We start from the raw sequence: 72089 nt of genomic DNA on the forward strand, positions 1-72089 counted from the left end.
AGTGGTCGTTCACTGAGGCTGTGATGAGCACCTGTTCTCAGTTGACTCTGAGTAGAGCAGGTGACCTTCCACAATGCCTGTGGGCCTCATCCCATCCCTTGGCTTTAAGAGCAAAATCTGCGGGTTCCTGGAGAAGGAATCCCGCCTCCATTCTGCGCTTGAGTTTCCCGCCTGCCAGCCCGCCCTACAGGTCTCAGACTCGCCCGCCTCAAGCTTGGGCACCAATGCCTTTAAATAAATCCCTTAATCTACATGCACCACTTGTGATTCTGCCTTCCTGGAGAGCCACGGCTGACAGTCAGGAATGTGCTGTGCAACCAGAGGCAGCGATTTCGGGGATGGCTAGTGGTGCAGATTTTCAAAAGGTTTCCTTTTACCCCTTCATTTCCATTTTCACCACCTCCATATTCTCTCACCCACATGTGCTTTGTGCCTCTTACTTTCAGGCTTTCCTCTCCTCCCTCCCCGTGCCCCCCACATCACACAGCACGGGGATCCCCAGACTCCCCTACTAAATCCTGCCGTGCTCTGTGGCCCCCAGAGCTGTGGCATGGCTCTGTTCTACACAAAACCAAACAGTTCTCATGCAACACCACACCAGTTGTATATTTGTATGGTGCTATTAAAAAATGAAAATTCACCAGATTTCCTATTGACCTCTGGACAGGGCTGAGAAACTCAAATTGCTCTATTCGCTATATATTTATATTACACTTTCTTCATTCAGCAAGATAAAAGCAGCCAACTCTCGCCACAAACCTATCCCCACTTAACACATGCGTGAAATGAATCACCAATTCTGAGTGAAGTGCTTTTGCCATTTGAAACACATTAAAGATCTATTTAACAATAGTGATTATTTTTAACTTTTTTAAGTGCTGGCAAAAGAAACCCACTTTATTATTATTTTTTATTATTATACTTTAAATTCTAGGGTACATGTGCATAATGTTTATATCATGTATAACTCCCCAATGCAATCCCTCCCTCCTCCCCCCTCCCCATGATAGGCCCCAGTGTGTGATGTCCCCCTTCCCGAGTCCAAGTGATCTCATTGTTCAGTTCCCACCTATGAGTGAGAACATGCGGTGTTTGGTTTTCTCTTCTTGTGATAGTTTGCTAAGAATGATGGTTTCCAGCTGCATCCATGTCCCTACAAAGGACGCAAACTCATCCTTTTTTATGGCTGCATAGTATTCCATGGTGTATATGTGCCACATTTTCTTAATCCAGTCTGTCACAGATGGACATTTGAAGAAACCCACTTTAAACCTGAGCAGGCACTTGGGCCGGAATACACTGGACGTTCTAGAGCAGGAAACGTGTTGCCAGAACACGGCCCCTCTGTGCTGCTAGCAGAACCTGCCAGGAGGGTTTTGGTTTCTAATGCACACATGAGTGGCTAGGAGAATTCCTCCGGGAAAGGAAACACTCTCGTCTTTAATGACTCCTTCTTCTCATATTTACTAAAACTCTGAAGCCCTCATACATCTATTTTCAAAAGGCTCCAATCCAGTTCCATAATAAGGAGTCCACGGTGCCTGGAGCACACGTGTGATTGCATTATTTTACTTACAATTGCTCTGAAAGTAATTAGAGCTTTTATTGTATTCCAAAACATTTTGTATTTCAAAAACATTCGAACACCAGAATCCTACAATTTTAAGAGCTTGCTGTCTAGAAAAATGCATTAGTTTTTCTTTTGCCAATATGAAGGTTACAAATAAAAACCTGCTTAAAAAAAAAACAACAACAACAAAGGAAGGAAACAAAGAATTAAAATGTAGGCAAAATGTACTGAAAACCAGTGACTTCATCATTGAATTGCTTGGTACGTAAGGAGTGTGTGGGTGGGGGAAGTGATGAAAATAGCTTCACTGGCAGACGGGGCAGAGGATACCCACCACCCTTCATGGGTGGCAAAGGGGTGGGGCTAGAAGATGACACAGACTGATCTGGAACCACCACAGGCACAACACCCATTCATATCCAGACGGCAGATGGAGGGGCCCTACGGGGTACTGGTGGCGGGTGGGTGGGCGCCCTCCCCTCAGCCCAGCCCACCCTCACTGAGACCCTGTGGGGCCCCAGCTGCCCTCTGAACCATAGCAACTGTAACAGCCAGCAGGAGCCTCAGGGTAACCGTGGTTGGCAGCCGGCTGGCCCAGCATCCCTTCTTTAGTTGCAAACTATTGACATGGTCTGAAAATCTCCAGGCGAGAGTCAAGGAAGCCAAACCTACCATTTAAAAGACAAGATCTATGTAATACCCCAAAAGAAGGTTACACATTTGCTTCCCCGAGAAATTCGGCATCAAAACAGACTCAGATAACAGCACGTGTTGCTTTGACCCACCTCACACTCAACTTATTACTACTAACCACGGCTTAATAAATTCACTGCTTATTCCACAATGCAACCTCAAGACGTCTCACCCACCCTGTGACTCATCTTACCGAGACAAGCCTGTAACAGCAATATTGGTGCTGCAGGTTGGACTGAAGAGTTTACGGAGAAGAAAACATCTAAGTGACAATTACATGCCTGATGGACGAACTAGGGACTCAGAGTTGAAGAGCTATTCCCTGCCAAAGAATTCACTTTAGGGGCCTTCTATCATGCAAACAAAAATAAAGGTGATGCATTTGTAATTGCTCGAGGTGGTATGTATTTACAAAGCACATTGGAATCAGAAGTGCAGCCCAAACCAAGAAGTCAAGGATGGTTGGATGGACATGGCCCTTGCAGTGGTACTAACAGCCTTTTCTTTACCTGCATATTAACCGGACATGGGTCTTGAGCGCATGACTCTGCATGACACAATGCAGCCTTAACTTTGCTTCACCTCCATGGGAGACATAGACTACGGAAGGTAAGAGGCACAGGACAAATCCATGAACAGGCAGATAGGCTAGTGTATGTGAAGCGAGGAGACCAAAAAGAGGGTGCAGCATCAGCAGGAGGGTCCTCAAGTACAACCTTACAGGGTGAGCCCACCCGATCCATGCCAAGGGGCCAGAGACGAGTGCAGCAGTGAGGACTGCATGGGGTCAGGCCTGGCAGGGTCCTTGAGGAAGGTCTAGAGTTGAGATGCACATGCTGGTGCCATCAGCCTGTGTGCCATCCTGAAGTCCAGGGGTGACAGGGTGGCCTGGGGAGAGCATGCAGGGAGAGGAGAAAGGGAAACCCAGCCTGGCATCAGGACCACCACTGCATGTCAGGGTCAAATAGAGTTGGAGGGGCCAAAGTGAGGCAGAGATGGAGCTGCCACCTGAGAGGGAGGAGAGCAAAGCCCACTGCCCAGGCCCTGGAGAGGGGCTCGTGCTACCTGCAGGAGGTAGCTGAGAGGCGTCTGCTGCATTGGCTACGTAAGGCACACGGCAGCCTTCTTGAAGACAGTTTGGTGGGATGGGGTCAGGGGCCAAACTTCAGGGGCTCCAGAGTGAATGGGAGCATTGGAAACAGGTAGAAGACCAGGAGAGAGGGCAGAATACAGAAGTGGGGTTCGGAGTTTGTGTCTATCTCACTTTCCTTTTTACTGTTAGATCGGAACAGTCTTCCACTTGACCCACGGCAGGCCCAGGGCAGGGGTGTGGGCGTGCAGCACCACTACCGGGAGTGGAGTTTAGGACAATCAACAGGCACCACAGGTGCATCCAAGCCCACACCAGGTCGGCCTTTGCTGGGGAGGGTGACTTCTACCTTTGAAGCTGGCGACAAAGGATCGGGGGAGAGCTAACACCCTGGGCCCTGGAACTGGCCACAGAAGATGGCAGAGCCCCTGCAATGCCACATCTCCTGTGCAAAGCTTCCACCAAGGCCGATGGGCACACGTGAGTGGGGAAGAAGGGGGGCAGGTGGAAGGATCCTGGCCGGAGCCATGGAGAGTCAGGCCTGGGGACAGCTCAGAACGATGGCCCATGCCTCGGATGAGTAAATCATGAAACAAAATTCAATGTAGGTTGACTCAAACCCAATAGAAGTTCATTTCTTGCTCACACAGGAGCACTAGGATGTGGAGGGTCAATGTATTCAGGTTCTGCTGTTTCCAGCAGCTGCTTCCAAGATCTCCTGGGCATGCTCCATCCGGCCTTCAGGAGAAAACCAGCAGGCGCACCTGTGAGTAGTTTTGAGCACCAGACCTGGAAATGATGCATTTCACCTGTGTTCAAGCATCTCCAGCCAGACCTCAGTTCCATGCCCCACAGAATCCCTGGGGCTGGGCAAGGTGACTCAGCCATGGGCCCAGGAGGCAAGGGTGGTGGGCAGCTGTCCACGCCACAAAATAGATGCTCTGTAGCTGGTTAGAGTGAGCGGCGAGCCGAGCAAACAGCTGATAGGAGAGATCTCAGGTCATGAACACTTCCCTGGTTGCACCCCCAGCCCCGCCACCAGCCACATTGTCTCTGTCACATTCCCTGGAGAAACGTGAGTGAGGAGGCCCAGGAGGCTGAGGGACAGGGCCAGCGTGCTGGTTCTCAGAGGGCACCCCTGGCCACAGCCTCTCATGCATTCGTGTGAGACAGAGTCAAGTCAGGTCTGCGGAGGACGAGAGAAAGAGGGGTCCTCAGAAGGCTTTTCCTAAGGAGAGACTGCCTCCAGGCAGAACCACCTCTCCCGCCCCACCCAGACACCTGGGGGCCCAAAGACAGCAAGGACAACCATGAAAGCCAGCTCGCCCAGGGCCACACGCACTCCTCTGCCGTCCTAGTGCACAATCAGAGGAAAACAGTCCTATGTGCCAGGATTCACCAAGCTGGAAAAGGGAGGTTGCCTGGAATGATTATTTACCTTTCTCCTTAATTTTGGACTTGTATAAAGAATTCTTAGTGAGTAGAGATTACATCATTTTATATATCTTCTTTTTATTAACTTAATATCCTAAAAGTCATTCTACATTATCTGCCATAAAAATATATAGAGGCTGTATTTCCTGATTTATACATATATCTATTCTGCTACCTATATATTCACATAGCAAAAACATAACATAAAATAAAATAAAAAGGAAAGAGCCAATCTACTATTGTGAATGTTAAAAGCAACAAAGAAAAAAATGAACAGCAGCAATAGTGCAGTGATATTTTTCTAAAGATTTTTCGCCACGGGTGCAAAAAGATAGTATAAGATTCTATTAATTTCACATACTTGTTATCCAAAATAAACTGTAGAGTTTCCCCACTCAGGAAGGTGAGTGTCTCCAGGAGCAGGTGCAGGCGCTGGGAGGCGGCTCGTGCACCAGAGGGCAGCAGTTCCCCGTCCAGGGCAGGGGCACTCCTGGCTGGCTCAGGAGCTCGGCTCCTGGTGAAGCCAGGACTTTACGAATCATGTTTGCTCCCCACTGGCGTGAAGTGCTAGGTCATCTATTTACATTCTAGGTTCAGAAAAGGGACCCCAAAATGTCATGTGAAATCCAAGAATCCAGTTCTTTCAATGTTAGGCAGGAAAATGAAACCTTATTCGAATGTTAACACTAAATTCTAAATACAGTATTCTGAACATTTAGATGGACCGGCCGCGGGCACTGTGGTAATTATGAGTGGGCTACAGGAGAAAAGGCCCCTGTGTACAGGGCACATCCCAGGTGACCCCAGCCTCGTTGCACAGGGCCAGCCGTAACTCCTGAACGGCCTTGGCCTCGTAGGCTGCCTTGGCTACCTCTCATCTACCGCTGTGGAGATGCAGGCCCTCCCCTCTGGTTAAAGAGAAGAGTCCGGCTGCCTCCCCTCCATGAAAGTGCTTTTCTCAGTATCTCTACCCCTTCATACATGGTGTGTTTGTGATTACTGAGTGCACGTGGACACATGGCCACCCGCTGAAGAGCGTCCCAGACTTTCTTTCCCCTGGCTGTAACCAACTGACTAAGTGAAGGCTCCCATGCCGGGAGCAGAAATGATTTCCACAGCTTTCCAGTTGTGTCTTTAAGGCCACCTGCTTCCCCCATCCTGCTTCTTGTTGTCTAGAATGGAAATGGGCTGGAAGGAGGTACGGCAGCTCCCTTGGGTTAGGACAGCCTTGAGGTGAGGAGAACAGCACTCTGCCCGTCATCCCTGGCTGTCCACCTGGACTCTCGAGAGGAATCAGCCAAGAAGTAGAAAACGTAAATCGTTCCTGCCTTCTCTCTTATATGGATTTACCTAAATAAGGCAGAGGAATATCATCATCATTCTTGCCTTCGCTCTTATATGGATTTACTTAAATAAGGCATCAGGAGTATCATCATCATTCTTGCCTTCGCTCTTATATGGATTTACTTAAATAAGGCATCAGGAGTATCATCTATTGGCAAATGCAGTGCAAGGAAGAAGATTGCAGCTGTGCATACTGAGTCATAAGCATGAAATCCGGTCACGACAGACCACCCTGAGCTCCGCAAACACAACAGAGTGAGGGGCCTGCATCCGAATGCTGCAGCCTCTTTATTCTGTGAAAACACAAGATTGTGAGTGCGTCAGGTTCTCAGAGCAGCCAGTAGAATGTAGCATGCAGACCACCCCAAGCTCTACAAACACGCCAGAGTGAGGACGGCCTTCATCCGAATGCTGCAGCCTCTTTATTCCGTGAAATCCCTGAGCACAAAGACCATGAGCACGTCAGGTTCTCCACAGAGCAGCCAGCAGAACGTAGAATGCATCAGGGCAGCTGTGCTCTGTGAGGCTGCAATGACTCAAATCGTCTAATGGTAAATGTAAAATGCCACCTCCTTCTGTGTCCTACAGGAGAATCTGCCCCAAGAATGAGATTAAGACAAGAGAGAGCCCCCCTGAAGTCATGAGTCTTGAATGCTCTGTTTATACAAGTAGGGGGCACAACAGGGCCTGGCCTCCCCTGGGCTATCACAGCTGCTTTCTGCTGTCACAGCTGAGATCACCATCCTCAGGTCCTTGAGAGGGGGATGTCTCTGCTTTGAATATGTAGGCCACTCAGACTTGGGGAAATTCCCCACTTCCCTACCAGAGAACTGGGAGGGGAGGGGATGCTACCCCTCAGGGCAGGGACCAGGGCAGGAGGTGAACCACTGGGATCAGATACTGAAACTTGCACCATGGGTGGGTGCTGGAGCTCAAGGCTGTGCACGGGTGGGTGCTGGGGTTCAAGGCTGTGCACGGGTGGGTGCTGGAGCTCAAGGCTGTGCACGGGTGGGTGCTGGGGGTCAAGGCTGTGCACGGGTGGGTGCTGGAGCTCAAGGCTGTGCACGGGTGGGTGCTAGGGCTCAAGGCTGTGCACGTTAGATTGGCAGGCGTTGTCTCACCGGGGACCACAGCCCTTCTCTGCTATCTCTCTGTGAGATCTGCACCTGAAAAGCTGAAATGGGAATGAATGTTTGGAACATAACTTATTGGAAAGGAGGAAACTATGCAGAAAGAAATTCTCACGTGTCTAGGTTAACTTTAATAGGAAAATATGCCCTACCTTCAGGGAAATAGATGTTAGGGGCTGAATGGTGTCCCGTTAAAATTCATATGTCAAAGTCCTAACCCTCGGTATCTCAGAAAGTGATGGTATTTAGAGACAAGGATTTTAGACCAGTGATTAAGTTTTAAAGGGCCTTTGGGGTGGGCTATAATCCAGTCTGACTAGTGTCCTTATAAGAAGTTTCAGCTCACAGAGGAAAAGCCATTTGAGGCCTCAGGAGAAACCAACCCTGCCAACACCTTAACCAGCCTCTAAAAATGTGAGACATAAATGTGCTGTTCAAGCCACTCAGTCTGTGGTATTCTGTTAGGGCAGCCCCAGCAAACCAACGTTCTAGCATACTTTAGCATATATACTGCATTCACGGAGACCACATTCTCTGTACGTAGATCTCCAGAATGCCTGTCATTTGCACACATTACCACAAGTCTTAAAAGGATTTGAAAATACTGTGTTTTCCTGGCCTCATTTAAAATCCAGTCTGTCTGTCCTTAGAAGCAAAGCATGTACAATTTGCAAGGTAGTACTTAAGAACCTAAACGTTGAGATTTACATATGGTAAGATCTCATGTATCTAGAAATAATTTAATACTGGGAGGTTCTAACACATTGCCACTATTAACAGACAATTCTGACAAGCGCAGAGAGCTGAATTCCCCACTAAACATATAGAATAATGTTTGCAGTGAGTGGAGAGGAGGACTAACGGCAGACAGTTAAGGTTCAGGAAGAGACGGCCAGAGCCTGAAAGCGAAACCATATGGGGAGAATCCATGGGAACCACTGAAGAACAGCTCCTTCTATCTTAATGTCTCCAAAGAGTGTCAAGTTACCATGGCACCTGTTCTGATGCCCAAGACAGCACGAAAAATGATGTTACCTAATGTACTATATTTAAGAAGAAATACAGTATGTGGTATATTTTAGAAACATTTTTATACATCATAGCTAAAATGTTTAAAACGTTATTCTTAAAGAAGTCAGTTTCATTTATCTGAACATTTGAATTACGCAGAGAAGGTCATTTCCCAGTTTTGGCAAATAAGCAAGATGTTTCTATGCCAGTTTTCAAGCATGAATCATCTTCTTAGATCACATCAGTGCATTGATCACACCGAAAGAAGTGCCTGGGTAACAACTCCTCTGCTTTGCTTTCTAGAGTCAAACACTAACAGATTTGAAGGACATGAGAAAGCCTGAATACCACTTTCTCCGGACAGTGGGCCCCTCACTCTGAACCTTGAAGCTGAAAGATGATTCCTACTTCATGTACAGAATGCATTTTTTATTTTGCAAAGCCAAAGCCATGCTTTAAAAATACAGACTTTGAATCTTAAGACATTATTTTGCATTTTAAAGAGAGATATAGTTAAAGCTTATGAGAACAATATAAAGTTTCAAATAACATCATTGTCAGGTTTAAACATATCGGTATTTTTGTAATTCATGACAGTATTTATTTTCCTTTTTTTTTTTTTTTTTGAGACAGAATCTCGCTCTGTCACCCAGGCTGGAGTACAATGGCATGATCTCAGCTCACTGCAACCTCTGCCTCCTGGGTTCAAGCAATTCTCCTGCCTCAGCCTCCCAAGTAGCTGGGATTATAGGCACCCACCACCACACCTGGCAAATTTTTTGTATTTTTAGTAGAGAGGGGGTTTCATCATGTTGGCCAGGCTGGTCTTGAACTCCTGACCTCAAGTGATCTGCCTGTCTTAGCTTCCCAAAATGCTGGGATTACAGGCATGAGCCACCATGCCTAGCACATGACAGTACCTTCCTAACACGTGTTTGTATTTTTGTAACACAAGTTGATATTTTTCTAATGTTCATATATTTACATAGCCCTTTAAAACCAGGAGTTCCATGAATTTTCTATATCGCTGAAGAGAGTTGTTAAAATCTGATTCCATCACAAACTTCAGACCCCTTTAAAATCATTATCAGAAGCCAGCATAATTCCAGCTGTCCCCTGGCTAATCTGCAGCTCCTTATAACAAAAGTCTTCAGCCACACATTACTCTTCAACCACATTAAAGAAATGGAACAAAACTTCTTTCCACATTGTCTCAGTACAGTTGCTTTCTTTAAAAAAAAAGTATTCTATTTATTTAAAAAATTAAAAACATCTAACATTTTAAACTGTACAATAAATCCCAATTTCATTACAATTCATTAATCAAATCTCTGTTGAGTCCATTTTGTTTGCTGGAACTCCTCCAGGCACTCAGAGCACAGCCGTAAGCAAGATTATTCTAGCTCCTGTCTTCATAGCACTCTCAGCCTAACGGACATTGAGAAAAGAGTCACTCATGCCAGAGAACAGCTCCCAGGGAAATAAAAGCAAACTGACACTTTCCTAATGGCCCGCTACAACCTGAGCTGCTTTATCCTGGTGACAATTGTCACCAACACTTGTTCTGCCCTTGTCCCCATCTTCCCGAAGCGCTTCCAGGTTGTGAACGCTTGAGCTTGTCTTTCCGCCTCCATTTTACAGGGTCAGACTGTTGCCCGTATCAAAGGGAAATGAGAGAAAACACCAGCTGTCCAATCCTGCTGCTTATAACCAGCAACAGTAACCATTCTGATAGATAAAACGTTTAAACATTTGCCTACAATGAGTGATGTGCGGGCTTCCGTTTGTTTTTTTCTGTTTTGGTTTTTCAAACCATGCCATCATTTTGTGTTGTAACCAAAAGACACTGTGATCTGTGCCCACTTCATGAATATTTCTGAAAATGTTTACATTTGTCAACAATTCACTTGAATTCAGCGTTTCCCAAAGGCTGCTTTGTGAAACGCCGGGCAGATATATACCCTAGAGCTACAGAACATTCCTCGTCAAGCATGCTGGAAAATGCTGCCTATCAGAGACCACCCCACCCTGAAGAGATCACACAGCCCATGAGCATGTCCAGTTTCGCAGGAGAGACGCTTGCTTGGTTTTGCTAAATTCCCACATTTTCCATGCATATTTGGCCATAGACTTTTTTTGCGTAACATCTATGAGTAAGTTTCACACATGCCTTAGGGAGACTCAGCTTCCCATCACATAGTGAAGGACGACGCGTTGTCGTTATCTGCGGTCTCACTGGTCTGCCGAGAAATGTTTTCTGAGTACCTCCCGGCACAAGAGAAGCCCGAGGACTTGTACTTCCTTCTCACACACCACAGGTCCTTCATGATCTTCAGAAAGTAGTTTCTGAACTTCTGCCCAATAAAAGCATAGAGCACAGGGTTCAGGCAGCAGTGCAGGAAAGCCAGGACTTCTGTGACAGTTCTTGTATAGCCAAGTCGCTTTTCGTTCTGGCAGGATCGGTTCATATTACCCAAATTTGCAGCCGTCACAAGCAGGACCATGTTATGAGGAATCTGACAAGCCAGAAACACAAGCACCACGGCTATGATTACACGGATGGCTTTGTGCCTTTTAGAATTCTGAGCTTGCACCAAGGTTTTGACAATGAACATGTAACAAAATATCATGAACATCAAAGGGATAAAGAAACCGAAGAGTAGCTCAAGCCCCAACATCAGCAGCTTCCACCTGATGGGCTCCGAGACGGTCTGGTACTTGGGTTCACAGACATCGCTGCCTTGGATGTTGTATTTCTGGTTGAAGATAAAAGTTGAGCTGGAGATGATGACTGACACTCCCCACACAATAAGGCAGATGACTTTGCTGCGCAGCAGCGTTCTGTATCGGAGCCGGAATGACTTCGTGGCCTGTACAATGGCGATGTACCGGTCCATGCTAATGCAAGTCAGGAGCAGCATCCCGCAGTTAAAGTTGATGGCATAGATGCCTTTCATCAACTTGCACATCGCATTGCTGAAAACCCACGCACCGGTGGCGTGACTCACTGCCCAGAATGGGAGAGTAAGAACAAAGAGGATGTCTGCAATGGCCATGTTCAAGAGATAGACGTCTGTCATAGACCTGGCCTTCTTATAAAAAGCAAAAGTGATCACCACCAGAATATTCCCCAGGAGGCCAAAGACACAGATCAAGGAGTAGGCAATTGGTACAAATAGCCTGGCGAACTGCCTGACCTCCTTCAAGGAGCACAGTAACATTTCAGAATCAACTGAGTAATATGAAGTATTGACTGACACAAAATAATCTTCACTGGAGTCGAAAACGTCGCTGAAATTCATTGATTCCTGGAAAGGAAACAAAGACAGAGTTAGCGGCAGTGCAATGTTCAAGTAGCCACAAAGAACCCAAATTATACTCCTTGCCAAAAATAAAGATCTTACCCCGCTCATTGTGGGCAAAAAAATGCAGGCTGGATGTAGAAAAAGGAGGGTATGGTTCAGGCCCTTCAGCTCACAGGCAGTGGTAGCAGGAAAGTGGAAGTGATTCTAGGAAGGAAAGAAGGCAGAAGGCACTACAGTTAACACAGGTATCCCTGGAGAGCCAGACACTTACGTGACCAGCATTCCATCTCATATGAACAGAGTGCACAGCACACTATTTTACATACAAATATTTATTGAGGATAGGCATCAACAACCTCTTTCTGTAAAGGGCCAGAGAGTACATATTTTAGGCTTTGCAGGCCATTTGGTCTCTGTCACAGCTCCTCAAATCTGCCTTTGGAGCTTGAAAGCATCTACGATTACATAACTGAACTGGCCTCGCCGGGCTCGGTTGGCTAGAGGCTATAATTTGCCAACCCTTTATCTACAGTTTAAATAAGGTGCTCTCAGAAATCCACAAGTTTGATCTACACAAAAATCTTTATGCAAAATTTAAAAACATTCAACAAATAGAAGTGTGAATGTGCATAGAAAATGTATAATTCATAGTCCTGGGCTTTCAATCGTTCACAATATATGTCAGTGATGTTCACCCCAGTGGGCATCTGAGAATCTCCAGTAGAATTTAAAGTTTGACTATGAGTGCCGTTCTCAAGACACACTGAACAAGCTGCTCCAGCCTGGGAAGGTGCTGGAGAGGAATGCACCTGCTTCTCCACAGCCGCAGACCTTTCCAGTAGACATTCCAGGTCACAAGCATGAATCTGCTGTGGCAGAGGCATCCTAATTATCAGAAATCCAAGTGCCGGAGGAAAGGTGGAGGCTGGCACAGTTAGGAAAGGCTTCCTGGAGGAGGAGGCTCCAATCAGGGTCCTTGGAGAATGGCGAGGCTGGGGGCCAGTGATTGACAGAGAAGGGCCATGTCCTTCAGGTGACCAGCTCATCTCAGACCGAAGAGCAGTCCTGAGTCATGAGTCCTTTATGTCTGTGAAACAGCTGAGCAACTAGCCTGGCCGAATCAACTGGATTGTTAGGAAACAATGGAGTATACGATGTGCTGGGAACACCAACAGTGGCAGTGCGTGGGTCCATATGGAGGATGCCACATGCCGGCAATGCCAGCAGTGGCCGTGCGTGGGTCCATATGGAGGATGCCACATGCCGGCAATGCCAGCAGTGGCCGTGCGTGGGTCCATATGGAGTATGCCATGTGCCGGCAATGCCAGCAGTGGACGTGCATGGGTCCAGGTTGAAGAAGTTTAGCAGGAGACCAGGAAGAGCTGGAGCGGTTGTGGAGGGCCTGAGGACGAAGGGCTTTGAAATCCACCATTTGAAGCAAACTTAAAAAGAAAGAAAAACTCTTCGCTGTTCTCAGGCTCACTCCTGCTTTCCAGCATTGTCCCTCGTCCTGTTTATTAACACCCCCTGGACACCCCCCAGTAACATCCATGGCCTGAAATGCTCTGATATTAATGTTGGATGTGCTTCCCAGCCAATCGCCCATCTTCCTCCTCTTTTCCCTGCTCTCGCACCACGTGGGCCTGGCCACGCCAAGCGGGAGCAGCTAGGGAAGCACAGCCCAAGGTGCACAGGCGGAGAAGGTAGAACTCCCCTCCTCGCCCCCACACTGTACCGTATCAGTCCTCACTTACGAGTCCACATGGATACTGACCTTTTGGAGAGGAAGCCCATGTAACACGAAGTTCACCCTAAATTATTTTCCAAGCCTATTTCTTCCATAATTTTGATTCTCATTTCATTGTTTACTCCACCCCATTCCTTCCCTGGTGCCTGGAGTCACAACTCAGAGATCAATTCTTCACTGCCCCTCAGTCACTGCTTTGGACCTAAAAAGCTGGAGGAAGGCATGGAGTCACCTCTGCACTTTTGTAATCCCAACAGGTATACAGTTGAGTGCTTTAGAGTATGCAGAAGAAGCATAATATAGACCCCTGTGTTGCAAAAGCACGTGAAGCGATAATCATATCAATCCCAAGAAGCACAGCAATCAGAACACCACTGCTAAACTTCAGCTTCCAGCCACAGTGGATTAACAGAGACCAAAGGCACCCCGCTGCATTAAACAACCAGAAAAACCTGCAAAATGTAACAACAATGTTCAGACCTTGGCACTAGGCATCACGAGATTATGGCTCCTGGCAGGAGGAAACAAATACAGTGAGAAAAGGTACACGTTCTTTCTAAGCTGCAGAGCATGGCAGGGGTGGAGGGCATGGGAGGTGAAATATACAATATGCAAAATAAAATACACCAATTGGAGTTAGCATTTGGATGTTAAAACTATATATATATATATACACACACATATATCATATATAACGTATGTAATAGTATCAACAATTATATATATAATTGTATCATAAAATGTAAAATAGTTATGGATAGATCTAACAAAATTTATGAGAGATTCATATGCTAAAAACTACAAAACATTGTTGGGAGAAATTGAATAAGACCTAAATTAATGGAGAAATTTATCATGTTCAATTTTCAATGACTCATTTCATGTTCAAATTTATCAATGATTCAGTTTCAAGATATCATTTCTCCCCAAATCGATCTGTAGATACAACATAAACTAAATCAAAATTATGGTAGGGTTTTTTTTTTTTTAAGAAATTGACAGGCCAGTTCCAAAATTTATATAGGAATTCAAGGAAATTAAAATAGTGAAAACAATATTTTGAAAAAGATAAAAAAATTGGAGGACTCACACTACCCAATCTCAAAGCTGACAAGGAAGCTACACTAAGTGTGACAGTGTTGGATTTCTGAAAGGACAGATACATAAATCGGTGGAACAGAACAGAGTCCAGACATAGACCCACATATAGATGGCAGACTGATTTTTAACTTAGGTGCCAAGGTAACTCCATGGGAAAATAACAGTCTTCAATAACTGGCCCTGGAATGACATGAACAAAAAGTTGATCCTTACTGCTTATCTCACACCATTCGCAAAAGGTAACTCAAGTGAGTTATAAATCTAAATGTGAGCGCTAAAGCATAAAACATCTAGAAGGAAAAACGGGAGAAAATCTTTGTGACCCTGGAAAAAGAAATTTCTTATATAAATTGCAGACAGAATGAACTGTGAAAACATTGATAAATTGTACTTGAGTGTACAAAATGTAAAGTTCCTGCTGTTTGAAAGACACTCAAGAAAATGAAAAATATATATATTGAATACAAAAAAGTATTTTAAAACTTATGTCTGATAATAAGTTATATCCAGAATATACAAATAATTTTTACAACTCCCTATCAAAAACATAAACAAGTCAATAAGAAACAGGGGGAAATGTGAACAGGCAATTCACCAAAGAAAATACATGGATAGCAAATACACACAAAAAAAAGACGCTCAATGCCATTAATCATAAGGAAAATGCAAATTAAAACCACAATGAAGGCTGGGCGCAGTGGCTCAGGCCTGTAATCCCAGCAATTTGGGAGGCCGAGGTAGAGGGACCACTTAAGTCCAGGAGTTCGAGACCAGTCTGGCCAACATGGTGAAACCCCATCTTTACTAAAAATACAAAAATTAGCCAGGTGTGATGGCATGCACCTGTAATCCCAGCTACTCAGGAGGCTGAGGCAGGAGAATCACTTGAACCCAGGAGGCGGAGGTTGCAGTGAGCTGAGATCACACCACTGCAGTCCAGCCTGGGTGACAGAGAGAGACTCCGTCTGAAACACACACACAGAGAGAGAGAGAGAGAGAGAGAGATCCCATTTCACACCTACTGGAAGGACTGCGATTAAACAGGGGGCAGGAAGCTGGGAGAGGACATGGTGCATCTGGGGCTCTCACATTTTGTTGGTGGGACTGCAAGATCACACAGCCACTCCAAGGAGACAGTGGGGTCCTTTCTTGCACAGCTGAACATGCATCCACCATAGGAACCTGCAACCAACTCCTACATGTCTACCCAAGAGACATGGGAGGATTAACACTGGAACATTCCCAGCAGGTTTATTCTTAACCATCCCAAACTGAAAAAGACCCAAATGTCTGTCAACTGGTGAGCAGATAACCAAGTTGAAGTGTATCCATACAATAGAATATACTACTCAACCATGAAAAGGAATGGGGGACTAACGCATGCTCCAATGGGGGTGACTCAAAACCTTCGCTTGGTAACAAATCCAGACAGAAGAGACCATGCACTGCATCATTCCATCCCTAAAATTTCTAGAAAAGATAAAATAACAGTGGCAGGAATGAAATCAGGGATTGTCATCGGGACGGGAAGAAGGGATTGGGTGGGGTTGGGCAGCACAAGGGGCTTTTGTGGGGGCAGAAATGTCCTCTGTCCTAATTGTGGGGGTGGCACATGGCTGTGTGCCCTTGTCAAGACATGTTGAATTGTACCCTTCAATCGGTGACATTTATTGCATATAAATTAGCCTCAATAAAGTTAATTTCAAAATACCTGCATACTCTTCCATGCAAATGTGTTGGAACAGACAGTGCCATAAACAGTCAAAGCAAGGATCTGCTGCTGAGCACTGAGGGCTTATGGGAGGTTCTGGGGCAAGAAGAGCTTTTGGGGACTCCCTAAGGACTGAGGTGAGGATGGTGGGAAGGAGTGAGCAGTGTGGGTGGAAGGCAGGGGCTTGGGGACAGCAGGGGAGACCTGGAGAACAAGGGAGCAGGGGCTGTGGGAAGCAGCCGCTGGAGGGTTGTACAGATGCCAGGCCAAGGTGGGGTCAGCGGCACAGGTTCCCAGGTGAGTGGGGCTGGGACGGGACAGGAGGGAGTGACCTCCCCATCACGTGGAGGCTGAGTTGATGATGATGGGAAGGGCAGCAGGGGCAAAAAGAGAGGGACGACCCAGCACGCCATGCACTCAATACTCAACGGGGCCCCCATTTAAGGTAAATATTTGTTTAACTGCACCGTGACACACAGTATTTTCTGAATTTAAGTTTAACTCTGTTCAACAAATGTTTATGAACTGTCTACTGAGGAGAGGCATTGAAGTACAGAGATGAATCAAACACATACTTGAGCTTCAAAAGGTTGCCAGGTAAACAAATAATTACAAAACAGTACCATGCTAGAGTAGAAAGCCAGCATTGGGAAGCCTGTGTGATGGATCCCTGTCAGCAGAAGGAGTCGAGACGGGGCCCAGAGAGAGGGGATCCAGAGGGATAGGGGTCCCAGAAGGAGGGGTCCCAAAGGGAGGGGGTCCAGAGGGAAGGGGAGTCCTAGAGGGAGAGGTCCTAGAGGGAGAGAGTCAGAGGGAGGGTGGTCCCAGAGAGAGGAGTCCCGGAGGCCGGGGGACCCGGAGGGAGGGGTCCCTGAGAGAAGGAGGCCCGGAGGGAGGGGTCCCTGAGAGAAGGAGGCCTGGAGGGAGGGGTCCCTGAGAGAAGGAGGCCCGGAGGGAGGGGTCCCTGAGAGAAGGAGGCCCGGAGGGAGCCAGATACACAGACCACAAGGCAGGAAGCTCCCGGCAGAGATATGAGAGGCTGGCCTACTCCGTCCTGTTCATAAGACACTACTTTAATTTCCTTTCATTTATTCTCATGTCAGAATAAGTCAATGAACCAAAATTTATAAATTCCATATCTCTTAGGATGGTGTTATGCACCTGTTAGGTATAAACAATGTACAATTCTAGATAATGACAAATTTAATGTTACTGTGGTTAAGAATCAGGATTCTCAATGAAAAAGACGGTTGTCAAGTTTACTTGTATGCCAGCCACAGTCATTGGAAATGATTCGGCCTGTGCCTGCCCCAACCCACCGTTTTCACAGGAAAAACTGTGTGAATTGTTTTAAGGAAATTGTGTTGGTGACAGATCGGCATGGGTGTCACCTCAACATGTAAAGAATCCTGTTCACAACTTGCTCCGTCGTCTCAAATCTCGGGCAGCAGTCACCAGCAGCTTGGAGAAACAGGCTGCAAATTTCCTATTAAGGAAATTTTGATGGTGAAGACAGTAAGACATTTTTTTAGTAGATATTTATGTTCCTTCTTTAATGAACTGACAACAAGATACCCTGTTATCTACCAGTGGCAGATGAGAGATGCAGGGAAATGTGCTAAGTCCTGGTGAACCAGTGAACCCACCCTTGCAAAGCAGCCAGCTGCAGCACATCTCATGCTGTCTCTTTGGGGTTCAGCACTTCCTGTCTCACACGTGCTCCCCATGATGACCATTCTCACCAGATCTCACTGTGATGTCATTAAATCACATGTAAAATACATTCAGCTCAACTGATTCTTAAAGTGTAATTTTCTTGTCTTTGGAATTTAGATATTTCCCAAACAAGTGGGCAGAGAAATACTTCTAGGCTTCTGTAGGACATACTGTTCTTTGCAGGAGGAGTGTCAGGGACTCTAAGGAAAAGTCATCTAATGACACACTTTAGAAATGTCATTTGACTCAATTTGTTTTTGCAGTTGAGAGGCTTCTTTTCCAATATTCAGCTGCCTCAAGTAAAATGTCGATTATTGCTGTCCCAGTAACTCATTGGCACCCCCCATCTGAAGGTTAGCCTCTCACAGGACTTGTGAATCCTTTCGGGCCCCTGGGGTACCCTGCAGGGCAGGTACACTACAGCATGACACCAAATGAGAGACTCATCATGTCACATCCCCTGAGTGTCTCCTTCACCAGGAAGGTATGCCTCGTTGGCTGAGCTTTATCACATCTTCTGAAAACAAGAGAAAGCAGATTTCTTGACTCCTGTTTTGCACCTCTCTACTCTTTTTAAAAAAAAAAAAAAAAAAATCATTTCAAAGATATTCAGAGAATGTTGCAGTGAAGTTGTCTGACTCCAGTGAATGGTGCCTATGAAGTCCAGGAGCACAGAGCTGGAGCAAGGAAGCTCAAAACCCATTTGCAGAGAGAAAGAAGACGAATGCCTCCGACTGAGGTAAAATGCTGGGTGTTGTTGGTTCCCAGCAGGGTGCTGAGGGCATTCTAAGCCAGTGCAGGAGCGTCTGGTTTGGAAGTGGTGAGCCCTTGGGGGTCCGCGTGGGTTTGGTGATACTCAGTCTTCTCACACTGATTTCCAAGCCGTGGTGGTCACAGTCACTAAACTGCAGATCAGGGAGGTATTACAGACATTGAACACTTACGATAAAATCTGAAACTTATAAGCAATCAAGAAGAGGAACCATGATCCAGGTGCAAGTACAATTAGGTGGCATGCTAGGTGTCTGGACAATCGGCTCTGTGATACCACTTTGCTGGCAGGCGGGCACAAGGCCCTACTGACATTGCACTGATCTCAGCCTTCAGCTGAGTCCTGCCCATTGCTTCTATTGATGAGAGAAGCAAAAAGAGAGGAGGCAAGTTCATTAGGTCTAAAAACGTCAAGAAGCCTAAAAAGATAATTAATATATTGGATGACAGAATCAACATACAAATATTCTGGACAGAATCAAGCAATGGGTAAATCTAATGTGGTAAAATTCAGTAGGGAAAATAGAAGCTTCTCCACTTAGATTTACATAAGCAGGCTGGGTGCGTTGGCTCACACCTGTAATCCCAGCACTTTGGGAGGCCAAGGCAGGCGGATCACTTGAGGTCAGGAGTTTGAGACCAGCATGGCCAACATGGTGAAACCCTGTCTCTACCAAAAATATAAAAAAATAGCTAGGTGTGGTGGTGCACGCCTGTAATCCCAGCTACTAAGGAGGCTGAAGCAAGAGAATCACTTGAACCCGGGAGACGGAGTTGCAGAGAGCTGAGATCGTGCCACTGCACTCCAGCCTGGGCGACAGAGCTAGACTCCTTATCAGAAATAAAAAATAAAAATACAAAAATAAATAAGCAACTACACAGATATAAAATGAAAATGCAGCAGCAGCAAAAGTCTTAAGAATTTTATTTGCTAGTAAGCTCACCAAGAGATTGGTGAATCAGTACTGTGTGGCCACAGACATGCAGCCAGCCGGAAAGCCAGCCAGCTCTGCTTATCTCTGGATACTCTCCTCCCTGGTCACTAAGGCTTTCCCACCCAATAATAGATACAGAGTGCGGAGGCTCCTAACACAGGGGACAGCACTTGTCGGCAGAATCATGGCCCCATGTCACACTTGTGGTTAGCAGAATCCTGGCCCCATGCCCAGGCCCTGACGCAGGCACCAGAACCTGTACATGTGTTGCCTTACACAGCAAAAGGGACTTTGCATGCGATGAAGCTAAAGATCTAAGGGCCTGGAGGTAGGCAGAGATCATGCTGGATTATCTCGTTGGACCCACTGCAATCATGAGTCCCTAGAGGTGAAGAGTCCTTCTCCCCGGAGATGGGAGAAGAAAAGATTCAGAGGTGAGAGTTGCAGACAGAAGAGGGGACCACAAGCTGAGCCGTGTGGTTGCCCCGAGAAGCTAAAAAGGCCCTCTGCTGACAGCCAAGAGTGAATATGAGGATCTCAGTCCTACAGTCACAAAGCACTGAACTCTGCCCATGATTGGATTGGGCGAGGACCAGATCTCCTTGTAAACATGCAAATAGTATTTACTAGGGGAAAGAAGCCTGGGAGCCCCTATCTAAAAGTGCAGAATAGCTGGACACAGTGGCTCGCACCTGTAATCCCAGAACGTTGGGAGGCTGAGGTGGGTGGATCACTTGAGGCCAGGAGTTCGAGAACAGCTCAGCCAACATGGGATGCATCTCTCTGCCTAGTGTTTTTGTTATTGAATCATTAGTAAAGTTTGACATTAGGTAAGATCTATAGATCCTATGGATGTCTGCTTCAAAGGTTCAAATCCTTGCATTAACACAATCTCTGTGTTATTCTAATGCACACTTCAATTTAGGAACTGTTGTTTCTTGGGGAATTCAAGCATCCAGCATCTAAAAGTGAGTTCCAAGAGATGCTCTGGGTAGAAAGAAGGGAGGGAGACAGACGGGGTGGGAAATGATTTCTCTGTGACTGGTATATTAAGACATAAATAAGATGCTAACTACATCCTTCCCTGGTTTATTCCTATTAGAGCTTGTTTATCAATGGTCCTTCAGAGCCCTGCTGGAATAACTCAGTATTTCCCAAACATTCTCACTCACAGAACCTTTTCAGTTCCTGTTCTTTGGAAACACTTTGGGAAATTTTTGAGGCCAGGAGTTCCAAGCTGCAGTGTGCGATTATCATGTCTGTGAATGGCCAGGGTACTCCAGCCTGGGCAACACAGCAAGACCTCATCTCTTTAAAAAAAGGTAGTTTATTTATATGATGATATAAATCATATAATCTGACTATATAATCTATATTATCACATAGGTATGATTATATAAACCATATAATCAATAAGTTGACTGTATTAGTCTGTTCTGACGCTGCTAATAAAGACATACTTGAGACTGAGTAATTTATAAAGGAAAGAGGTTTAATTGACTCACAGTTCAGCATGGCTGGGAAGGCCTCAGGAAACTGACAATCACATCAGAAGGGGAAGCAAACACATCCTTCTTCACATGATGGCAGGAAGGAGAAGAATGAGCCCAGCAAAGGGGGAAGCCCCCTGTGAAACCATCAGATCTCATGAGAACTCACTCACTATCACGAGAACAGGATACCACCCGGTGATTCAATTATCTCCACCTGGTCGCTCCCATGACACGTGGGGATTATGGGAACTGCAATTCAAGATGAGATGGATGGGGACACAGCCAAAGCATAACACTGACCTAGAGGACTCTTCATTCATTCATCCAAAGACAGGTCTGAGCAGCTCCTAGGGGCCAATCCCTGTTCGAGGCAACAACAGAGGGAAACGAGAAGATGGCTACATGCACCCACCACCTGACTGCAGCAGCTCACAGGCCCCCCAGGGCTGGCATCACCTGACCCAGGGAATGTGGCAAAGGGTGCCACCAAGGCAAACACAGGAGGAATCGTTAGACAGTGTGCTGGTCCCCACAGCAGCCTCTGAGTTGAAGTGCCTCCATTCCCCTAGCAATTGCATGAAACAAAATCGTGCAGGCCTCACATCTGATTGATTCTCTTCTCATTGTGGACATATGTTAGACTTAGAAATAAACTTGTCTTAAAAGATATTTTTAATGGCTTTTTCTCCCCTTACTTAGAGGCAAATAATGATAAGCTATACTTTAATAGGTATTTTGTATTTTAGGCTTGAAATCATATAAATAAACCACGTTTTTTCAGAGATGGAGTCTTGCTATGTTGCCCAGGCTATAGTGCAGTGACCATTCACAGGCACGATAATGCACACTGCAGCCTCAAACTCCTGGCCTCTAGCTATCCTACCACCTCAGCCTCTAGAGTAGCCGAGACGACAAACCACCACCCTGCTCATTTAAATGAAATGCAAATGTACTAACATCTCATGAAGATTAAATATATGCACATGGTAAGTAATAACTTAGCCTCTGAATTTCAATTTTAACGCTTCAAAGATCTTGTTATCACACATTTTTAAAAGTGTTACTTTAAGAAAAACTTAATTCCAGAATAATATTTCTAACATAGCATTTAAAAAGGTTACTTCAATTTTTATTGCAATAAAGTAATGTGGCTTTCTAGTACAATTTTTATTATGTATAATATGCAAGAGAGTATCTCAGAAAGCAATTGTTAATTTATTAATTCATTTAGAAATGAAAAGAATACCTAATTATACGTTCTGCTAAAAAGCAGAACCCGTGGAAAGAGGGAGGGGCCGCCCCCACTATAGGATTTAAGGCTGTGTTCAGTTCTCCAAACACAGCCACACTCATCTCCCCCTGGCCTTCCACGGTGCCTCTACCTTTTATGTTTTTGGACTTTGAGGGCATTGGGAGAGCTCTAATCACAGGCAAATGGCCCCAGAAGAGGTGGGTAGCCGCAGCCACACTCTCAGGGAGACCAGTACTGGGGCTGGCTCTGTGGTGGTAGCAAAGAGAGAGGGCCAGTGAGAGCTGTAGGGGGGCGCTCCCCAACAGGAGCAGAGGTTGGGGGAACCAAGCAACAGACCGACTGCCATTGTTCATCCCTTTGGCCAACGACAGACTGTGCCCAAGAAAATTCAGTATGGGGAAAACGTTAGTAATAGTTATCAAAATATTACTGGTAATAAAAACTGTATTAACTTATAATTTAAAAACATTTAATAACTAGCTTAATAATGTGCTAAAATTAAGTTGTCTGGCAGTTTTAAATTTGTGCTTACTTTCTTTTTTTTTTTTTTTTTTTTTTTTTTTTTGAGACGGAGTCTCGCTCTGTCGCCCAGGCTGGAGTGCAGTGGCCGGATCTCAGCTCACTGCAAGCTCCGCCTCCTGGGTTTACCGCCATTCTCCTGCCTCAGCCTCCGAGTAGCTGGGACTACAGGCGCCCGCCACCTCGCCCGGCTAGTTTTTTGTATTTTTAGTAGAGACGGGGTTTCACAGTGTTAGCCAGGATGGTCTCGATCTCCTGACCTCGTGATCCGCCCGCCTCGGCCTCCCAAAGTGCTGGGATTACAGGCTTGAGCCACCGCGCCCGGCCTGTGCTTACTTTCATAAAGAGTATTGGCCCTGCAAAACAAGGAGCAAGAACTAAATAAGAGTATGTGTGTATGTGTGCATATGTGTGTGTGTATGTGTGTGTGTATGTGTATATGCATGTGTGCATTTGTGCAGTGTGCATATGCCTGCATATATACATGTGTTTACATCATGTATGCATATATGCATGTGTGTATATAGATGTGTGCATGTGTGTATACAGGTGTATGTGTGTGTTTGCATGTGTGTGCATGGGCGTATATTGGTGCCTACATGTATACATACATGTGTGTATACATGCATGTGTGTGCAGTATGTGTATAACTCTGTGTGTGAACATATGGATGTGAGTGTATGTATATATGCACGCATCTGTGTATGTGTGTGTTTGTGTGTGTGTGTGCATATGCTGTAAATTAAGTTTTAGTTACCTGCTGGGCATTAAAATCACTGGTTTACAGCTGTTTATCGCTTTTAACCTCACAAAACCCTTTAAGGTAGACATCATACCCATTTTACAGATAGTGAGCCTGTAGCTTCTCTAGGACTGTGAGTACTGGTGAGACTTTCATTATTGTCTCTTACTCGCCGTTCTAATTCACTTTGCCACCAGCAGGTCTTAGTGAAATGCCACAGAATCCCCACAAGATCTTAAATAATGTATTTATTTTAAAACATCTTATTGATATCAGAGTTTCACAAACTATAATGGTAGGTGTTCAATACATGTATGTTCTCTAAGTTTATCTGAATCACGGGCACACCACATTTTATACTTTTTTAGATAAGCACCAGTGGAGCTGAAACTCTAGACTGGCTTGCTTCTGCTTTTGAATGAGGGTGGCTAAGCAGGAGACCAGGAGGTTTGATTTTTTTTTGTTTTCCCCCGGTAATTTGTTTATTAAGCTTCTGTGGGTTTTTTTTTTTTTTTCAGTTCCTTTTATTTATTTGGAAGTTTGCTTTTATGTTTTCTGTTTCATTTGTAGAAATTACATCTTTAAGCATTTAAAGAATAGCTTTAGTTATGGCCTTGCATTTTTGTTTTTCTTTGTAACACTGATCTCTATTATATCTATGCCTTGCTGCTAAGTGGACTTTGGAGCTGATCTCCAGCTGGAGTGCAGTGGTGTGATCTCGGCCCACTGCAACCTCCGCCTCCCAAGTTCCAGTGATTCTCCTGCCTCAGCCTCCCAAGTAGCTGGGATTACAGGCACACGCCACAATGTCTGGCTAATTTTTGTATTTTTAGTAGAGACGGGGTTTCACCATGTTGGCCAGGCTGTTCTCGAACTCCTGACCTCAGGTGATCCACCCAGCTCGGCCTCCCAAAGTGCTGGGATTACAGGTGTGAGCCACTGCACCTAGCCTGGCTCCTTTTAATGTCACTGTGTATTATTTTCTGGTCATAAGATACTGGCTTCATAATCACAGTGGCAATGGCAGCCCTCATGAGAGCTTTGCAACTGAGACTTGTTGAAATTTCCACCTTTTCAGTTTCTCTTAACCACCCTCACAAACTCCTTCCTGCTCGATCTTAGGCTGCCTTGGATGCCCACTCATCAGCCTTCATTGCATAAATGACTTACTGCCTCCAAAATATTTCTTAGCTTAATTTTTTTGTTTTCCAAAATCTTTTAGTGTATTAGATCAAGTAAAGAATCACATTCCTCTCCAGACTAATGCCCTGAGGATATCTCCTGTATGAGGAGCAAGTACCCAGATCATCACCCAAGCTCCTGTGCAGGGAGCGAGTATGAAATCCCTTACTATCCACTTAGAGGAAAAGTGGGCTTCCTAAAACCGCAAAGTCAATGCTTTCAGGAAAGGAGGTCTGCACCATTAAGCATAAACACGGCCAATATGCCAGCATTCTGGAAGATTAATGGGTAAAACAGTCCCATTCCTATCAGACTAGGGGATCAAAGAAGTTACATTTTTGAAAGAAAAGTTTCGGGGGCCTTGGCATGCTCACCTCACGCAGTACTCTGATCCACTCCCTTCAGCCTCACTCCGAGCCCCACAATCTGATGACTCCAGGTCCCCAATGTGATGACCATCTGTCAGTAAGATGCAGCTTCTAGCGTTCATTAAGAAAAAAGCTGTGAGCTACTAGAATTGCCCAAAAGCAAGTTCTGGATTGCCACTTCCTATTGAAAAGTAACGCCTATTTGCCCAAATGCGAATGGTTAACCATGTATATCCTGTAGGGTATTGAGTAATCGTAGGATCCCTGAAATCAAAGTCCAACCCATGGTAAAGTGGTAAGAAAGAGGGAGGCGTTGTAGCTCCCCAGAGGAAGACAGCCTTTGTGTGCTTTTCAATTTGCAGCAATGAGTTTGTACCCAAACTTTCATACTCCTTTACCCGATTATCTCCTGGACGCAAGGAGTGTCTGCAAGCCGACTGGGAAGATTCGGGAATGTTTGGAAGAGGCCGTGTGAGTTAAAGAGCTGGGTCGGGAGCACTTTTGTTTGGAGTCAGTCAGTCCTGGCTCCACCTCGAAAGCTGTGCAGCCACAGAAGGGCCACTGAGCCCCGGCAAGCCTCGGTTTCCTCTTTTAGAAGAAAGACCGTGACAGCTCTAACCTCAGAAGGTTCCAAGAAATAGCCAGGCCCATCCACGGAAGCCCAGGAACAGCGCCTGGAGGAGAGGTGGTTCTCCATGCATATCAGCTATTATTACCGGATACTTTGAGACCAACAGATGAGCCCCTCAATCAAAAGCGGGACACCTAATCTTCATGTGGCACAGAGACATAATCTCTGGGTGACAATGGGGGTCACTGCCCCGTCATTAGACATATCAAGAAAAACAGCTGACGACAAGTCACTCAGAAATTTATTTTTAGATGCAAGTGATTAAAACAATAGAAAAGAACCCACGAATCATAAGGTTATTTACACCTGGGTTGTTGTGAACCACATCTCAGGAAATAACAAAAGTTTGACAGACTAGAGGTTCATGATCAATTCGCAGCCAGGCTGATGGACTCACACTTTCTCCACCTCCCAGTGCACTGTGCCTCCCCACCCCAGGCTGCCCACGAGGCCCCATTGCCTGCTGCCCAGATCTGCTCTGTCTTGACCACACCTTATCCAGGTCTCTCCTTTCTGCAGAGCCCTGAGCTCCACGTCCCCAAGCCTGAGCGAACCTGAGAAGCTGGAGTGCACCCCTTGTCATCTCTCCGGAGAGCCAGCTGGACACAGCAGGACCTGCGTTCTGCTCATCCCCACTGGCCATTTTCCTGGGCTTGTACAGGGTCTCCTCCAAAGACCCTGCTGGCCCCGGTGGCTCCTCCTTACTGGATAAAAGAAGGGCCTTTTCTATTTGAAGCACCTGCAGACCCATGGTCATGGGGTCCTCTTGCTTCCATCATCCCTTTCCCTGACTTACAACAATCCTTCCAAACAAAGCCTCTCCTGACTAAGTCCTGGCTGTTTTCCTCTAACAGAGCTCACAACTTCCTTCACCCTGGGTGACCTGTCCCTCCTCCATCTGAGAGGAGCCCAGGAGCGCTGCGCCCCAGTAGTTCACCCCAACCCAAAACCTGCTGATTATTGGATGGGGAACAAAGCAAGACCCTCCCCTCTGATCTTCCAACCCCTCCCCTGCTACCTCAGCTCCATCCCCTTCTCCTCACTTCCAGCATCTCCCCTGAGGCTTCTGCTTCCTGCAGAAGGGCTGCCCGTAGGAGAAAGAAACAGGCTGCCAGGGAACACACCCCCACTGTGTTCTCAGGTGCCCTCTAACACTGCCCTTGGATGGTCTTGCTTAGTGTGAAGGTAAGAAAGTAAGCCCTTTTATAGATGATTAGCCCTGGCAATGCCTGCCTGGAAAGAAAAGAAAGAAAATGAAAAACAGATTGGACTTTGCAGGAGACCAAAAATGAACATTAGTTCAGCAGAAATGTAACGTGTTGAACAAAACTGCGTTGTGTGGCCACACAGAGGGTGAGGGACCCAGGAGGCCCAATGACACCCCCTTCCTTGCAGAGCAGAGAGATTCACGGCCACTGTGGGGGCCCCTTCAGTTAGACTGCACAGAGGCAGGGATCTGGAGGTCTCTAAGAGCGGCCTCCTCCCTGCGACACCCTCCCTGCCCCAGAAAGGAAGGCAGTGGATGGAGATTGGGACCCTGCTGCTGACTGGCTCCCAGTCTGGACCAGTTGCCTTTTCTTTGAGAGCTGAGGCAAATGCACCACGTGTCACTGACCTCTGCAATGCTTCTCATGTCCTTTACCCATATTCCTTCTGTAGTTCTGAGTCAAATCCAAATTATATGTCACCCTGAGAAAGCTGAGACCCATTTGGTTTTTATCTCTCTAAAAATATCCCCATATTAAAGATCCTCTTAGATCTCACTCTTATTGAACCTTCCTCAAGTTTAAAATCACACTGTTCATTTGCATAGACACTGTGAGGCACATGAAAGGCGAGGAATGTGGTTTACAGTCACATGTTTCATAACGATAATTTTCCAGGCAGAAAATTCCACAGCAACGTCAAAAGTTCATTCCGAACAAAAGCCAGGGACAGTTTGGTAAATTCAGATAATAGTCATAAGGAGTTGCTTTAAAACTCACATTGAGGCATTTCTAGGAAAGCCATCTGCCTCTGGCTACAACCCTACAGAGGACACTGTGTATGGTTCAGAATGGGTCACCATGATCATTTCTCCTTGTGATTGCCTTTAATTCACAAACAGGCCCTGCACACACTGGAGGCCACAGCACACACACTGGAGGCCATGGCACACCACGTTGTGGACATTGGTCATCTGGGTGTCAGTCATCTTTTGAAATTATCAGCAAAGTTGAAAAGACAGTAAATGCTTTGTTAACCCCTAAAGTAACACTCTGTACAGACTTTGAGGAAGTCAATGTGGTGAGCTGGTCGGGAATTCTTGCTGAGATACCAGGCAACAGCAGTGTCCCACGTGCCAGCCACATGGGGGAGCCCCCCAGCCCAATCGAGCCTTCGGATGACATGGCTCCCACTCATTCTCTGATGGTACCTACAGTGGGGGCCCCAACTGAGAAGCACTCAGCCGAGCCCGGTTGACCCCCAGAGCCACGAGACATTGTAAATAAATCACTGTTAAAACCACCATGACTCAAGGTGGTGGCTAAGTAACAATAGATAAGCGGGGCAGCTTTCTACTCTCATTGTGTGCACAAAACTTCTGAAGTAATGAACATGTTTTTAAAAAAACAAAACAAATTAAAATAAAAGCCTCATTTGTTTGTTTTTAAAAACCCTCCCCAGGAAAGACTAGAGTGAGCACAGGTGCTGGGAGTGGAGGGACAGGAAGAAGAAATCTACAACGGTGACAGCGGGCAGGCGGCCACAGGCTCACACACATTGCAAAAACATAGACCACCGAGCCCAGCAGTGCTTGGATCTGTGTTATATGGTTTGGATTTATATATTTTTCTCAACAATAAAGTAAAAAAAGGCTACTTAACAAATTATGTCAGCAAATTCTCTAGTAGGGACAAAAACACATTTTATAGGAGGAAGTACAAGCTGTGCTGACACCTTGAATTTTGGAGTTTACAAAGACGTCAAATGGTGTATCCTTCAATGCTCACTGCATATGCTAATACATTTGAGCCTGGGGAGACACTCTGTGTTATTCTACCCCATAAAGTAGCTGACCTGAAAATTACTCTCCCAAATAGCCAGGAGAACACCTGTTATAAATTATTTTTCAGATACAAATCATTTTTTCACATAATTACTGCGTGTAGCACACAAGGTACAGAAATAGTTAAAAGTGTGCCATTTACTTCCCACCTTTCAGGAGTTCATGTTGTTGGAAAGTTGAGGCCTAAATACATGACAATACAAGCAACATGTGATGCACAGAGAGTCTGTGTGTGATGGATCCGTGAAGAAATGCCACTGGGAGAGTCCAGTTCACAGGAGGGAGCACACAGGAGCCCCTTCAGCTCCAGCCTCCTGGACTTCAGGCTCTTTGTGAAGAGCTGGGACTCAACCAGGAAGGTGACTCGGATCTGACCAGGTAGGCAGGGGGAGGAAGGCAATTCCAGGACAAACAGCATGAGCCTGGGTGGGGAGGCAGAAAGGCACCAAGCTGGAGAGCAGTGAGGACAGGTGGGGGCACCAGCCCTCAGTGGGGAGCCGGGGAGCGTGACTGTAGGGCCAGAATGCTGGCAACAATGCAAAGACACAGATGTCTGTGGGCCGTAGAGGGACGGGGAGCAAGTTTACAGTAGGGAGAAGAGCAGGGCACAGGGCAGGTTCACCCTCCTCCTGGCGGCAGCCCTGCCCGACATCACAGAGCAGGGAAGGGAGCCGGGACCACGGGCGTCCAACACGTGGGGCTGACCCTCGCCATTTCACCTGTTCGGTTTCATTAATCCTCCCTACAGGCCCAGGGGCCCTGAGCTTGTCATAGTCCTCCCTGAGTGACAGATGAGAAAACTGAAACTCGGAGGAAAAACACAGCTTCTTCAAGTTCATACACCAATAAGTTGAGCAGCCAATCTCAAAGCCATGTCATCTGATCCGAAAGTTCATACCTTTCTGGGATACATGTGAAGAGAAAATGATTTGGGTAGATGTTTTGAAAATATCAGTAAGGAACAAGCAGAAGGGGAATCAAAATGATGCCAAATTTTACATCGGGACAGATATGTGGAAATCAAACTGAAAACTTACTTTTTGTTTACTAATTTATTTCTACACAGAAGAACAGTTACAGAAACTGGTCTAAGAGGGAAGAAAACGGATGTCATTTGAAGTACCTGGAATGTGAAGAGATTGATGTCTCGTATAACTGAAAATTCTTGGAGATTCTTGACATGACTTTAGATTCATGTCAAGAATCGAAAGTCACTTTTCAGGTTAACCTCTAGATGTCTGTCTCCTAATCAATGCATAAGGATTTTAGATTTGTAAATGATTCATGCGAAGATCAAGGACAAAGTTCAAGCTTCACACAGCATTAGGTGCACAGTGACAGCTTTGTGACGATGACGATTGTGGTGGTGGTGGAGATGGGGGTGGAAGTTACCACTACTGTGTCATAAAGATGGGCTTAGCAAGAGATGCAGGGACAGTCTCGCATGGAGAGGTTGTAATGAAACTCAGAGATGCAGATGCAACCGCTGGGAAGTGGGGCTCATGTTTACAAAGCAGAAGGACAGATTGAAGTTGGAAAAGAGACACTTCAGAAGCGGCCAGAGGATTGGTCCTAAAATATCAGTACAGTGTCTTTAAGAAAAAAAAAAAAAAAAAACCCTGCAGAGTGAAGAATTTGAGGACTGAAAACTGACCTGTGTGTTTCATCACTACTGTTCTCAGTGCTCTTTGAGACAAAATCTCTTTAAGAATGTCCGAGTGAAAGCTTAACTAGAGGGTTTAAGAAGGAAGAATACATTGAAGGAATAGAGACCACAGGGGTGGAAAATGTTTAAGGACTGACAGGGAGACTCAAAAAAGAGAACAGAGGTATGGTGAGGAGCAAACACAGGTGAAACGTTATTTCGTTAACTGTGAAAACAAGCAGGTAACGCCTTCCATTTCCCTCAACCCAGATCTCTCCAACACTCTTCTGATGAAAGATGCAGCTGTGGTAGGCAGAGATGCAGAGGCAGTGGTGGGCAGGGATGCAGAGACTGTGGTGGGGAGGAATGTGGGGACGGTGGTGGGGAGGGATGCAGAGACTGGTGAGGAGGGATGCGGGGACTGTGGTGGGCAGAAATGCAGGGACTGTGGTACGGAGGGATGTAGGGACTGTGGTGGGGAGGGATGTGGGGATGGTGGTAGGGAGGGATGCACAGACTGGTGGGGAGGGATGCGGGGACTGTGGTGGGGAGGGATGCGGAGACGGTGGTGGGGAGGGATGTGGGGACTGTGGTGGGGAGGGATGCAGGGACTGTGGTGGGTAGAAATTCAGGGACTGTGTTAGGGAGGGATGCAGAGACTGTGGTGGGGAGAGATCCAGGGACTGTGGCGAAGAGGGATGCGGGGACTGTGATGGGAGGGATGCAGGGCCTGTGGTGGGCAGGGATAAAGAGGTTGTGGTGGGAGAGGGGATAAAGAGGCTGTGGTGGTCGGAGATGCAGCAGTATTCTCGGACACTTTCCATCTGAGCACCCAGAGCTCTGGTTTTCTAAGAAGGTTTTGTGCTCAGCCCTCAAGAACAGCGCAGAAGTGGACAGGAATCAGTGACAGATGATGGACAGCCCTCCGGCGACAGGAGGACAACAGGAGTCATCCTCCACCCACCACGGGAGGGTAGGGAACCCTCACCCATGGGACGGGTCAGCATCTCCTGCAGCATTATCCTCCTAGCTCTTCCTGTTGGACTCCCAGGATTAGGGGGCCAACCCTCCCAGTTTTCCAGAGGCTTCCCGGAGAGTAGAAACGTCTGTGCTAAAATCAGGACAGTGCTGCCACAGCAGGAAGGCCAACTGCTCTGGGGCTAATAGAAGTGCAGGCATCCAGGATTGGGAGGCGGTCGCCCTTCTCTTCTGCAATGGCTAGGGTACCCCTGGGTGCCTCTCTGCTAGCGGGTGGCATAGGCGGGAAGCCCGGACACCTGAGAAAGCAAGAGACTCAGTGGAAATGAGGGGCGGCATGGAGCGGGAGACCGCAGGAGCGGCTGCCGTTGGTGTGTGCAGGGTGCCTGCAGGGAGAAATAGCAGCTCTACTCTCAGTTGAAGCAAAAGAAAAACTCTGGCCAAAAGCCATGCAGGTGGGAGGAGGTGGCTTGGGCTGGGAGGAGGGAGGACACATTTCCCCGCACGGATCTGCTGCGCTGTGGGCTGAGACGAGGCCTCAGAGAAAGGCCCAGCTGCCTCTTGTGCCAAAGGAAAGGGTGTCAAGCCAGAAAGGTCAATTTGATCTAAAACAGAAAGCGTCCGGGGTGCTGGAGAGACAGAATTCCCAAGAGGGAGCGAGGACGGGCAGGCCCCTTGAAAGACTCCAGAGGCTCTGGAGAGTTCAGGAAGGAGAGGGCGGCATAAGAAAGCGCTCCGTCCTGCTCCAGGACAACCTCGGGAATGTTCTCCAGAGACAGAGCGAGGAGTTTAGCTTTGTCTCTCATGATCTCTTCTGGCAGTGCGACCCTGGAGCTTTTCAAGAAAGGAGACACAACAACAACGCCCATCCACGCCTGCTGCTGTGCTCCCTCCTGGTGCAGCTACGGCTTCAGAAATGAATTCCACCTAACCAGTACTCATTCGCTTTATAATGCCTGAGGATCTTTGAACTAGGAGGACAATGGGGAGCTCTTCAGAGCACCCCCCTTGAAAAATTTTCTTTGAGGTCTCAAATTTAAACTTCCAACCCTGACCATGACATTCTAGATACAGCCTCAGTTTTGCAAAATTTTAGCAATAAAAGTGAGAAACTGACACAAGTATGAGAAGAGACATGAAAATCATAATGGTGTTTGTATAAAGAGGTAGAAATATAAGAAAGGTAATAATTACAAATTTCTCTTTGTGCTTTCATTTAATAACAAAATAAGTTGGTTGTATACCGAATTTCTAAGGAATGCAAAAGGACTAATTACAGTGACTATTATGGATATCACTGATTTTCACTGCTGGAAAAATAACACCTTCTAGATGTTTCCAGATACACTATCGTCTGAGTGCTGCCGTAGTCACAATTTCTTTCTGTGTTAGTTTCCAGAACAGTGTACAATACTATTTTGCTTCAAGTGAGATATAGAAAATGGGGGAAAGACACTAGGTTTTTGGACGAGGCGCCCTGCTTAAACACCAGGAATGTGGAAAAAGACTTATTGTTGAACTAACAAGACTTTATGATTAGTGAAATAGCTCTCAGCAGCTCTAAAACCGACTTCCAGCAGAATCAGGTTTCCTCTGACTTACTTAAAAATCTCGCAATCGTATTCCACAAAGTTTTGTTCGACTGCCAGAAAGGACAGGTCCACTCACAGAATGAGGACCACAGAAAGCCTCCTTTGCCATTCTGCAATATCTAGAGCGTGCCGGGCACTGGGGGCTGGCTGGCGCACTCTCTGACCCGCCAGCCAACTTCGGGGTGGACCAGTGAGACCCCCACCCAGCGTCTGAGGAGTGGGCAGCACAGCCCCCGTTAGCCCGCCGCTGTCTTGGCGATGTATGTGGGAGGAGACAGATTCTTTACAGAACCTGAAAAGACTCATTCTGACAAAAAGATCAAAGGAAAATGACTGATTTTATTACATAGTCATTTAATTACACTCACAAGGCTGATTTTTCGATTTACTAAAACATCTGTTTGTGTACCAGAAAGAAATCTGAAAGCCACATTCTTTTTAAGTTGGGGACCTCCTATCGAATGATCTTGCTGTTGGATAATCACACACATTAATGTATCTAAAGCCTCCTCCCTTGGATCTGTGAAGACATTCTCGCCTCAGGTCCTCACTGGACACAAATCTAAGGGCCGGGGCCTCCCCTGGGATTCACAGCGCTGCTCAGTGACCCAGATTCGGAGTGCTAATTTCCATTACTGTCTGCCGGGAACAGCCCCACTGACTTATAAACTGCTACAGAAATGAAAAAAGGTGACGTGTGCACAGTGACATCAGAGCCACAGGCTGGTTACAGCCGCTGTCACAGCGAGCCTCCGCCAGGGAGCTCTGCACAGAGAAGAGGGCCCTGCTCATCTCCATGCCAGGGTTTGAAATTTAGGCCACTCAATGGCAGTAACCCCACTGAAATGTGAAGTGATGCCTCTGGACTGGGGTTTTCTATGCCTAGAGGAAGGATTTCCAAGTGCACTGTGCTAATGAATTGCTTCTCCTTGGGGTTCAAATGCAGGTTCTGACTGGGTAGACCAGGGCTGGGTCCTGCAGTCCTGTGATCATGAACTCCTCTTGAGGTCTAGCACTGCTCAGAAGACCACCTCCCTCAGGACCAGGAGGGAGCTAGATCTTCTCAGCTAAGTCACGTGATTTATAACCCGTCAAACCTCCATCTCCACCAGCCCCTAGGATCTCAGGCAGCTGGTGTGGCAGGAGGTGGGGACGGCACAGGGAGGATGATGTCTTCATAACGTGAGCCTAATCAAGGGAAGGTGAGGAGGAAGAGACAGAAGCTGCCAGAGAGACCTCCCACACCCAGCTCTTGGTCTCTGGCGCGGGCTGCCGAAGGCCCTGCTTTGCATCTTTTTTTTTTGTAGATGGAGTCTCGCTCTGTCGCCCGGACTGGAGTGCAGTGGCCGGATCTCAGCTCACTGCAAGCCCTGCCTCCCGGGTTCACGCCATTCTCCTGCCTCAGCCTCCCGAGTAGCTGGGACTACAGGCGCCTGCCACCACGCCCAGCTAGTTTTTTGTATTTTTAGTAGAGACGGGGTTTCACCATGTTAGCAAGGATGGTCTCAATCTCCTGACCTCATGATCCGCCTGCCTCGGCCTCCCAAAGTGCTGGGATTACAGGCGTGAGCCACCGCGCCCGGCCCCTGCTTTGCATCTTGATCCTGTCTGCTGCAATGCGGTTGTCAGAGCCCAGAGCTGCGTCTGTCACGGTTGTGTGATCTGGCCCCTACCCGGGTCATGGCTGGCCAGTCCACCCCACCCCGCCCTGACAACTTCTGCTCATAAGATCTCCTGTCTATTTTATCCTGGAACCTCTTCCTTGCCCTGCCCTTTCTCCTTTCTTTGTTCCATTTTCCCTTTCTTCATCTATCAATCTTCTCATTCTACCCCCCAAAATAGGAGCACTTTTAAAAGTAAAGAGGAATGCATGTCTTACCTAGATGCTCCGTCCTCTCTGACAGTCAACTGAATGCTGAAGGATGCACTGGCTGTTTACTGTATTTTACTCAGTAACACAGCAATGTCCAACCAACATTTTGGTCTTGGGGAAGCCTATTCCGAATTAACTTTCAACTGATCATTTTAAACATTTAAAACTTGGGACCTGATGGGTGAAAATATTGCTAAGACATATGATGAGATTTCTGGCTGTCTCCAGGGGAGCTGGGCATTGTCCAACCCTGCCTGGGCCCCATTCGTGGAGCCGCTGGGGACGTGTGCTTTCTCATCTGCGGCAGCACACCAAGTTCCATGCTGAGATCCTTCCAATACTTGGAACTACAGTATCGGCTTCCACATTAAATGGGTTCATGTGAGGTCTACTGAGTTGCCCTCTCTGTGTTTTGGGGTTCTTCCAGCCCACCTCTTGACTGCACCTGGCCATCTGCCATTCCTCATCACTTCCAGCATGCCTGACTCCAGCAGGTGACATTCCCCCTGAATGTGCTGCTTCCAATAAGCTCCGGGCTGGGAAAGCAAACAGTCCCCCTTATCAGAACTGCGCCTAAAATAGGAGCCAGTGTATGTGAATGTGCACCTGAGGGTCTCCCCTGGGAGAAAAGCACACCAGGTTTGGGTACAGGCTTTGTGGTATCTATTTTGGGGCAGAGTCTCTTTGGGTTCATTTCCTCTTTCTCAGGCTGCCTTAGAGGTTGATCTTATGAGATAGGAGAGCTCCAGGTAAGTCAGGCCTTAGAGGTTTCAGATGTTTAATTAGGGAAGACATAATGCAAAATTAAAGCAAGTGCCTCTGAGATGGTCATACAAATGGAATCGCAATATTGTTAAATGACATAAATACATTCACCCACAACACAGTGAAACTGATTGTCATTCGTTTATCACTTTCACTTGGGAGACAATGGTATCACTAGAACTCCTTCTGATGCATTGCAGCATCAAGTATTCTCTTGAAGCAGACCCATCCATGTATCCAGGGACACACGTTCCAGACACATCTGTGCATTCCATGGAGCTGGCTCTGGGCTTGTCTGTGTCCCCCCCACCTCACCCCTACCCCACCTTCGTCAGCACGCTGTGGCTCTTTCCTCCTTCCTGGCCTGTCCTCCTCACCTGTGACGCTGCCTGCTGCCCTTGTTCATCCCAACCTCCCTGCACACAGCCAGCCCCTCCACCAAGCCTCGTTCATGTTAGATCCACCAGCACCCCCTGTTCTGCAGCAGCCACAGCCCCCAGGGTGAGCTCAAAACCTAAGTTTGGGAGGCATGTTCCATTTTGGTTTGTGGGATCTGCATTTCTTCCTTATAGTTATGGTTCATAGAGATGACTGCTCTTTCAAAGGTGATTGTGGTCTATTAGATCATTTCCAATGTCTCTATACTTCTTTCTCTAGTGCTAGTCAAAAGTGACTTGCAGATGGTATGGAATGTCTTTGTGAGATAGAAAGAACACAGACTAGGATCAGAAAAATCTGCCTCCCAACCCTCCACAGCCATCTTCTGGCTGTGTGACTTTACCTCCCTAACTCTTTAAAATAGCCCAACACCTACCTGCCAGGATTGTCTTCAGAATTACATAAAATAACACGTACCGAAGTCTCTAGAATAGAGCATGTCACATAATAGACTCAACAAAGGTTAGCATCTCTTCTTTCTTTTTGGCATGACTAAAGTAGCCTAAATAAATAAATATTCACAATGCATGACTTGGTAACATAAACTTTTGTAATACTCTATTACCTCCAAAGCATAAAACAATTATTGAGACAAAAGAAATACAGTATTTTCTAAATTTCAAGACAAAAATAAAAAACTTACCAATAAAGAAGAAGCTGTCTGTTCCACAAACCAGCAGCCACAGTTTTTTCTCTTAAATGTCAGACTTTGAAAAGGTTGAGATTTCTGTTCACCAGCGTATACATGCGGGCCCTCTCTTACTGATGACCACAGAGTCCTGGGGACCTTCCTGTGCTCCCAGTCCAGCTCTCCTCTCCAGCCGCACTGCTGCCTCCTTCACCCATACACTGGGTGGTGTGCTGGGCTGCCCTCCTCACCACAAGTTTTATTCCTCAGCACACACTTCAGATCATAGAAAGAAGACAAATAAGGTGGAGGAAGGAAGATGGGTTGATGTAACTAGGTCACTTGGTAATTTCAATTTCAGATGTAAATTTTTCTTTGTTTCAGAATTGTTGATCTGTGGAATATTTCTTGATTCTTCTTGGAAATTACAAATTAATTCAAATGATTGTAAAGTTCTCTGAAAGGCTCTACAGGTTTCTTAAGAGAATTTAAAAACCTGAAAATACCATATGACATATGCTTTATGAGTAAAGACACAGTGAATAGAGAATCAGCATCTCACCAATATCCCACTGCAGGTCAGTGGCAGCCACAAAAGAGGCATACTCCAAGCGTAAAGGAGAGTTTCCACCCTCAAAATACTCATGTTGTTTTGTTAGCCATTTTCTACAATCTGTGGCCTCATGTCACAACTTAACTGATTTGAGGACGCAGAAACCCCTGAGTTTCCATACTCCCAAGGCAACTGTCAGCCCTCCGTTTAAGAATAGCCTCGTAATTTGAGGGGAAATCTAGGTTACCTTCTCCACCTGGGCCTACCATAAACAAGCTATAAATCCCCTAAGGAAAGTCCAAAAATTGTCGCTTGATAGGTAAAGCCAACGGCTTCTGCAGGGACAGAAGTGAGACTCTACAACTCCAGTTCGTCCACCCCCCTCCTTCCTTTTTCAAATGATTATAAATCACTTTTCAAATGATTATAAATAGCATTGTTAATTAATGCATTTGTAATACAATTTAGAAAGTACTTATCGTGTTTATTATTTCATTTAATCCTGACAAACAATTTTGGGAAAATGGACATTGTGACCTTCATTTTATAGATGGAAAGAAATCAGCACAAAACGCATTGAGTAATCTCCCAAGAAGGTGTGAGCCAGGAGTAGTGAATTCAGAAAATAAGCCGTAGGTCTTCCACGTCCTCTTTGTACTACGTGGCAGTTCAGTGATTCCTCCAGTAAACACCTCCTGATGCCCACTGTGTGCTGGGCACTGCTCCAGGCACAAGGGATACAGCAGTGACTGAAACAGGTAAAAGTCTTGGCCTCATGGGGTTTCCATTCTAGTCATGCAACACAGGTAATACCAAAAAAAAAAAAAAAAAAAGAATGAAAAGATACGTAGTATGGAAGTTGGCCAATACCATGGAGAAAAATCAAACAGGGAAGTGGGTGGGGATTGTTGAGCCTGTTGCAATTTCAATGAGGGTGAACAGGGGAGGTTTCACTGAGAATGTGGCATTTAAATAGAGCCCCAGAAGAGGGGAAGGAGTGAGCCACGTGTGTACCTGGAGGAAAAGCACCTTGGGTGAAGTCCTCGATGCAGAATTTACCTGACATGTTCAAAGCAATGAAGGAGCTCAGTGAGGGTGAGATGAGCCAGGGAGGGATGAGAGCTGCAGTCAGAGACTAGGGTCTGGTCGCAGGGCCTCACAGTCCGCTGCATGACTTTGCCTCCTCCAGAGGAGACGGGATGCTACTAGGACTTTGGAGCGACATTATCGGACTTCCATTCTAAGATCACTCTGGCAGCAGTGTTGAAAATGGATTCAAGGGATTTCAGGCAGAATTAGGAAGACATCTGGGTAAGATATGAGGGGAGTATTTTGGAAACAAAGTCAACAGGATTTACTGGCAGACTGGATGTGAGATTTGACAAAGGACAAGCACAGAGGGTGGGTCCAGGTGTCTGGCCTGGGCAGTAAAAGGTGCTCATTCAACACCATGGGAATATGAGGGGGAGGCAGGTCTGGGGTGGGAGGGTGTGTTCACAGGAAGTCGGTTAGGAAACTGAGACATTAAAGCAGCCCCCAGAACATCCCGGTGCATACTCACAGGAGCCAAGACATGGAACCAACCGACGTGTGCATCGGCAGAGGAATGGGTAAGGAAAATGAGTTGTCTATACCTGTGGAATGCGACCCAGCCAGAAAGCAGAAGGAACTCCTGGCGTGCTCCGCAGGATGGGTGGAACTGGAGGACGTTACGCTAAGTTAAACAAGCCAGGAAGAGAAAGTTAAACACCGCATGTTCTCACTCATGTGTGGAAGCTAAAAAAAAAGTGGATTTCAAAGAAGCAAAAAGAGAACAGAGGATGCTAGAGGCTGGGAAGAGGAGGGGAAGGGGATGCTAGAGGCTGGGAAGGGGAGGGGAAGGGGATGCTAGAGGCTGGGAAGGGGAGGGGAAGAGGATGCTAGAGGGGGAAGGGGAGGGGAAGGGGATGCTAGAGGCGGAAGAGGAGGGGAAGGGGATGCTAGAGGCTGGGAAGAGGAGGGGAAGGGGATGCTAGAGGCTGGGAAGAGGAGGGGAAGGGGATGCTAGAGGCTGGGAAGAGGAGGGGAAGGGGATGCTAGAGGCTGGGAAGAGGAGGGGAAGGGGATGCTAGAGGCTGGGAAGAGGAGGGGAAGGGGATGCTAGAGGCTGGGAAGGGGAGGGGAAGGGGATGCTAGAGGCTGGGAAGGGGAGGGGAAGAGGATGCTAGAGGCTGGAAGGGGAGGGGAAGGGGATGCTAGAGGCTGGGAAGAGGAGGGGAAGGGGATGCTAGAGGCTGGGAGGGGAGGGGAAGGGGATGCTAGAGGCTGGGAGGGGAGGGGAAGAGGATGCTAGAGGCTGGGAAGGGGAGGGGAAGGGGATGCTAGAGGCTGGGAAGGGGAGGGGAAGAGGATGCTAGAGGCTGGGAAGGGGAGGGGAAGAGGATGCTAGAGGCTGGGAAGGGGAGGGGAAGAGGATGTAGAGGCTGGGAAGGGGAGGGGAAGCGGATGCTAGAGGCTGGAAGGGGAGGGGAAGGGGATGCTAGAGGCTGGGAAGGGGAGGGGAAGAGATAGGGAGGGTTTTGTGAAAGGACACAAGATCATAGCTAGACAGGAGGAATAAGTCCTTGTGTTCCATGCCACTGCAGAATGATCAGAATTTATATCATATCACTTCAAATGGCTAGAAGGAGGATATTGAACTTTCCCAACATGAAGAAATGATAAGTGTTTGAGGTGATGGATATGCCAACCACCCTCCTCTAATCACTGTACATCACACCTATTGAAACATCACTATGTACACCAGAAATATGTACAATGATTATTTGTCGATTAGAAATAAAGACTAGGCTGGGCCTGGTGCCTCACGCCTGTAATCCCAGTACTTTGGGAGGCCAACGCAGGCAGATCACGAAGTCAGGAGAGCGAGACCATCCTGGCCAACATGGTGAAACCCCAGCTCTACTAAAAATACAAAAATTAGCCAGGCGTGTTGACATGTGCCTTTAGCCCCAGCTACTCAGGAGGCTGAGGCAGGAGAATCGCTTGAACCTGGGAGGTGGAGGCTGCAATGAGCCGAGATTGTGCCACTGCACTCCAGTCTGAGTGACAGCCTCTGTGTCAAAAAACAAATAAATAAAATAAATAATAAACAAGAAGATTCCAGTGCAGTTATCAGGTGTGCTCAGTGAGAAATGGAATTGAGGGTGGAGCTCAGGCAGGAAGCATGCACTGAGAAGCCACCAGTTTGTAGATGGATGAGGTCACTGAGGCAACGAGAGCAGATGGCCAAGAGGAGCAGGCACCTCTAGATGGAGAGAACGTCCTGCTCTGTCAATGCTGCTGACCACAAGCAGCACAAAACTGAAAACTGAACACTGTATGTAGCAACTTGGAGATCACTGTGGTCTTGGAGTAAGATCAAGCTTCAGAGCCCCCACCCGGCAGCCCTCAAGGACTTGGAGAATCCACAGGGTGGGCACATCTGGGCCCCGCCCCGCCTGGCACACACCTGGCAACCAGATGAGCTTCTCATGCTGCGTGGGTTCACACTCGATGGCGTGGAGGAGTGTGGGAGGATACCTGACTGGGAGAGGGATAAACACAGGAAAGAATGCAAACATTTATTCCAGAGAGGCTGTGTGAAGAGAAACAGACATGGGTCTCAGCTGGAGATGACACTGGAGCAAAACATATTTTGTTTAAGATTGGGTCATATTGGTAAGAATGACCCCGTAAAGAGGAAAATGCTGACTGTGAAGGAAAGAGAAGGGAGAAGTGTCTGTCAAGTAGACAAAGGAGCAGCCACTCAGTGCACCCCCTGGATTAGGGGCTGTGTCAGGGGTGGGGCTGGACTCCCCCGTGGCAGGTGAGGAGGCGGAGCCCGGGGGCACAGAGGCTGGGAGCCAGGTGGGTATGTTGGTGAGCGGCCATGGGAGCTCTCTTCTGATTGCTCCTATCTTCTCAGGGAAATAGGAAACCAAGGCCTCCGCTGAGGGGAAGATGGAAAAAGAGGCATCCTAGTTTTAAGAAAAAAGGAAAAGGAATAAATCAGTCATCCAGGAAGAGAGAGAAGCAAGGGGCTAGAGAATTCTAACTGCCCAGTCAGCAGCCATAAACTTAAAATGAAGCAGTCGCCACGATGTTCTCTGTCTCTTTTCAGATGCATTCAGTTATGTAGGTGCAGTAGCTGAGTAGGAGGAGAGGTGAATTCAACAAGGGCTGTGGTTTAGCCAACTGAGTAAGACAGAAAAGGGGCTGGGGACTGAGGGCGGGGTGATACACGTATTGCATTGCCTTCTAACCCTCCAAAGACTACCTAGTCCCCAGAACATTCTAGCGGTGGCCCAATGACAGATTAGTTAAAAGGCAGCGGGATGCTCCCCATCTGGTTTCAGACATGGGGTTTATCCAACCCAGGGCATTGTCTCTAACTTGGTTCCAAGGACTATGTCAGGATGGGATGTCATTGTCCTTGGTGTCAACTACAAATGTAAGAACACTGTTGATCAAAACCCTTGCTTCCTTTAAAACTGGATGGTGGTTTTTATCACCCATAATTTATTTAAATTTCCCATTATTTTTGTTAATTTTGCCCCTGCCACATCTCAGGAAAATTAATTATGAAATTTTATTAGATTGGTGCAAACATAATTGAGTTTTTTGCTATTAAAAGTAATGGCAAAAACAACAATTAGATTTGCACCAACCTAATACTATCATCTATGAATGCAGCACTTCATTCCTTTTCACCCTCACTTACTTTACTCACACACCAAGTCCATTCTAATACTCTGATATTTAGTCAGCAAGCCCACGTTCAGTATAGTCAGACCCCAAATAATAACTAGTGCTGCCAGTCTCTGCCTCTTTACAGAGTGCTATATTTGTGGAAAAGTGAAAATGCTAAGCAAAAACTAATAAGTTTCTTGGGTATCCTTGGGTGGTACAATAGATAAGAGAAGTAACTGTGGGCTTATCTGTTCCTTATTGATAAGGATTATCTGCTAATGGATGCTTTTGAATCTGCTAATGTAGGCCCACAGGTCAATCTAGGCTGGAGTTGGGGAGATATTACTGGCATAATATAATAACAGGAATTTAGAGGTAGTTTCTCATATTAGTTTCAGGTTGTCCTGGCCTTTGCTACAACATAGCCATCCCTCCACCATCCCCACACATTAAGTAAAAGTCTATTGCATGATTGAGACATATGCTGGATGGGCTTTAGAGGAGTGAATTTCATAATCAGACACCTCGAGTGGGAAGAGGAGTGTGGCTTAGGGGCCATGAGTGATGCTAGAAACTGGGGAACAGCAGCACACAGTGAAGCAGCAGACACCAGATATCAGATATCCCCAAGCTCCAAGCTCCACACTAATGCGTGAGACCTCATTTCCCTAGGAAGGTGTCTTTCCATGCTCCATGTCCCAGTGGGAGCTTCTGAAGCTCTCCCAGTAAGTGTGAAGTTGGAGGGAGGTGTTCGGCTCTTCTTACACTGGCTCACTGGATTTTTTACCAACTGGGGTAATTTAGTCATCTGTGTCCATGGAAAGGAAGACTGCTAGTCAAGGGGCAACCTCTCAGACGTCACACTGGGCACTACAGTGATGCTTTCATTGCTGAGAAAACAGGATTAGAAAGTTGTGTTGTTTTGAAAAGACACACGTGGATCAGAGGGTGGGAAATAAATCCTCCAGTCTCAAAGGGGCCTGTGTTCTTGGAGTTGTTCCCGCAGATCCAGGCATCCAGAATTGAAATTCCTTACTATTAAGGAGAAGGCTGAGCTCTGTCAAGTCTTCCTTGGATTTTTTTTTTTTTTTTTTTTTTTTTAGAGACAGGGTCTCACCTTGTTGTCCAGGTTGGTCTTGAACTCCTGAGTTCAAGTGATACTTCTGGGATTTCAGGTGTGAGCCACTGCACCCAGCCCTTCTTTGGATTTTTAAGCAACATATTTGATTATCTTATTCAAACCATTTACTGGATGACTTGAAAAGATGCCAGCTTTCTGTGGGTCTGAGGACAAGATGAGAATTCCCAGAGTGGCCCAGGCCAGATAACCCTACTCCCAGGCTCCGAAGACCAGAGGTTCTGTGAGCCCCAAGTGGCTTCCGTGGATCAGGATCCCCGGAATGAGGCTGTGGGGGCACTAGGGGGAAACATCAAAAGGAGACTAAGGAGGCCCCAATTGGGAAACCACAGAGCAGGTCCCTGGATCTGAGGGTCAAGCTCTTGTTGGTATTTATAGCCTGTCCACTGAAGACCAAACATGCATGAGCTGAGTTGCCGATCTTGCACAGCATGACCAAGGTATTACATGACCCATGTGGTCTTAAAGTTGGGCACGCTTAACCCCACTTCATCATCAATTAGGCAGCACATTCAGGACTGGACTTGAGCAGGCCTGGAAGCATTGGTAAGTTGCATACACAGTTTGCTCACATTTCCAGCATGTTTAGCTCTATCTTAACCCAAGCCCATGGCTCCTTGGGCATTTTCTGTGCAAATTGATGAGGATGAGAAGACTTGGCCTCATAGAGCTCACAGTTCACTGTGCTGGCCCGAGTTGGAAGTGGACACGTGGACCAGTTCAGAGCATTCTGCAATAGAGGAGAAAGATCACCTTGGGGAGGATGAGCACACATGATGATTGGTCTGCCAGGGCCTCCCGTGAGAACCTCAGTTCATACCTGCTCAGGGTCAGTGGCTTCACCAGAGAGATGCTCAGGATGGGGAACGAGTGTCAGGGAGGTTGGAGAAGGGTGTGTGTGGATGGACTGCTGCTCTTCAAATGGGCCCAGTACAAAAAAATCATCCCATGCAACGTCCTTCAGGAGAGGCCCACTGCAAAATCACTGGAACAGCAGACTCTGCTCTGACCGTGCCAGCCGGCCCTTATTGCCAGCCATGCCATCGGGCAAGGCAGGGGACTCAGCCATGATTGGGCTTCCCTTCACCAACATTGACGAACACCTTTGCTCAACTTGCCGAACCCGAGCCCCCGCTGTGGTACCGCAACGTGGGAAACACCAGACAGCTGCCTGGAGTCAGGCCAATTACATGGGCTTCTTCCAGCATGGAAGGGCAGGTCTCTGCTCTCACTACAATAGACCCTTGATTCTGAGTTCGGATTTGCTTTTCCTGCCTGTTGTACCTCTGCTCATCTCAGCAGAGTCCCTGAATGCCATGATGACTGTGATGATATCCCATTGAATGTAGCTTCCAAGAAATCCAGCTCCCTGTGAATGGGGCAAAGCTGTGTGGTGATAGCCAGCAGGCTTATCCCATCCTCACCAAATCCAAGTGACTGGCATTAAAGAATGTTGGAATCAACTATGGAAGACTTATTTGTAGGATTAACTGGGGCACAGCACCTTGAAATTTTATGATGCAGTCTGTATCACGTACAAATGCTCCAAGTCAATATCCATGGCTAAAATTCATGGTTCCAGGAGCCAAAAGAGGGTAACTCTTCATGAAATTGCATCTGTTGGCCGGGCGTGGTGGCTCAAGCCTGTAATCCCAGCACTTTGGGAGGCCGAGACGGGCGGATCACGAGGTCAGGAGATCGAGACCATCTTGGCTAACACGGTGAAACCCTGTCTCTACTAAAAATACAAAAACTAGCTGGGCGAGGTGGCGGGCGCCTGTAGTCCCTGCTACTCGGGAGGCTGAGGCAGGGGAATGGCGTAAACCCGGGAGGCGGAGCTTGCAGTGAGCTGAGATCCGGCCACTGTGCTCCAGTCCGGGCGAAAGAGCAAGACTCCGCCTCAAAAAAAAAAACAAACAAAAAGAGAAATTGCATCTGCTAAAACATCCTCAAAATTGCTGTATCCCATTCCTGAATCTCCGAGGTCTCCAAGGCTTTAGTTCCCAAGGCAGAGTCCTTCCACCTGGAACACCAGCATGCTTCCAACAAGTCTGGAGCTAGGGCTGCCCCTGAGGTGCTGACTAAGGCTGCCCACGCTGCTCTGCAAAGGTCTCGTGGAGGGTCACTCTGCAGGCTGAGGGACGTGCCCTTGGCTGCCCTGGAGAAAATCGGGTTTCTCTACAAAGTGGAGCCAGAAGCAATATGAGTAGACATTTTGGTGGGGAAGATCCCTGGAGGCGCTCCCGTGTGCAATGGAAAAGGTGACTGGAAGATGATCAGAACAGAATTATTACGAGCTAAACGTGTCTGTCCCTCACCCAAAGGATGTCAAGGTCCTGACCCCCAGTATCTGTCCCAGATGATCAGGTTAAAATGAGGTCATGAGTGTAGTCCTAATATCCAACGGGACCGGTATCCTTGAAAGAAAAGAAAATTTGGATACAGATACACAAACACACATTTGGGGAAATCAGCGAGCTGCAAGCCTAGGAGAAGGGCCTGGAACAGATCCTTGCCTCGTGGCCTTAGCAGGAACAACCCCTGCTGACATCTGGACCTCAGAGGTCTGGCCTCCAAAACTGAGATAATAAATGTCGGCTGCCTGAGCTGCCCAATCTGGGGTACACCGTTATGGCATTTGTCTGTTCAGACCGCCATAACAAAGTACCTCTGACCATGTGGCTTACGAACAGCAGTTCAGCCTTCGCAGTTCTGGGGCCTGGAAGTCCGAGATCAAGGTGCTGCAGATTGGGTGTTGGGTGAGGGCCACTTCCTGGTTTATAGATAGCACCTTCTCCCTGTGTCCGCACATGGCGGATGGGATGAGCCGACTCTCTTGAGCCTCTTTTATAAAGGCCCCAATCCCATTCATGAGGCTCTGCCCACATGACCTAATCACCGCCTGCACTTTCCACTTTCTAATACCATCACCTTGGGGGTGAGGGCTACAACATAAGAATTTTGGGGAACACATTCAGCCCACAGCACTCACACAGACAGGACTCAGAGAACCAGAGAATGAAAGTTTGGCTCTCCACCCAGTAAAGAACCTTGACCTCCTGAGAGGCTGGTTAAGGGCAAGGGAAACAGAAACTCATCTACAACCACAGACACTTAGAGATACCCCACACTTCCTTGTTGGGAGTCAGAGTGCAGGTGTACCAGCCCTGAGTGTCCAAGCACAGCTCCTGTTTGGCAAATGGTGGTGGGGGGGCCTCACTCCTTCTCTTAGGGATGGACTAAGGGACTGAGAAGGAGGGACAGTCATTTCAGCAAATTATTATGACAGAAAGTAAAAACACTCAGGTCCTCTTCCTGCCATACATTAGTAGCAGCACCCATCACCTCCTCCAAGGCCACCCTAATATCACTGAGGCCAGACAACATGGTACTGCACCCCCTGCACAGATGGCTGCAACCCCCAACCTGGAACCTTCTCCTTCCACCACGTCCAACACTCTAGGGGAAACATTGCTCATTTGTGACTCCTCGTCCTCCCCAACGCTGACCTTGATGTCAATGTTGACAGAAGATGTGAACATAGTGCTGAGATATGCAGTGATGTGGACGAGGACAAAGTGCTGCCTTCACTCTCTCATCAGGTCACCGGTCTTAACTTCATGGCCCCAAATCTTCACTGAGAAATCCCTGGCATGCGGCTGATTGATTAACAGGAGAAAAGGTAAATGTATTTAATGTGTATACACAGGAGCCTTTAGAATGAAAACCCAAGGGTACTGGGGAACTTGTCTATGTTTATGCGGAGGTTCAACAAACTATCAACAGCTGTGTAGAAGGGGAACTGGACAAAAAGAGCAGGATGGAATGCTGATGAACTGAGTGGGGAACCAGGGCCTGCTGGCCTGGAAGTACTGGAGAACGAATGCCTCACAAAGCAGCAGCCTCCACTTAATGTCTGATGGGCCTTTGGTGTATAAATATCCCCACTCCCTCCCTTTGGGTGGGGAAAGTTCATGGTGCATGTTCTAACCTGGCTTGGCCAGAGTTCCCATGGGGAGTCAAGCCCAGGTATCCCCCTGGGAGCCTTCCTGGGCCATGCCACTTTCATCAGGGACCCTCCTTTCCCACCCTCACCCTCACTTTCCAGGACCCTGGTGATGCCTCCCAGGTAACACATCCACACTCAAATGCAGGGGCTGCTTCCAGCAAACCCCAAGCTAAGGCAGAACTTAGGAAACTTGTAAATGCTGCTTGTTCCATCCTGGGATCAACATATGCTTTTATTGTTCTAATAGTACGTTTTTTTCAATACACACACACATATTTTACAGGTAAGCCTTTTGTTTTGGTTTGCTGAAATGCACATTGTAAATATGCCGGTGGGATGCTGGCAGAGTGAGCAAAAGAGCCGCTTGGAAATAAACTTTCTTTATATTTGCTGAAGAAACCAGTATTAGTACCAACATTCATTTATTGTGAAGGAATAAAATGCATCCAATTTTTCCCTCCTGTAGCCAAATGGAACTGTGCTGTAGAACTCAATTATTTTTAAATGAGAACTGTCCATCACCACTGACACTGGAATTGTAAAGACTTGAGAATGTGCTACATAAGAGGAATCTGGAGATTCAGTATGAACATGAACAATCAAGCCTTAGTCATTGTAATCATCATGGTAATTACTTCCTTTAATGCATATTACAATTTGATTATTTAGAAATATTACCTGCTGGTATCTATTATTATGCTTTAGACTGACATACTTCTTAATCAAAAGCAAAGTTTTAATTATTAGAATGAAAAGGTTCAGTCTTTCATCCATTCTTGCCTCCACCTCTCCTGAGGAAGGGTGCCAAGGTGAAGCCTTACTTAAACTCTGACTAAGCTGGACATGGTCACTGTCATTCCCAAATATAATCCTATTATTTCTTGGGATTAAATTTCTAAGCATCTGTCACATGAAGACATTCAGACAGGGGCCACTCAGAGCTCAGAGTCAATTTTTCAGTGGTTTTTGCCTGTTTCTGTATGTTAGTGCTCCACAAAGAACAAATGGTCAAATAAAATGAAAAGTTAATAATTAAAAATCAATGAAAAGGGGATCTGGCCCCAAATATCTGATGTTAAAGAGACAAATGATAATAAAAATAAAATATTGATTCCATTGGTACACAATTCAATCACCAAACATATTTCAATGAACATAGTTCTGTCCTTTTCTTATGGAAAATATCCAAAACTCTTTAAAACAGGATAGTTTCTGGCAAACCTACCTTTCTGTGTTTCTCTTTTAGTGACTTTAAAACATTTTTCCTATCATTATTATGTTTTACAACTCTACGTTTAAGGTAGGCAGAAAATATGAAAGAAGCTATTTGTGGCCAGTTTGCTTTTTACTATCCGAAGAGCACAGTTGGGAGGCTGAAGCAGCTCTAGCTTGGATGTTAATCTGCCATGTTGACTTCTAATTAACCCCTGTTCCAGGAAGACCTCTAAGATTTCTATTTTATTTACTGTTCCCTGGGTAAGTTCTTTTGCTTGCTTGGGTAAGATCTAAATCCTGCCTTTAGGTCAATACAACTTTGACAATAACCCCTGCCTTTGGGCAGGTTCACATAGCACTCCTGCCTTCCCCTGGGGATCTATTTCAATTGTCCTACACACCCCTTCCCTTTGCAGTAGAAGCCCTGGACCTGGGGGCGTCATAGCCCAGGGTGCCACCATGTTGTTTCATGGCTACCCAAGACCATGGGTTCTGTTTGTAAGTCCCTATTAAATGTTTCTTCCTGAGAAACCAAATTTGTCAGCCTCCTTCTTTGACTTCTCGGCTTCCTTGGACTTTGCGGGTAGGTTTGCATAGGTGTGCCCACTGCAGAACAGTAATGGCAAGGATTCATTGACTTGCGGAGGCAAGAAGAATTGATACCTGCACAACGGCCCTGACAAATTTCATAGAGCACCCTTGACATAAGTAACTCCATCTTAGAAAAACACTCCATCTTATACTTCAAAAGGAACCTCGTCACAGGGACCAGACGTTTGCCTCATCAATAAAGACTGCACTCAAGCACCAGATAAGGACCTTCCCAGGCACACTCTTCCACTATTGGTCTTCACCAGAGGACTCTATGGCCATAAAGACCCTAAAGAGAGCAGGACTTCACCAGCTGGAAACAGCAGTTTCAACAGACACCATCTTGCCGTCACTCATGATAAGCACCCAGCATCTGTCACCAAAGGCTCTGCCCACATCAAAGATTCTTTCTTGCACGACGCTGATGCTGACAACCACTCATGCCAAGTCAGGACATTCTTTTTGTCCATGTCACTCTCCTTGAACTAGCTTGTTAACCCTTTTTCCTATCCTCTTTCTCTTGATGTTAAATGTCACTTTGTTTATTGTGGAATGCTAAATCTATAACATCTATGTATTGATTAAGTATACTATGATGTACGGTTTGCAGTATTGACTGGCTTGTGGCTTGAGCCTGTGTGCGGGTGGCTCTGACAGCTGAGTGGATGGGAAGCACTAAGAATTGCCTGCTTGGGAGCTCCATGTAGCGTATGGCTTTATGAGTAAAATAGCATCAGTAAAAGTGTGACATAGTGAAATGACACAAAAGTGTGTAGACCTGGTTATCTCTGACCTTGTGCAGCCCACAACACACATCCACCATCCAGTCAGAGATGCAGGCAGATTCAGGCCCCATTAACATCCTCCCTAGAAAAAGCATCCAATCTAGAATCACACGTGTTTGTTTCTCAGAGTCTCTTTAGTCCCCTTCAAAATCAGTCTGTTTCCTCTTTCCTGGGAACCACAACCTTGGCAACCTTGGCACATGGGACAATGGCAGCGTGTAGGATGTTCCTCAATTTGGGTTTGTTTCATGTTTCCTTATGACCAGACACAGGGCCAACATTTCTGACAGAAATCGCACAGAAGTGGCACTGAGCTCTCGCTATTGGTCCTATCAGGTGGTGCTCGGTTTCCACTTGTCCCGTTGGACTTGGATACCTGAATCTTCCCCCAGTCCAGACTCCCACACAGCATTTAGTCCCTAGAATTGAAATGTCTCCTGGGACCATGGCCTTCCGTTTCTGGGTTACTTTCTTGGACACATAAAAGCAAGAGAAGGGACTTTTATCCATGACCAGTTATTCTAGTTATTCCCAGTAAGAGTCATTACTTAAGACTTTCTCCAAGCAGCCTGGAAACAAAGCCTGCTTTTCCTGTTCACAAATGCCTTCGTCTCTCTTTTTCTCGCAAGTCTCTCTATTCACCTGCTGGGGGTTTGTGGTTTTAACTCAACAAGCCCTAAGAGTGTTGGTTGTCACCAGCCAAGGGTGGAAGTAACTGCTGTCCCCCACTCTCCATATCCTTCTTCCCTGCAGCTCGGCCTCCTTCTCTTCCTCCTTCTTCCTCTTGCTCCTATTATATAAAAGGCAACTCAGTGTTGGCTGACACAATCACAAAAGATTAAAGATAATGAATGCAACCACAAGGGAGCTCCCAGGATGTGAGGACTGTGGGTTGAAAAGAGTCGACACCCATGACTGGAGTTCTAAGAGGAGCCACGGAAGACGGGCGTGCCAGGAGATGCACCCACAGCAGATGCTTTTGAGGGTTTTATCCCCAAGGGTGCCTGACACAGGGCAGCAGGGAGGGGAGCTAGGAGGTTCCCCGGAGAGTGAAGCGTGTTCGTGGAGGAACTTAGGGAGGAAAACTGCAGGGAGGCATGGGGAGCAGCGTGGAGGTGGCTCGGCAAGGTTCGTGCCTGGAGAGTGGAATAAGGGTGTTAGACTTGGGCTTTAGAAAGCAGGTACTTTGACCTGGGGACAGGGGCACTTTCATCCTAAGAAACTTACTTCAAATTGTTAGAATAACGTGCCCCAGACATCCACATCCAGATGGGTCCTGGGAAGCTTTCCCGGGCGTTGAGGAGCAGGGCAGCAGGAGTAAGGTCTAGGGTGGAGCGAGCGCTGAAGGATGCAGAGGTATTTGCCACACAGACGAGTGTCAGAGAGCGCTCCAGGCCTGAGGGACTGTGTGACTCAGCCTGAAGCCGGGGAACCAGGTGCAGGAGAGAGAGCAGGGCTCCCCGATTGTGACCTCCAGGCATCCACAGGACCCGACCTTTGTGCAGGGCACACTGGGGTTAGAGGAGGTGGTCTGGGGCACCTAGAAGAGGCTTAGTGGGAAAAAAAATGTTGCATTCCTTTGTAGAGGAGGAAGAATTATATATGAGAAAAGTAAAACAGGAGGTATTAGGGAAGGTATTGAACTGAATCAAACTTGCAAGTGGAATCTCTTTACTTGTTAAGGGGAAAACTGAACTTGCATCCATGAACGTAGCTTTTTATATCTGGTGTTAGGCTGGGAGTGGCGCCGTGGAATCCCCTCGATGAAGACAGCTCCCGTCCACCTACCAGGGCCCTGTGTCCGGAGCGCTGGCTCCAGCACCCGGAAGGACCTGAGAAGGGGGAAAAGCACCCTTGGAGCCCGAGACGACAGCTGTCCTAAGCTCCAAAAGGAAAGTTGCAAAGAAACCCAGGCAGCCGTGACTCGACATCAGGAAACACTTCAGGCCACGCTGTCTAATGAACACCCTGTGGGCATTTAGAAGTAAACGGGACAAGCACGTCCCATGCATCGGCCCCAGCCAGCCTTGGTTCGGTTCTGGCTGGGCCTTGAGCGCTGTGCTCTGGCAGCACCACCTCCTGCAGATCTGGACTTCAGCAAAGCCTCTTCCAGATTCCTTTAAAATCCCCTGAGAGGCCGGGCCCAGTGGCTCACACCTGTAATCCCAGTACTTCGGGAGGTCGAGGCAGACGGATCACCTGAGGTCAGGAGTTCGAGACCAGCCTGGCCAACATGGCGAAACACCGTCTCTACTAAAAATACAAAAATCAGTCAGGTGCAGTGGTGGGCGCCTGTAATCCCAGCCACTCTGGAATCTGAGGCAGGAGAATCGTTTGAACCCAGGAGACAGAAGTTGCACTAAGCTTAGATTGCACCATTGCACTCCAGCCTGAGTGACAAGAGTGAAACTCCATCTCAAAGAAAGTAGAAAATACATAAATAAAATCCCCTGAGATAAAATGGCAAACGTAGGCCGAATGACACTGCTGCTTAGGTAGATTCCTTGCTGATTGAGTCACTTTGTACCACTAGGAATGGGAAGTGATTTTTTTCTGGTATGAAAATAATTGATTAATGAAATGCTACAGGATTGTAGCATTGTACATTGGCCTTGTGCTGGTCAGAATTATTTTAAATCAATGAGTTGCATGAAAAAGGGAAAGCCGATTATCTAACCTGCTGAATTCTAAGATCTGTGATGGACAACAGATGCTACAGATAGTGCTAAGATTCTATATTATCTCATGTGGTTGGAATTCTGAGCTGAAGACAATAAAATACGAAGATAAGGAAATTAAAATCACATAGGCTTCCAGGGCTCTGTCTGGAATGCTGCTGTCCAACAGGGATATAACATGAGCTACATATGTCATTTTAATTTTTTAGTAGCCACATTCAGAAAAGCAAACTGAGGCCTGGTTTAGTGGTTCACACCTATAATCCCAGTACTTTAGGAGGCCGAGGCAGGTGGATCACCTGAGGTCAGGAGTTCGAGACCAGCCTGATCAACATGGTGAAACTCCATCTCTACTAAAAATACAAAATTAGCTGGGCCTGGTGGCGCATGTCTGCAATCCCGGCTATTCAGGAGGCTGAAGCAGGAGAACCTCTTGAACTCGGGAGGTGGAGGTTGCAGTGAGCTGAGATTGCTCCACTGCACTCCATCCTGGGTAACAGAGCAAGACTCTTTCTCAAACAACAAACAAACAAAACAAAGCAAACCGAAAGCATTAATTTTCCAAATATTTTTATTTTAACTTGATATACCTAAAAGATAATACATTCAACATGTAATCAATAAAAATTATCAGTGAGATTGTTTAGATTTTTGTAGAAAGTCTTCAAAATCAGGTGTGTCGTTTATATTTATAACACATCTCAATTCAGACTAACATACTTCAAGCACTCTGTAGTCACACACGACTGGTGGTTACCATGTTGGATGGCACAGGTAGGGAAATTGGTATATGTAAAAGTGATCAGATGAAGGTCATAGGTCACAAGTCCGATATAAGTCACTGCCATAGATAATCCAGTCTTGGGCAGTGCTGGTAGTAGGGCGTATCAATTATCTATTGCCAAAACAACACTGCCAGAGAAACAGCCCTAAAACCTCAGTGGCACACAGTGATAACCATTCAACATTGCCCATGAGTCTCCAGGGTGGTCCCAGGGCCTCTGTGACCCGGCCCAGCACACTCCCTGTCCAGTCAATCGGTCAGCCAGTGCCGGCAGGTCCAGAATGGCCTTAGCAGGAACAACTCTTGTGCCTCATGTGCTCTGTCACCCTCATGCAGGCTGGCCCCAGCCTGCTGTCATGATGGAAGCTGGTTTCCAGCAGAGACCTGGTGGCATAGCCTGGAACTGGCACAGCCTCACTTTTCCCACATTCCATTGGCCAAAGCAAGTCTCAGGCCAAGGCAGACTTGGGTGGGGAAGCAGACTCTCCACCTGTAATAGGAGCTGTGGACCACATCCCAGAGGATGGGAGTACCAGGAGCCTAATCATGGGGGCCATTGGCACCATCAATCCACCTCAACTGGGATTCCAGATGTGGACAGCAAGGGGCCCACAGATTGCTATCCTCATCAGTCGAGAAATGCATCATTTCTCCCAGGCCTGGGCACGCTACCTTAGAAGTGATGTGAATTGCATTCAGAAATGCAACCTGAACAGCCACACATTGGGGGCCTCGCCCCTCCATGAAGAATTACCGCAAGTGAGTGTGTTTACTCCCAAAATGAGAAAATTAGGGGGCAACATGAGGGCTACCTTCAAATTTTAAAGAGCTACTGTGTGGAAGAAAATACTCTTGTTCTCAGTTCCCCTAATATTTCCTGAGAGTTCATTATATACTGTACCAGGAACTATGCTAGGTGCAGAGACAAAAGTAGAATAAGGGAAGTTTCCGTAGATACCAACTCATCCAAAGGAGAACTTTCTAACACATGAAACAAGTCATTACTATCCAACAATTCACTTGCCACAGGAGAGCTCTGAAACTACTCAAGCAGCTGCACTGTAAAGGGAATTTCTTGCCCAGTTGTTGGTCACTGATCTGCCTTCTGAGGGGTCTTCCAACTCTCAATGCTATAAGCTGGTTTTACGGTGCCTGTTTGGCTTGTGGGGATATAATATATCATACTTTACGTGTACAGACACATCTAATTTCTAATAGAGATATATCTAATCAGATATAACAACCTCAAGCAAACCCCAAGTTGCTAGGTGCTTAGTAAATTATTTTGTTACACTGAAGGGTGAAAAAGCACAGAATGATTAAATTATCCCACATGAGACAATGGGATAAACCGGAAGTGAAACAGACTGTGGGGCGCTGGTCTGTGCAGTTCACAAAGTCCCCATTGCTGACTAACCACAGGTCCAGAGGGAAGGCACATAGACTACTGTGCCCCCGCTACTGTGCCCCCTGCTACTGTGCCCCCGCTACTGTGCCCCCGCTACTGTGCCCCCGCTACTGGTTAGGTTTTTCTTTTACACAGAGAAATAGCTTGATGATCTAGGCTGCTACAAAGCCAGTTGTTAACAGAACTAGGATTAGAATTCAGAAGTACTAGATGTCAGGTTTCTGTACAAACAGCAATAGTATTCTACCGAAGCATTACTGTTTCCCGATAAATACAACATATCTGTGAAACCTGAGGAATTTATAGTGGGAACGGCTGGGGAGAAGAGGGTGCTAGCAGTAAGTACAGGCATCGTGCACCGCTGGAGAAACTGTGCAATGCTGATCGCCGTCTCTTGGTAGAAATAGTAAGAAACCTTAGAACTGATCTTGATTCTGGAAGGCATGGAAACAGAGAACAAGCTGGCCACTGCGGAAAGTTGTAAGACCTTTCGAGGCTGGCTGGACTGCAGCTGCCTTTTGCTTGGCTGTGAGTTTGCAAAACTTTGAGGCTCTTGGAGGAAGGTAGCTAAATCTGTGTCAGGGCCAAGGGCACCCCTGGGAAAAATAGAAACAACTTTTCTTTAGAGGTTTAACGAGACTAAAACCTCTCTGATGATTCGGATGGCCTCAACGGAAGCCCACCGACCAAAAGAACATTGAGAGTTCCCAGGGGAAATAGGTCGTGAGGGAAGGAAGAGTCAACAGGAAACCAGGACTCAGGATCCTGGGCAGATTCGGCTGGTTTCAGCACAGTCTGAGGCTCGTCAAGAAGCTCTTCTCTCACCGACCATGGCACTCAGCACTCAGGGAGCGCCACTGAGCATGCGTGAGAACAGCAACCCTCACTCAGCTCGCGTTGGTGTCAGCTTCCTTTGAAAACCCCCTCTGGTCTGTGTGCACAAGGTTCTGAACTAACCCTAGCGGATCACCACGCATGGCCTCATCTCAGTGCCTGCTCTCCGCTCCATATGAGGGAAGCAAGAGCAGCGGAGAATGCGTCCCACGCAGTCAAGCCAGGGATGGGCCTCAGGCTTCCTTTCTCTGTCCGCGATGCCTCTGGAAGCAGGATACGGCCCTCGAGGCGGGATCCTGGGATTCCTGGGAATACGGGAGGGTGAGCTATGAGCAGGCGAGGGGCAGGGCAATCATGGAGACTGGACTTTTGCTCATCTGGGCAGAAGAGTGATCTGGAAATTACTCTGAATGTGAAAAGACATGGCCAGTGTGTAACCTCCAATGCTCTGGGAGAACGCAACCCCGGCTGGTAGCCGGGGGCCAGAGGTCTGAAATCGGGGTGCTGTCAGGTTTGGCTCCTTCTAGAGGCTGTGCAGGGAACCGTCCCCGGCCTTGCTTCCCATTTATGGTGGGGTCGGCAATTCCTGACGCCCCCTTGACTTGCGAACGCATTGCTCCAATCTATGCCTCCATCTTCACAAACCCTCTGTCTCTGCGTTCTCTCCTCTTTTTATAAGGCCTGCCATGAATGCAAGATAATTTCACTTTGAGTCCCATAACTAATTGCAACTGCAAAGACTATTTCCAAATAACATTCTGAGGTTCTGTGTGAACATGAATTTTGGAGAGACACTATCCAGTTAATGATCATATTAACCGACTCCACTCCTACACGCTGTCTTCAGCCTAGAGCGTCCTGTGGTGCTCCAGACGCCGGCCCCCACTTAGAGTAGTCGGAAGAGTCTCAGATCTGAAGCCAAACTCAATTTCACTCCCCAGACCTGTTCCTCCAACATCTGCTGTCATCGAAGCAGCAGTCAGTCCTTCCAGCTGCTCAGGCCCCAAACCTTGCAGTCATGCTTGTATTCTTTCTTGGCATCACATACATCAGCAAATACTCCTGGCCATCTCCAGGATGTATTAATAGTGTATATCCCACATTCATAGCCAGTCATTCTCACTCCTTCCTGCCCCATACTTTTGCCCTCCAGAGAAGGCAAAGCTTTTAGCATGATTCAAATCATGTCTGGATTCTGTTCTGAGCTCCCCAGGCCACCCCACATGCTCCAGGATAACGCCCTGTGTCCTTTCACAACTTAGAGTCCCCGTGGAGGCCTTGCCCTCCCCCTGCTCTCTTCCCCACTGCCCTGTGTCCTTCCCGGCTCTGTTGTTTATGCCAGTTGCCCCAACAATCACACTCTGTCTGGGATCTGCTCAGACAGTCCCTGCTGTAGGGCCCTGGTCCTTGCTGCTTCTTCCCCAGGTTGCTCTCCAGATAGCCACACTGTCGGCCCCTTGGGTGTCTCAGTTCAAGCTTTCCTGACTACCCAGCTTAAAAGAGCTTCCCGATTCCAACTCCCTTCCTGGCTCTGATGCTGCTTCCTTTTCTCCTCGGTGCTGGTCCCCACCTGGCACGTTGTCGCTAGGATGCAAGGCCCCATATGGAAGGCGCTTAGCCCACATGCCTGCCTGCCCAGGGTCTAGCAGACAGCAGGCGCTCAAGAAAGAGTTGCTGAGTGAGCGTGTGAATGAAGACTTGATGATTGACATAAAAAATTAAAGAATCTGGGTTTTTGTTTTTTAAGCTTGTCTCGTTTTTTGCAACAATCTTTAGACCTGATCTTCTATCAGCCTTTAGCTGATGTATAGATAGGGTGAGGTTGCCACAATCTGGGGCAGATCAGCTTTGTGACTTGTCATCTAAAAAGGGGAAGAGGTTTCAGCTTGAAAGAGAAAAAAAAAACAGTAGGCGACCTTTATGTGGAACAGTTACGTGAAGCCTCATCGGTGGCCAGGCAACTTCCTTTCCAACTTCTTCTTATTCGGGACCCTCGCCCATGTTTACACCTTGCCAAAGACCATGGAAACTGGTAAACATCTTGCCAATAAAGCTGTTTAGACTGACTGAACATGCAAAGACGCCCTCTGGCCCTTAGACAACTACAGGTCAGGGAAATGAATGGAAGTCACATGAGAATCTACTCTTTCAAATTCCCTTTTAAAGTGGAAATTCCCTCGCTTGGTTATAGTATTAAAGGGAACAAGCCTAAGAAGTGGAATTACAGGAAAAATGGGCACACGAGGATATGAGAGTATAGATGGTGTACGCTCATAGCTGGTATAGAGTAGATGGGTGTCATTTGGATAGAGAGACACAAAACACTCTTTGCTGAACTTGAAGATGATATTGCTGGTTAAGACCACAGCTTTGGGAATTATATCAGCATTTGAATCTTGACTCTTGACCCTACTGCTTCCTAATGGGGTGATGTGTGTAAAGTTCTTAATCTTTCTGAGCCCTACCTGCCTCGTGTGCTATATAGAGATGCTGGTACCTCAAAGGCCTGTGTCTGACACATAGTGGATGGTGAAAATTGGAGAGCTGGAGGAGGAAAGGCACATAGGTCATGCCTAAGTCATAAGAACATACGAACAACAGAAATCAACAATAGAAATCTAGCTTCACTTGATTGATCCAGCTTGTCAGAAGATCGCTAAGAGATTCCACTCAAGAAGTAAACCGCCGTTCCACACTATGATTGCTGACTTGAGGCTGGTAACACCTTTTGGGAACCATCTCGTGGGAACGTTCACAGGAAAATTGCTCCTTTGGGTACAAGGTTTTGAGATACAATCTCTGTATCAATGAGCACTTTACATACAGGAACCCCAAATGGAGGAAGTAGGCTATGGAGGAACAAGAAAAGAAGGAAAAAACAAAGCAGCCGCAGAGGCGAGGTGGCTGCTCCCCTTCCTGCCACCTGGAGGAAGTTGGAGGCTAGTTCTGGAGACATCAGAGTTTCTATTACTTTGGTTACTTGGCGGAGCCTAAAAACTTCCTCTTTAGTGGAAGAAAGAAAATCCTTTCTGTGTTGCTCCCTGGAGGGAAGGAGACCGAGCTGACTCTTGCTTCCATTTGAAGAGCTCAAAGGAAGCCATTTCCCACGATGGTTCCCTAAGCACAATCCCACAAGGAGCCCAGCCCTGGCCCACAGATCCTTGACTACAATCCCCACGTCCCATTCATCACCCTTGCCCTATTCTTTGTGACTTTGCTCAACACTGGTGACTTCTTCTGCTTCCATTTTTACCTCCAGTCTGAGACTCAGGAGCATGTGGCCACCTGGTGCCACAGAGATGCCACACACGTGGCCCAACGCCAACAGGGGCGCTTAAAATACATTGCTGATCTGCGGACTATGTCTGGAGGAAAGGGGCCAGTGGGATCCTACAGTGACCCAAGAGGCTCCTATTCTGAACCACAGAGAGCACCACACCAAGAGGCTGGTGTGATCTGCCGCTGGGCCCACAGTTTTCATGGGCCCCATGCGCGTGGAGCAAAGGGTCCTTAGATCAAAGACATCCAGTGTTCTGGCGGGTTCCTGTTTCTTCACACTGACCACTTCAATAATGCAACCTTATTCACAGGACGGGGATTTTTTTGGCTTTGACCAAGGCTGCAGTGTCTCCAGAGCTGAAAACTCTAGTTACTTCTGCCTGGTTCTGGCCTACCCTGACTCAGCTCAGTCATTAACCAGTAAAACTAGTATCTCCCGTTCTAGAGGGAGGTTGTCATCCTGGTGGAGGGCCATGGATCAGGATCTGCACCCCTCTGTTTAATTCTCCAAGAAGGTTACTGCAGCTGAGGTCAACTTCTTCCCAGAGAAGCAAAACCTGTTGACTTCAGAGGCTGCTTGTTAAACAGAGAGGCATTACCTCCAGGAGATGTGTGACATCAGGCTTTTCAGGGGTGGTGCCCAGACAGCTCAGAAACTTTGCTTAACAAACTCTTCCAGGTGATTTTGATATTAGCTACATTTGAAAACCACAGAATTAAATGATGTTAGTTTTTTTTCCTCAAAATTTAAGTTTCATATTGACCTTTGAACTACTTATACTGAAAACATTTCAAACATTGATAGGTCATTGATACTAGCAACCGATCTGAAATTATTACTTTGTCTTTAAAAAACTGACAATTTTGGAATATTATCATTCCTTAATAGTTTGCATTTATGACATTATATACTTCCAACTCCTTCTTCCACTTTGTGCAAATGCTTTCATGTATCTTATTTCTACATCTGTCATAAACCCTGTTTACTATTTTTAATTTAGTCAACAATCTTTTTTTTTTTTGAGACAGAGTCTCACTCTGTTGCTCAGGCTGGAGTGCAGTGGTGCCATCATGGCTGACTGCAACCTCAACCTCCCAGGTTTAACATCCTTGCCTCAGCCTCCTGAGTAGCTGGGACTACAGGCATACACCACCACACCCAGTTAATTTTTGTATTTTTTGTAGAGACAGGGTTTCACCATGTTGCCCAGACTGGTCTCAAACTCCTGAACCCAAGCCATCTGCCCATCTCAGCCTCCCAAAGTGCGGGGATTACAGGCATGAGCCACTGCATCTGGCCACCATAGTTAACAGTCTTTTAAAGAATCAGCCATGAGAAAATGTTTTTCATATCCACTTTTACTATTTCTGGTGCTCTCTTCTCTGTATAACCCCAAATTCTTATCTGGTATAATTTTCCTACAGCCTAAAGAACTACCTTTAACATTTATTGTAGCACAGGTCTCTCAGCAATGAGTTATCTTAGTTTTTCAGGGTCTGAAAAGGTTTTACTTTTGTCTTTAATTTAAAACAATATTTTTACTGGATCTGTAATAGAATAATAGAATTCTGGATTAATTGTTTCAGTACTTTAAGATGTCAGTTCATTAACATCCAGCTTACATGTCTGACAAGAAATCTATTATGATTGTCTTTCTTCTTGGGTATGTAATGTCCCCCACAGCCCCCAAATGCATTTTACATTTTCTCCTTATCTTTGGTTTTTAAAAGTTTGATTTTATGTGTCTAGGTGTTTTTTGTTTTGTTTTGTTTTTTTTTTTTGTATGGAGATTTTTTATTTGTTTTTGTATTTATACTGTTGAGATTCCCTGAGCTTCACGAACCTGAGGTTTGCTGTCTTGCATTATATTTGCAAATTATCTCTTTAAATATTTCTTCTGTTTTATTCCTTGTTGCTTGCTTGTTTGTTCTGGGACTCCAATTGCATGTATGTTAGATGATCTCACAGCTCTTGGAGGCCTTGCTAGACAGTTTTTCGCTCTATTTTATGTTTTTGTTGTTTTGTTTGTTTGTTTTCTGTTTTTTCTGAGACAGAGTGTCACTCTGTCACCCAGGCTAGAGTGCATTGGTGCAATCTTGGCTCACTGCAACCTCTGCCTCTGGGTTCAAGCGATTCTCCTGCCTCAGCCTCCCAAGTAACTGGGACTACAGGCATATTCCCCACACAGCCTGCTAATTTTTGTATTTTTAGTAGAGATGGAGTTTCACTATGTTGGCCAGGCTGGTCTTGAACTCCTGACCTTGCGATCCGCCTGCCTCGGCCTCCCGAAGTGCTGGGATTATAGGCATGAGCCACCGCGCCTAGCCTATTTTATGTTCTTTGTGTGTTATTTTATATGATTCCTGTTGACCTATCTTCAAGTTTCTTAATCTTTCTTCAGCTGAGACTAGTTCATTGATAAACTTTCTGAAGGAATTCTTTATGTCTTATATCTTTTTTGTAGCATTCCCACATGTATTGTATAGTCTCTATCTCTCTGCTGAAATTTCCTATCTGTTCATGTATGTCATATGCCTTTTCCTCTAGATCATTTAACAAATTCTTCAGATTTGTTTTGTTTTGTTTTGTTTTTTTGAGATGGAGTTTTTGCTCTTGTCTCTCAGGCTGGAGTGCAATGGCGCAATCTCAGCTCACTGCAACCTCTGCCTCCTGGGTTCAAGCAATTCTCCTGCCTCAGCCTCCCTAGTAGCTGGGACTACAGGCACCCAGCACCACGCCTGGCTAAGTTTTGTATTTTTAGTAGAGACAGGGTTTCGCCATGTTGGCCAGGCTGGTCTCGAGCTCCTGACCTTAAGTGATCTGCCCACCTTGGCCTCCCAAAATGCTGAGATTACAGGTGTGAGCCACCATGCCCGGCCTCATCAGAGTGATTTTAAAGCCCCTGTCAGAGTTCCCACATCTGGGCCATCTCGAATTCTGGTTCTATTGATTGATTGCTTTATAAGTTGACTATGAGTTGGTTTTGTTTTTGTTTTATTTTGTTTTTGTAACTGTCATCTTTTGATTGACTGCTGGAAATCATGTGTAAAAGTAGACACTGTTTATACCCTTAAAAAATAGTTTCATGTGTGGTGCAGGGGATGAAGTGTTTGCCCGTCCAGTCAGGAGTGGAGCTGGATTTGATATTTTCTTTTTTTTATTATTATTTTTTTTTTATTATACTTTAAGTTCTAGGGTACATGTGCATAACGTGCAGGTTTGTTACATATGTGTACTTGTGCCATGTTGGTGTGCTGCACCCATCAACTCATCAGCACCCATCAATTCGTCATTTATATCAGGTATAAGTCCCAATGCAATCCCTCCCCCCTCCCCCCTCCCCCCTCCCCATGATAGGCCCCAGTGTGTGATGTTCCCCTTCCCGAGTCCAAGTGATCTTATTGTTCAGTTCCCACCTATGAGTGAGAACATGCAGTGTTTGGTTTTCTGTTCTTGTGATAGTTTGCTAAGAATGATGGTTTCCAGCTGCATCCATGTCCCTACAAAGGACGCAAACTCATCCTTTTTTATGGCTGCATAATATTCCATGGTGTATATGTGCCGCATTTTCTTAATCCAGGATTTGATATTTTCTTTTATAATTATCACCTTCAGTGCACCACAGGCTTCAGAACCCTCCAGTGATAGATGCTGGGGCTGACATGAGGCTGACCTATGGAGAGTTTTTCTCAGGATTCTCTCTCCATCTTCCACTTTAAGCCATTCCCATGGAGGACCAGGAAGATGTGGCTGTTTTCTCCAGCGACCCCATTAGAACACTGCTGCAGTGACTGATTTCAACTGAGAAAGGGTGAGGCCCAGACAGGCAAGGATCAGAGATGAAGGACGTGTCTTCGGGTCACTTGTTGGGGCTGAACACTGTGTCATTTGCTGTTCTGTAAGGAACGCCTGTAGTGGTTCTTGGGGACCAAACAGTGGAAGAGAAAAAACACTCCTCCTTCTTCTCTCAGAAGTTGAAGATTCAGGGAACACAAAGCCATCTTCATTGATTGGCTGTGCAACAGCCCATTTCTTAATGAGAACCCCAGAAAGTGTAACTTCTAATTCAGAAAGGATGCTGAGGTGTTCTCTAGGCTAGTGTTTCTCAAGCTTTCATGTGCGGACGAAGCACCGCAATGTGAATTCATGTGGATTCACAGGTTCTGATACAGTAGCCCTGGGAGGGCCTAAGAGTTGCATCTCTAATGAGTTCCAGGTGACAACAAGGCCCTGGGCTGGGACCACACTTTGAGCAGCGAGGCTCTAGCACACAGAACGAGAGCCAGACCCGGGAACGCACTCTACCGGAGGTGGTGACACAGAATTAGAAACTCCACAAGTCGACTGAAAGGATGTCTCAACTTGAGGATCTGAAACTGACACCTTTATCAAGGGCCCCACTGGAACAACTGGGACTTCCCCAGGTTTCCAAGACAGACCAAAAAGCGCAGCAACAGCACAAATGGCAGCGCCCCTCAATGGCTGTGAGTGACATGACATGTGGCAAGCCCTGCTTTGAGCCAGGCCCTAAGCTAAGCATGTTTTGGAATGTACAGCCTTGTCCCAGTGTTCATGGTGTACCTGCTTTTCAAATGAATGTCCCGCCTGCAAATCACATATTATCATGCCTGGAGAACATGAGAAACATATTGTTTATATTTCATTTTGTTTTCTATAAATATTTCATATCCCCCTCTGAAGCCCAGGAATCTACTTTGCTGGCCATAGGACTTCCGCTTGTCCTTTGCATTATTCACAGCCCCGCTAGAGGTTCTGCCTGTGTGTGTCCCTCTATATTAAGGAATGTTTCATTCCACTGATGCTAGAGCACAGTAGACGTCTGCTGCTCCATGCGTGTTTCTAAAGTTTCCACCTCTGTGAAAATGCGCATACTGGGGATCTGTGCTATATTTAAAGGAAGATCTTAAAAGCCAATTCCCCATCGTAAGCTAGAACTCATGCAGGGTCATCTAATAACAGATCTGAGCCAATGACATGAAAGTTTTCACCAAAAGAAAAGAAGTTCCTGCCGATGCTTCCATGGGAATAGGGTCCATAGGACTCTGCTGTTCTTTCCGAAAAGGTTTCTTATCAGCACCTCAGCAGCACTCTGTAGGAAATCCTTACTTGCTATTAGAACAACTATACTCAGATTTTCATTATAGAAAAGAGTATTGCTTCAGGCTCCAAGTCTACAGTCCCAAACCCAACTTTATCGGATCATTAGTTCCTAGAAAAAGGTATTCCTAAATATCACTTTAAATTAGACCATAAAATGATGACTCTTATTTTGAATTTTCTTCTGGGAATAAAAGACTGTCATCAATTGTGACATCTCACACAGCACAGGCATTTATAGAACGCTGGAGTCATGTTATCTGAAAGTGAAGTTAGTGTGCTCAAGAGTCTCTCATCTTTCTCCGTGTCTGTGGGGCCGTCACTTGTGTTTCATCAGTGTTTCTAGGTCTCTGCCTTCTGAGCCTAGAGCAGATCAGCCTCCATCACTGCTGGAGGTTACAGGACTTGCTCTGCTAATTTACTGAGACAAGGCAATGTGTGCACTTCTGAGTGAAGACTTCTGGTTCTGGCGTCTGATTTGCTCTGTTCTTTCCTTTCCCTGGTACCCTACGGGGTGGAACCACATCCAGCAGCCTTGTGGGACAGGCCTGGGAGGACATGGAGCCAGGTGAGACATGAGGCTGTTGGTTACTATAGGAAAGTCTAGCCTATCCTTACCAATATGGGTGTTTTATCATAAGTAACAGGTTTGGAAAAATCCAAAGGCAAACAAAGATTTGCCTAAAGATAAACAGTCTTAAAACTGTCTTACCCTCTTAGAGCACTTCTGCAAGAGAAGTTGCAATGGACTGGATTATGTCTCTCCAAAGTGTATACGGTGTAATGGGCTGAATATCTGTGTGGTCCCCAAAATTCCTGTCGAAATCCTCACCCTTAAGGAAAGGGATGCTATTAGGAGGTGGGGCCTCTAAAAGGTGATTAGGTCGTGAGGGTGAAACCCCATGAATGGGATTAGTGCCCATATAACAGAGACCCCAGAGAGCTCCTTTGTCCCTGCCCCCTGTGAGGACGCAGTGAAGGCAAGAAGGTGCCGTCTGTGAACCAGGAATTGGGCCCTCACCAGACATTGAATCTGCTGGCACCTTATCTTGGACTTCTAGCCTCCAGAACCGTGAGAAATAAATGTCTACTGTTACAACAGCTGGAATGAACTAAGACCCAGATGTGTTTTTGACAGACTCTGAAGGCTATTTATATGCTGGGATCATTGCAATCTGTTCTTCACCTTTTTAAGAGTGTGGGATTTCACTTCCTAGATGTTATCAAACAGGCTGCATTCATACATTCATAATTCTGGTTAACTATATGTGAGTGATTTCTCTGTACCCAGTAATGTGCTAAGTACCTTGCATGGACTAATAATATTTCTCATAATAAACCTATGGGAAAAAATATTACAGATGAGGAAAGTGGAATTGAGAGAGGAAAGAAAACACACCCAGAGCCACAGGCCTGTAAGCAATGAAACTAGGGTCAGAGCTCAGGCCTATGTTGTGCTCTTAGTAAACAGAGAACATGTGACCTATGGATCTATCTCTACACCTGCACCCTATGTCTGGAACATAATAAACCATTGAGAATTGCTGGCTGTGTGTGGCGGCCCCACCGACCATTGTTAACAGCCTTACACATTGCTGAGGAGTGACAGACCTTGGCAAGAACTCGGTCCTCTTAACATCCTCAACAGCTCGGGAAACACAGAGGTGATAATAAAGTCTGAGAACCTACTATGTACTAGGTATGGTTTTCCCATTTAAAACTCATAGCCTTTATGTAAACTAGGTGTTATCTCCATTTTACAGATGCGAAACTGAGACTTGGAGAGAGTGGAAATCACTTGACCCTAATACAATCCGTGCACTTCAGAATTAGATTTCAACTCAAAATTGGCCTGTTATGTAGTTGACCCTCTTTCCCCATATGACGGTGCGAGTTATGGGACTGGATTCCAGGAAAGGCAAGCTGTTCTGGAGGTCTCTGGAAAGGTCGGATACTGAACAACTGCACCGTGAGGAATGAGGCTATGAGGCACTACGGGGAAGTGTCAAAATGGGACTCAGGAAGCTGATCTGCTTCGTAATGACGTCTCCCAGGCCAGGTGCTTTGTCTCCATCTCACATCTGACTTAGTCACCACAGTGTCCAGGTTATTTTAAGGAAAAATCAGAAACTGAACCGATTTTTTTGCCAAACTGCTGAGGCTTTGTTATAAAGAAAAAATCAATCTAACCATCTGCTGGCTGTTCCCCCAAATCCGTTCTCCCCTCTTTCTGAGAGCTGGAGAATGAATTTTCAAAAATTGATGCTTCAACTTGATTTCTATAATGGTTACATTTAATTAAGTTCCAAGGATTTACTATTTTAGTTTAGACAAGCACTATCCAAAATTTTAAGGACTCTGTTACCTAAGATTTATGAAATACATGTCTAAAATATTCCACTCTAAAGAGTTTAGCAGATAAAAACACTATAGGTAAATTTCCAGGAGAGACAAGATGAGAAAATAGGTCTTAATTCTGCGTCAGCAAATTTCACCACCCCTTTAGTACTGCCTCAAAATCTTGACAAAATTAGGGGTTGCCTCACCCTCCTGGACAAAGTCTAATTTAGATTTATTTCTTTGCAATGAGGCATGTTTCAGGACACTCAGAGGCAGAGTCCAGCCCAACAATCTTGCTCTGCCTTTGCCCCATAAGGTACAGTTTTCACTGGGGTACAGATAGCCCCCCGTTGAAAGAGGGACCGTTTCCCTGTTTCAACAGCCCAACTCAAGACACTTCACGGCCCCCCGCCGCCCACTCGCTGGCATGAGCCCACCTGGTTTCCGGGACAGACACTGGGAGGTGCTCTGATCATGGCTGGGGTCTGTGGACTGTCCAGGTGACTCCTTCAGAAAGGGGAGGTTTTCTGATGTCTTTGAACGAGTCCCACTGTGCAGAAATGGTGAACTAATGTTGCTATTTAAATATAACTCTCTGCTACTTTTGGATAAACATTCGGGGAACACTAAATCCTTCTTCTCATGTCATTTGAAGCAAAAAAGGAAAGAAGGCAGGAAGGCAGGAAGGCAGGAAGGCAGGAAGAAGGAAGGAAGGAAGGAAGGAAGGAAGGAAGGAAGGAAGGAAGAAAGGAAGATAGATCCCTTTTCTCTAACAGAAAAAAATACCTAGCAAGTATGCTTCTAAAAACATGAGCTGGCCAGGTGCAGTGGCTCATGCCTGCAATCCCAGCACTTTCGGAGGTCGAGGCAGGCAGATCACCCGAGGTCAAGAGTTTGAGACCAGCCTGGCCAAGATGGGGAAACTCTGACCTTACTGAAAATATAAAAATAAGCCGGGCGTGGCAACGCATGCCTGTAATCCTAGCTACTCGAGAGGCTAAGGCAGGAGAATCGCTCAAACCTGGGAGGTAGAGGTTGCAGTGAGCTGAGATCACACCACTGCACTCCAGCCTGGGCAACAGAGCAAGACTCCATTAAAAAAAAAAAAAAAAAAAAAAAACATGAACGGATTGAACTGATTAAATAAGTACGATGAAACTGAGAGATTAGATAACTGTCTCAGAGTTTAACCAGAGAAGCAAAACCAATAGAAAATCTATGTGGGATGTAAGTTTGTTTTCTCGCCATCTGATGCTGGTGCTTCAGGTTGGCAGGGCAGGCAGTCAGGAACGAAAATGGATGTCGAGTGGGAAAGAAGGGAGCAAACTGGATGTAAGGCATGAGAACCAGCTGGACCCTAAGTCAGCTCTAGTTGCCTCTGACCCAGGTGACAGGGAATCTTTATCACAGAGCTAAACACTAGCTGAATACACTGAGTGAACAGTGTGAGACACTTGAGGGGCATCAAGGTTGTCTGGAATCCCAAGGCCAAGGATTTCTACATAGAAAATCACCACGTCTGTGAGTAGGAACAGTTTTGTATCTTCTTTCAAATTTGTAAGCTTTTCTTTCTTGTTTTATTGCACTGGGTATCACTTCCAGTGCAAGTGCAATATTGAACAGGAGTGATGAGAATGGACATCTTTGTCTGGAAGGAAAGCATTCATTCCTCCACCATCATGTTAGCTGTAGGTTTTTTGTGGACATCCTCTAACAGGTTGAGTAAATTCCCTTCTATTCCTAGTTTGTTGAGACTTTTATCATGAATGGATGTTTAATTTTATCAAATGAATGATTTTTCTATATAAATTGTCATGATGAGGTGGTGTTTCTTTAATATGTTAACATATTGGATGGCATTGTCTTTGAAATATTGAACCACCCTAGCACTCCCCCAGAAAAACTCAACGTAGCCACCATGTATTATTAATTTTACCTATTGCTGGATTTCATTTGCTAATATATTGCCACATTTTTGTATCTGTGTGTAGGAGGGGCATGGGTATTGGGGGGTTATTTTAGTGCACTGTCTGTCTGGTTTGGTGTCTATTGGGAAGTGCACCCTCTTCCTCATTTCTGCAAGACTTTGTGAAGGATTTCTATTATTTCTTCTTTAAATGATTGGTAGAGTTAATCAGTAAAATCATCTGGATCTGGAGTTTCATTATTTGAAAGATTTTGCTGTTAAACAAATTTAATTTCTCTAATAGATGTAGGACCATTTAGGATACCTATTCCTTCTTGAGTAAATTTTAGTAATTTGTGTCTATCAAGGAATTTAGCCATTTTATCTAAGTTCTCAATTTCATGTGTAAAGAGTTTTCCGGCCGGGCGCGGTGGCTCAAGCCTGTAATCCCAGCACTTTGGGAGGCCGAGACGGGCGGATCACGAGGTCAGGAGATCGAGACCATCCTGGCTAATACGGTGAAACCCCGTCTCTACTAAAAATACAAAAACTAGCCGGGCGAGGTGGCGGGCGCCTGTAGTCCCAGCTACTCGGGAGGCTGAGGCAGGAGAATGGCGTAAACCCGGGAGGCGGAGCTTGCAGTGAGCTGAGATCTGGCCACTGCACTCCAGTCTGGGCGACAGAGCGAGACTCCACCTCAAAAAAAAAAAAAAGAGTTTTCGTGGTACGCCTTTATGAGCCTTTTTATGGGGTCTATGATGAGATTTGGTATTTTATTCATTTTATTAGCAATTTCTGTCTTCTCTCATTTTCCTTTGTCTTGCTAGAGCTTAATGAATTTTACTGATATTTTCAAAGAATGAGCTTTGGTTTCACTGATTCTACTGTTTTTCTATTTTTAATTTCATTGATTTGGTTTTTATCATTTTTACATTTATTTTCCTCTTCTTTTTGAATAAGATTCTATTTAAATCCATTCTTTTCTAATATAAGCACTGAATGCTTTATGTTTTCTGCTAAATACTGTTTTAGTGTGTCCCATGTATTTTGATATATTTTCATTTTCATTCATTCAGAATAGTTTCTATCATCTGTTGAGACTTCCTCTTTTACCCAAGGATTATGTAAATGTACAGCTTAATTTCTAAGTGTTTAGAGATGCTCTTGTGATAACTCAAGAATAGTATCTTGTCAGCATTTGAGAAAGCCAGCACACTAAACAGGTCTACAACCAAGGACTCTCACAGAGTCTGCTTCAATCCCCTGCCACTTCCACCAGAGCAGGTGCTGGTATCCATGGCTGGGGGACCTGAAGATAGATTACATCACAGGACTCTTTGCAGACATTCCCCAGCACCAGCCCAAAATCCAGTAGACCCGCTGGGTAACTAGACCCAGAAAAGTAACAACAATCATTGCAAACTGGCTCACAGGAAGCCCTATCCCTAGGGTGAGGGGGAGTGCACCACATCAAAGAATCATCCTGTGAACAAAAGAATCTGAACAGCAGCCCTTGACTTCCAGATTTTTCCACTGAAATAGTCTATCCAAATGAGAAGGAATCAAAAAAGTAATTCTGGTAATATGACAAAACAAGGTTCTATAACATCCCCAAAAGGCCACACTAGCTCCCCAGCAATGGATCAAACCAAGAAAAAAAAATATCTGAATTGTCAGATGAAGAATTCAGAATGTTGATTATTAAGTTATTCAAGGAGGTACTAGAGAAAGGTAAAAACCAACTTAAAGAAATTTTAAAAAAATACAAGATTTGGATGAAAAAATGCTCCAGAGAAATAGGTATCATAAAGAAAAACCAATCACAGCTTCTGGCAATGAAAGACACACTTAGAGAAATACAAAATGCACTGGAAAGTTTCAACAATAGAATCAAACAAATAGAAAAAAGAAACTCAAGGCTTGAAGACAAGGCTTTTAAATTAACCCAATCCAACAAAGACAAAGAAAGACGAATTTTTAAAAATTAACAAAACCCCCAAGAAATTTGAGATTATGGTAAATGAAAAACCTAAGAATAATTGGTGTTCCTGAAGAAGAATTTGGTTTTTATCATTTTTACATTTATTTTCCTCTTCTTTTTGAATAAGATTCTATTTAAATCCATTCTTTTCTAATATAAGCACTGAATGCTTTATGTTTTCTGCTAAATACTGTTTTAGTGTATCCCATGTATTTTGATATAAAAGTCTGGAAAACATATCTGAGATAATAATTGAGGAAAACTTCCCCAGCCTCAATAGATGCCTAGAAATCCAAATACAAGAAGCTCAAAAGACATCTGGGAAATTCATTGCAAAAGTTTATAACCCAGGCACATAGTCATCATAGGCTATCTAAAGTCAAGATAAAGGAAAAAATCTTAAGAGCTGTGAGGCAAAAGCATCAGATAATGTATAAAGGAAAACCTATCAGATTAACAGCAGATTTCTTAGCAGAAACCCTGTAAGCCAAAAGGGATTGGGGTCCTATCATTTGCCTCCTTAAACAAAATAGTCTAGTCAAGAACTTTGTATCCAGCAAAACTAAGCTTCAAAAATGAAGAAGAAAGAAAGTCTATTTCAGACAAACAAATGCTGAGAGAATTCACCACTACCAAGCCAGCACTATAAGACATGCTAAAAGGAATTCTAAATATTGAAACAAAACCTCAAAATACACCAAAATAGAGCCTCCTAAAAGCATAAATATCACAGGAACTAAACAATAACACAATGAAAAACAACAACAACAAAAACCAAGGTATTCAGACAACAACTAGCACAATGAATAAAACAACACCTCACATCTCAATAATAACATTAAATGTAAATGGCCTAAATGCTCCACTTAAAAGGTACAGAATGGTAGAATGGATAAAAGTCCACCAACCAACCAAGTATCTGCTGTCTTCAAGAGATTCACCTAACACTTAAGGATTCATATAAATTTGTGATAAAGGGGTGGAAAAAACATGTTTCATGCAAATGGACACCAAAAGTAAGCAGAAGTACCTTTTCTTGTATCAGACAAAACAGACTTTAAAGCAACAACAGTTAAAAAAGACAAAGAAGGACATTATTTAATGATAAAAGGAAAATATCACAATCCTAAATATATATGCATGTAACACTGGAGCTGCCAAAATTATAAAATAATTATTACTAGACATAAGAAATGAGATAGATGGCAACACAGTAACAGTGGGGGACTTCAATATTCCACTGATAGCACTGGACAGGTCATCAAGACAGAAAGGCAACAGAGAAACAATGGACTTAAATTATACCCTGGAACAAATGGACTTAACAGATATTTACAGAACATTCTACCCAACAATTGTAGAATATACATTCTTTTCATCAGCACATGGAATATTCTCCAAGATAGATCATATGATAGCTCACAAAACAAGTCTCAGTAAATTCAAGAAAATTGAAATTATATCAAGTACCTTGTCAGGCTACAGCAGAATAAAATTGGAAATTAACTCCAAAAGGAACCCTCAAAACCAGGCAAATATATGAAAATTGAATGATCTGTTCCCAAATAATCTTTGAGTCAACAATGAAATCAAGACGGAAATTTAAAATTTCTTTGAACTGAATGATAATCATGACACAACTTACCAAAACCTCTGGGACCCTACAAAAGTGGTGCTAAGAGGAAAGTCCACAGCATTAAATGCCTACACCAAAAATTATGAGAGAGTACAAATAGACAATTTAAGGTCACATCTCAAGGAACTAGAGAAACAAGAACAAACCAAACCCAAACCCAGCAGAAGAAAAGAAATAACAAAGATCAGAGCAGAATTAAATAAAATTGAAACAAAAAAAACCACAAAAGCTAAACGAAATAATAAGCTGGTTCTTTGAAAAAATGAACAAAATTGATAGACCATTAGTAAGATTAACCAAGAAAAGATGAGAGAAGATCAATCAGAACTGAAATTGCTCAATTAGAGCTGAAATGGGAGCTACTGCAAACAATACCACAGAAATACAAAAAAAATCATTGAAGGCTAGTA

The 72089-nt window shown here is 45.8% G+C and overlaps 1 protein-coding gene across 2 annotated transcripts; it reads right to left on the reverse strand.

Moving 5' to 3' along the window:
• Positions 1-9071: 9071 nt before the first annotated feature.
• On the reverse strand, positions 9072-36993 carry CCR6 (C-C motif chemokine receptor 6). 2 transcript variants are annotated; one of them, XM_033234233.1, is made up of 4 exons: positions 36729-36993; positions 25121-25205; positions 11677-11781; positions 9072-11580 (listed from the first exon to the last, which is right to left on the reverse strand). In XM_033234233.1, exons 3-4 carry the CDS (start codon positions 11683-11685, stop codon positions 10465-10467), a joined length of 1125 nt encoding a protein of 374 aa, XP_033090124.1. In that variant the 5' UTR covers positions 11686-11781; positions 25121-25205; positions 36729-36993; the 3' UTR covers positions 9072-10464. The 2 variants fall into 2 exon arrangements, with proteins under 2 accessions (XP_033090124.1, XP_033090122.1); XM_033234231.1 differs by lacking the exon at positions 25121-25205.
• Between the last annotated feature and the right edge of the window lie 35096 nt (positions 36994-72089).

The sequence above is a fragment of the Trachypithecus francoisi genome, unplaced genomic scaffold (genome assembly GCF_009764315.1).
Source record: "Trachypithecus francoisi isolate TF-2019V2 unplaced genomic scaffold, Tfra_2.0 Lachesis_group15, whole genome shotgun sequence".
NCBI classification, from domain to species: Eukaryota; Metazoa; Chordata; class Mammalia; order Primates; family Cercopithecidae; genus Trachypithecus; species Trachypithecus francoisi.